Below are 57,038 nucleotides of genomic sequence, written 5' to 3' on the forward strand. Positions count from 1 at the left end.
GCTAGGGAAGCATGTCAAACAGATTCCTAAAACAGCCCATGCAGCAGGAATTGCACACCTCCAGCAGCTTAACCCTTACTTCGAAAAGAAACATTTCAAAAGTTTTTTATAAAAAAAAGCCAACAAGCTACTTTGAGCTATTTTGACAAACACTTGGCATGCATTACCCAAGTGAGCTTGTATGACTCTTGTTTATCACCAAGCTAGAATCCTAAACCAGAAGCTCAACCTCTGAATTCGATTTCTAGTTCACAAATTCTGGAAAATACAGAGGAACTCAAGCATTCAAGCATAAAAACAAGCATGCAACAAAGGCATCAACATCATGAACATGCTTCAGTAAAATGGAGGCAGAGAGCACTACAATGGGTGGATGATCTTTGATTTTGGATATGTTATAAACAACATAATTTCGAGTACATTTTGTGAAGTAAGTGTAATCATCCGAGTATCAAAAATTAAAAACACATGTCAAAAGCAGAAACTGCAGCAACTCACCAGCCATGGATGAACACAGAAGTTGCAGACTAACTTTGAGGCATCAGAAAAATTCTATAAATTTTACAGGCTATAGCACTCGAGTAGATGAACAATTTTCATCAAGGAAGTTTTCTGATCCGAGCTTCCGAAATATGACTTATGTACTGATGCACAGTACCCACGGGTTTGAATCTTGAAGAGTGAAGAAAGAGTTGAAGAAGGGTCATGCTATAGAAATAATGCAATCCACAACCATACCAATTCCAAAATCCTATATGAGATGCTCCTAGAAAATAACACAAGCTCTATATTCATGTTGTCGGAAGAGTGAACCCTCATGCCATGCCAAGCTATATCTTGATTCAACTCAACCGTTAGATTATCCACATCCTCATAGCAAGTCCAAGCTAATCATACCAAGTCGAGTCACGTTTTTTTCCAGCACCTATTCCATACCAAACAAAACAGTTTCCAGCACTTGTCCTGTTTCAAATATCCTTCCAACACCTGCCCTGTTTCAAATATCTTTCCAGCACCTGCTCTATTTCAAATATCCTTCTAGTACATGCAAATGCCAAACATCCGAGCATACAAGCCAAAATCAAGAGTACACGCCAATGCCAAGCATCCAAGCATAAAAGCCAAAATCAAGCATACAAGCCAAAATCAAGCATACACACCAATGCCAAGCATCAAGCCAAAATCAAGCATACACGCCAATGCCAAGCATCAAGCCAAATACCAAGAATACAAGCCAACATTAAGCATACACGCCAAAACTAAATATACAAGTCAAAGCCAAGCATGCAAGCCAAAATCAAGCATACAGACACACAAGTCAATACAGCTCTTGCGAACCTCAATCATGCAAAATCAAGCCTCTCTAGTCACTCAAGCAAATAAATCACGCAAGCTAAGTAGTTATCTTGAGCTAATCCACCAAGCATTTTCTTCTATATCATGCCACAAAATAGGTCAACTCTTGGTAACTCTAGTAAGTGACCTCCAAAATTACAGTGTCTAGGAAAGTTCTTCAAGGCAACACCCTCGGTGTTTAAGAAGGATTGGGTTTTAAGCGGGACCATTGCAACCCCTCCAACCTTCCCGAAAAAAATCTGGCTATAATTTTAGAGACACTTAACTAGTCATCCTTGAGTTGTTCCTAAAACCATGCCATGCCTCTGCCATTATTTTGGGCTGAAAATTGATTATTTTGACCATTTCAATACACATTCATGGCCCCAATAATCAAGGGGGCTAATGTGGAGGCCTAAAAAATCCACAGTTCGGCCCAAATATATTCCCGTCCCAATGCGATACCTTACTGAGGAGAAATTCGATTTGGGCACGCGAAAGTTCGTCATATGTGCTTGTACAGATGCGGCGCTAAGCAAATAAGCTGCACGCTACAAGTTTAAGTGGGCCCAAGCCATGCAAGACGCTTGGGGCTTGCTGAGTGGGTTGTGGTATGGATGGTTACGAGTTTTCATGAGGCCCATTGATAAGCCGAGAAATAGAAGTTTTGGGCTGCTTCGGAGTCCCGAAACTGAAGCCCATTTCTTGAGCCCAAATATGTGGGTAAGTATACATGAGAGAAAATAGTCCATTACCTTAGAAAAGATAGCCCATCACTTTGGGAAGTTGGCCCATCCCTTTAGTGAACTAGCCCATTACCTTAAAGAATGGCCCAAGTGACCAACAAAATATCTGAAAGTCTTCACCACATGGCTGGAGACAAAACCATGAAAAAAGCCAAAAGCCACTCACATCTGCAGGCAGCTGGAATCTCCAGCACATGGGGGAACAAGTTTCAAGCAAAAACATCCAAAAAAATAAGGGATACTTGAGCAAAACACCGTTCAAACCAGTGTACATACTCATTGCTTTCCCCCCATCAGATCTAGCCATAAAGGAGGGGAGAAAAGAAGGAAGAAAGATTGCTGAAAATGGAGGTTCTCCACTAAGGTAGCTGCGGGAAGAGCATTGAAATCCCAAAAATTCATGATTTTATGAGATTGGGCATAGGGAATTTTTACCATTATAAGATAAGTCATAGAAAGGGAGAAGAAAGAAAGGGAAAAGCTCGTCCAAATTGGATAGAAATCATCAGGGTTTCTTGGAAAAGAATACCGTCCAGTGGCTATAAATAAAGCCTCTTCTACCTAACAACCAAAAAAAAGAAAACACACATTCAGAGAGCAAGCTTCATCTCTCATATCTGAAACCTCTGCAATTTCGTGCCCTATTCCTCCATCTCCTCCCATTTTCTCTTCTGGCAAGCCATTCCAGAGTCTAACACAGCTTTTGTCAGGCTGCTGGAAAAGTACCCAAAAACACCCAATACTTCACCACTAGCCACAACCACATCCAAAGAGCAAGGGTCCTCTCTTACCTCCAAAACCCAGCAATTTTGTGCTCAGTTCATCCTTTTCCCCCATTTTTCTCTCATGGTAGACTGTTTCAGCACTTGACAGCACCTCTGTCAAGCTGCCGGAAAAACAATTAAGCCACCCATTGCCCTCATCTCTCTCCTCAACGAATCCTCTTAGAATCCCTTCCCCATGCCTTAAAAACTTTGTTTCTCATAGGAAATCGCAGTCATTTCTCTCTCTCATGCTAAACTCATGAATGCTCAGCTCCCATGCTACAAGCTTCTCATGCCAAGCCAAGATTTTATCTGTAAGCTATTGTTATTTTTGTTGGTGAAGGTAACCAAGGTGTTTCATGATGCTTCACTATCCTTTCGAAGCATTCTTGGGGCTTGATCTTTGAACTCAGGTACAAGGGATAACTTCATCAGTTCACTCCTTACGGTAGCCCAGCCCATTTGTAGTTGCCGGAAGAAAAAACCCCTACCAAATGTCCTAAAAAAGGGAAAAAAAATAATTGTGATTCTTCTAGGTTAAATGTCATGCTTCTAGATTTTACATGCTTGTTAGAGGTTTTCATTGATCTTAATGAGTTTCTATGTGTGTTCATATTTGACCTAAATACCATAGGTGAATTGCATGTAGAAATATTTGGGTTAGCCTAAATACCATAGGTAATTCATGAAAAAGAAAAATTAAGCGGCAACATCAATTGGTTAATTAATAGGTGGGTGAATAAAAGGCTAGATCGGATTATTATTGGTGAATTCATTGTCCTAGTAGTTTCATCAATTTAAATTTATCGTCTTTGTGTTTCATGACTTTCTACTTTGTTTTATCTTTTAATTTCGTTGTTCTAGTTAATTAAATCACTTATTCAAAAAGTTCCTTTTGTGTTTACGTGAGTATGCTATGTGTTTAATTTCTCGTTTATATAAAGTAAAGTAGTTAAAGTGTTTAGTGAAGTAAATTAGGTTAAATTAATTGAAATTTAAACTCAATCCTAGTGGGAATGACCTCGTACTTACTATACTAAATTACTATTGACCTTGTGCACTTGCGAGTATAATTTGTGTTTAGAATAGGTTATCTAAAATTCACAACACGTAACATGCATAAATAGGCTAATGCCTTAGCAAGCATAAATGGACTAATAATTTTGTAGACCTATATAATATTTTAACTAAAAAGTTTCTAATTAGTAGTTTTGTAGCATAAATGAACTTAGATCATTTGTAACTCATAGCATTCTAACTTATGAGTTGGTAGGTATGTAATACAAATGTGCTTGTACTATGTGATAGTGATGTACTTGTGTTCAGGTCATTTAACATGACATTAAGCATAAACTGGCCAGTACTTTTGTAGGTTCATTTAACATTTTACTTAGAAGTTGGTAGTTAGTTGGCTTTGTAATAGGAATGTGCTTGTGTTACGTGACCGTGTCACATTTAACATTTGGGCCATTTGACATAACACAAAGCATAAATGGACAAGTCTGATTTATAAGGTGAGCCTGTTGTGTGACCGCATAGGGCCCCACAAAAAAGGGGTCTCCTGTAAATTATTTAAGCATGCCTCCTATAAAAGCACAAAGGTATTTTTTGTGTGGTTGATTAATTTTGGACTTTTTTCCTTATTTTCCACAAAAGGTGGACATTTTTTTTCAAAAAGCTAAATCAACTATATAATTATATATTCTACTACATATTTTGTTAGTAAAAACAAAAAGGACCTCAATTTTTCTTTTCCGCATAGGGACGTCAAAATCCATGGACCGATTATGTAATATAAGTGTGATTGTGTTATGTACCTGTTTCGTGCTCAAGATGGAGTCATGATATGACATAAACAGCATACGCATGAAGTCTTATATAAACTTGTGTACACTTTTAACTAATTAGTATCGTCATAAATATGTATCGTCATGAATATATTTTCATTGAAAGAAGATACCGTTGTTATGATTCGAATTATTTAAATGAACTAGTGTCATCGCACCACAACTTACGTATACACATATCTTTTAAGTGACAAGCTACCACTCCAAGCAAGACATGACAATTTACTCTCTAAAAAGGTTGAAAATGTTAAAGAAAAATTGCATGGCAATTTTAGACATGAATAAGAGAGACAATATTAAAGGAAAATTGCATTTTGAGAAGGTTGAAAATGTAATAAACTTTCTAACTGGGGATGATTTGTTGAAGTAATTGCCTAATATAGACAACATAGCAATCAAAATGAACAACAAATGGATTGGATTTTCATTTAATCTAGTAGGTGCATGGTTGAAATATTATATTTATCATCAACATTAGTTTTTAGTTTTCATTTGTTTTAAAGTAAGCAATAATTGTATTCATAACTTAGCCACCAAGACCATTAGCAACAAGGGCATAAACTACCCAAAAAAGATTAATACAAATGTGGAAGCACATGAACTACGCATGGTTATTCCAAGTACAGAGAAATACACCACAAGGTATATCTCCACTAATAGTGGCATAAAGCTAAACAAATTTCGGCATGAAGCCGCAAGTCTGAACAAATCAGACATGGACCATAGCGCCCAAAACCACTAATACAACTATAACTTTTAAACTCTCACAAGTAAAAAATACCAATAGAGACTCAACTACAAACAGAACACCCAACTCACAAAAAGGTGTAATTATTACAATCGAGATGACAAAAAGTAGAGTTGCCGCCATCTCCACCACAAAAAACAGGAACACCACCATCAAAGCCCAGGTTTAGGGGAAAACTACAACCACACAAAAACCTACTACCAAAAAAAAAAAATACATAAGCAGGAAGAACCCAAACAACACCAAGACAAAGCTGCAAAACAAGGAGGTAACACAAGGTGAAAGGGATTTAAAGAGATTTGGGGCAACAAAAAACTAGAGCAAAGAGCTTAATCAAACCCTCAAAGGGTCAGAAATCACCACAAGCACAACCAAAAAATCCCAAAGGAAGGCAAGAGAAAAAGAGCGATGAAGAGGAGGAGAAAGGATAGGGAAGGAGAAAGAAGGAAGGACGAGGAAACCCAGTGACCTTTCCTCCCCCTTCCCTTAGGATAGGAGCGGCGGCTAGGGTTAGAGAGAGAGAGAAGTCACTTTATATTCTTTTGTACTAGAGTATAAAGAAAATGAGACTGAGAATCGGAGTGAGGATGAGATTGAGAGAAAGGATGAGAGGGGAGAATGAGAGGGATGAGTAACAAAAATGAAAACAAAAACTTGTAAGTGAAAAAAAAATTTCAAAAAAATTTCATTTTTTAGTTTTTGTTTTCAACTTTTGTTACTCCTCCCACCCATCCTCCCCTCTCACCCTTCCCTCTCAATCTCATCTCCACTCTTATTCTCACTTCCATTCTCCGTCATTTTTCTCTATAAGGTGTTGCTATCCTACAATTTCGTGGGAATTAGATAGGATAAGTTTTTCTTCATGAGTAATGCATCTTCTACCTTCAACTTAATGAAAAAAATTTCATTTCTTCCTTCAACATGCTTAAAATTTAAGGAGTTGTCCTATCTAATCCAATCCAAGGCACCAAACGTGGAGCATATACATGCGAAAATACTTAAGATAAAAAAGACTTTCAAATTGGAACAAACATAATACAAATTTGGATAGAATATAAACACATACATATATGTTCATAGAAACGAAGTTACCCGCTTCTCCCCTCCCCTCTAATAATATGAGAGGAAGTTTTGTATTGTTTAATTGCCTCTTTCAATAGACAAAAAGAAAAATCCCTCTTATAATACTCACGTGGGATCTAATCACCACATTATAATGAGATTTTCAAATATTAAGAAAACAGAAATTATTTTATCACCTATGTATTATAAATTTCTTGATCAAATTACAAGAATGCGGATCCCAAGCCTTTGCTTTTAGGTCCCGTGCATTTACCCGTATTTCGTTAAATCTAAGCCACTCAAACAATGTAATGACTTAACACACGATACGTCATCAAACATTTAAGTCAGATTATTTTATTTTATTATAATACTCACATGGTAATTATGGTAATTGGGCCTTCTTATGTATCTTCCAACATGTGAAAATACTTGTATGACTCGAGATACAGTCAAAATTTTGCAGTCAAAATATATATATGGAGATACTTGTTTCTTCTAAAATATTTCTTCCTGGTTAGTTTTAAAATGTTGGTCTCAAAATATGAGTTCATAAAGAGAGGAAGATCATGTTGAGTTAGTAATTGATGTGAGTAACGGTGCCACGACCCGACTCCCTAAGCAAGATATTATCCTCTTTGGGCCTCCCTCACGGTTTTATTCTTGGGCTCAAGCTAATGCTATCTTGCCCAAAAGGCCTCTTGCTAGGAAGAGAAGTGCCCACACATATAAGGCATTTCATCTTTCCCTCCTCAAGCGATGTGGGATTGCTCAACTTTCTTGTTTCCCCAAGACACGGGTCTTACAATCCACTCCTCTTGGGGCCTAGCGTCCTTGCTGGCACACTTTTGGTCGGGGTCTAGCTCTGATACCATTTGTCACGACCCAACTCCTCTAGCAAGATATTGTCCGTTTTGGGCCTCCTCCCTCAAGGTTTTGTTCTTGGGCTCAAGCTAATGTTATCTTGCCTAAAAGGCTTCTTGCTAGGAAGAGAAGTGCCCTCACATATAAGACACTTCACCTTTCCCTCCTCGAGCGATGTGGGATTGCTCACCGTTCTTGTTTCCCCAAGACACGGGTCTTACTAATGGCTTATTAAGGATCGATTTTAACTAATTACCATGAAGTGATTGAGGTCGAATTATCCATTAATAGGATTCGCTGGCTTTATTTCATCATCATCACAATCTAGTATTATAATAATTAGCAAGCTTATGAAACAAACTCTCCAACAAGGGGATCAGTTGTTGTCCATGCTCCGTTCAAACATGCTACAAGCCCAAAATTGTATGTTGATCAGCATCATACAGAGACAACATTCAATGTAGGCAATTGGTGTATCTGCGCATCCAACCTTACAGACAAACTTCTTTTGCCTTCACTGGTAACTACAAATTATCCTCCAAATTTTATGGTCCCTATCAAGTGGAAGCTTGCATTGGCCATCATCCAAAATTCATTCAATCTTTCATGTGTCTCTGCTCCTTATTAAGGGAAAGTCTGAAATATTGAATGCAAATTTTCCTCTTTCTCTCTCTGTTATTCTTTTAGTTATTTTCTCTCTTTTCAATCCATAGCCTTGATACCTATCATCCAAGCACGCCTGAACTGGCGTTGTAGTTATGATCAAGATGCTTCATATCTTTGCCATCATCTCCCAAAGCTCTAGGTCTCCATTAATTCCATCGACGTCTGCTGCCATTTGTAGGAAGAAATTGAGAGCACACTCCCAAATACTAGGAAGAAAATAAGTTAAAGAACATAAAGAAGAAGAAGAAAAAGTACGCTCGCAGAGAGAAAGAAGATACATGCTGCGTTAAAACTAACCATCCTCAACGCCGTTAAGGATAGGGTTTAATGAGTTTTGGAAAAATAAAATACAATAAAATATTCTGACTTGTGTGCTAAGTCGTTAGATTGTTTAAGTGGTTTAGATTTAACGAAATACAGGTAAATACACGTGACCTAAATGCAAAGATTCATGATCCATTTAGTAATAGCAAAACATGTGTTTTTATGTTTTAGGCTTTATTAGCTAATCTTCTATCATTTGATATTTAGGTATTGGGTTCTTTAAGATGAAATAATCTCTTCTTTAATATAAAGAATTAAGAAATAATTTTGAAAAAGGGATACAAAATAGGTGGAGCCTACCAATACACATTTGCATACTACGTCTTTAATAGATTTAGCTCACCAGTACAATGAGGTCCATCTTTATTAAAAGGGTGATATACAATGTGATATATAAATGTGACATGACTATTATTTTTAATGTAATAAAGGATAAATAGTTCCACGTTTAAACCCACTTGGCCATTTAACTCTTGTTGTGATCAGTCTCAGACATTTGAACGGTCTTTTCTTATGGACACTCCAACTCTAGTCCTTTTCATGAGCTTGAAATCTAAGTGAAGCTCTATTCTTTAATGCATATGAAAATATTTTACAATGTGGTAACTAAAAATTGAACTTCCATTTTATATCTCATTGACACAAACATTTCACAAAAAATTTACAGTCTCTTGCTAATAATTTTAGATGTTGACACCATCAATATGGTAAATAACAAAAGTCATTGAAAATGATTGCATGAAAGTTGTGTTTAACTAACTATTCATCACAATGTTTTTGATCAAATATTCAACACAATGTTGAAAACAAGAATTTATATAACTTCCTAAAAAAAAAGTTTATATATAAAAAAATTTGGGTTAGTAATTTATAAATTCAAACGAAATAATTTTGACTAGAGATGCTCAACAAGAGGGAGTTAAAGAGAACTATATATATAATTATATGATTCATATCCACAAAATAAAAAATACTTAATTCCCTCCCACCAAAGAAAATGAATATTTAATTCCCATCCAAACTGGCCTAGAACTTATCAATTTGCAGCACCCAATTTTCTTTGACTGAAATGGAACAGATTTTATAATTCAAAATTTGAATTTTGGGATAAAAGTTGGATGCTTTTTAAAAATACTTTTTATTCTTGAAATAGTTATTAAAAAAAGAGGGTGCGTGGGACAATGTTGGAAGTAGGGTTATGATGAGTGTTATGACTGTAATCACACATTTATATATAATTAATTATATATATTTAGCCACACACACACAATCAAGCGGGGTGCTGTTGACAATTAACCTTTCAAGTAGATCTGAAATCTACCACTCCCCAGTCTCCCTCAAAAGATAGATTCCAAAGAGAGAGAGGAGAGAGACAGAAGGAGAGAGAGACTTTCCAACTCTCTACTGAGCAAAACCCGCTTGTTTACACTTGAAACCCTACTGAGTGAGTAGTAGTGATGTACTGAGTCCAACAACTGAGTTGTTTTAGCCCCAAAAACCATTTTTCTCTCACTCTGTTGTTTTTCTCTCTCTGAAAGAGAGAGGCAGACCCAAGAAAACCCCTCATGGGTTCCTATGAAGTTACAAACATACTCTTCACTAAGATCAAGGCCTTAGACCCAGAAAATGCCATCAAAATCATGGGTTATCTTCTCATACAAGATCTTGCCGAGAAAGATTTGATTCGCTTGGCTTATGGTCCGGAGACCCTTTTGCACTCGCTGATTGTGAGGGCTAAAATCCAGTTGGGCCTTTGCTCGAGCACTTCGACTACATCTTCCACACCTTCCTCTCCTTCACCGCTAAATCCCATAGCCAGACCAACTAACGCCAACCCATTTTCACAGTCTTCCCCTAGAATCCCGAACGGTTTTGATTTTGGGAAAAACCCATCTTCTACCTCCTCAAATGCCTGGCCACTTTCTGGGTTCCCAAACAACTCCATTAGCCCAAAGTCAAGCCCTTTACTCTCTTACGACAATATCCGAGCCGGGTCAGTTTCACTTCCAGTACATTCACCCCGCTACAGCAAGGATGGTGGGGGTGATGTTTGGCCTGGCGGCGACCTCATTGACGAGCACCAACTGAATGAGTACCTCTCATTTCTCAATGAGTCTTCGTCCTCGTCGAGGCCCGAGGATTTCATCGATCCTCGGCTCGAATTGGGTCATGGGGTTCCTGATTGGGCTCATTCTGTCAACAATGGTGATGCCCATTTCCACCGAAGGAGCTTTTCGGCTAGCGATGCGTGTCTCGGGTCCGAAGATGCTGCTTTGGGAGGGGGGTTCAAGCCATGCCTTTACTTTGCCAGAGGGTTTTGCAAGAACGGAAGCAATTGCAAGTTTGTGCATGGCGGTTTTGCTGATTCCTTGGACGGTTCTGGTGCCATTGTGGGGTCTCCGAGTAATCTAGACAGTTTCGAGCAGCACGAGGAGATGATGAGGTTGAAGGCTGCCCAGCAACAGAGATTAGCTGCTGCTTCTCAGTTCATGGGTGGAGGGTCACCTACTCCTTACAGCAAGTACATGAATTTCCTTTTGCAACAGCAAAATGACCCTCAGAGGTATATTGGAGTGGTCCATTTTTCTGTCTGCTGTTGCTTTTATTTGGGTGTGGTTTTTGATTTTGAGTCTGTTGGAGACAACCCATTTTGCTCTTTATAGATTATTTTCTTTGTCATTAAGTGTGGTTTGTGTTGGTTATTGATTTTTTCTCTTTTCGGGTTCAAATTTTTTTTTCCTGGTGGCATTCTGTTGCATTGTAGAGTGGCAGCGATGATGATGGGGGAAGAATTTTACAAGTTTGGGCGATGTCGACCTGATAGAAACGACCTTTTGGCAATGTCTTCAGTTGAAAAGGCGAGCTCGGCTTCAAGACAGATCTACTTGACATTCCCAGCTGAGAGCACTTTTAAAGATGAAGATGTTTCAGAATACTTCTGGTAAAATTATACATCATATTATTTCCTTATTATTTGTTATTAGGACCAAGTCTTCAGTCAACCTTCAGTATGAGTTGAGTAGCTACTCGGATTATTGGTAGAATAGTTTTTTTATTTATATTTATGATAATCATGCCTTAGCACTTTGGTCAGCTTTCATGACAACCAATTACTCAGTAACAGCAATCCTTACCATGCCAAGGTTTTAGAGTGTTTCTAGCCTTAGTGGCATCAGTCCTTTATGTTTGAACGTTTTCCAGAATGATAAAGTTAAGAAGTTGTTCAAGGTTTTCATTGCCTTGAAGGCCTCCAAAGCATCATCAATCGTTTATGGTCAAGTCTTGGATAGAGGTTGTGGCGTTTCAAGACCTTGACGTTAGTTCGCTTGTTTTTTCATTTGTAACCCTGGCCTTGATATACACGGTTTGGTTTTCTAGGTGAGTGGTACCTTGCATTTCAAGTACAGGATATTCAGAAGCCAGGGTTGTGCTTTTGCTTAAAGTTACACCTGATAGTAGAAAATGTTTGCATCACCTTGTGATATCACTTATCTGTGTGTCCAACAAATAAATTTTAAATTTCAGAAGTTCATTAAACAGTGTACCATATCATGCAAAGGGCACATTAAACAGGCTTTGATGGCTAATGCTAAGTCTTTGTGTTGAACCCTTCACCTGCTCCAACGTGACACTGAAGATCTTGAGTGTCTTTGATAGCCATTTGCAGAATGTCTGTGATATATTTGCTCAAGGCCATTTTAAACTTGTAAAAGCTGTTTGGTTGTTTCTCTTATCTTTATTAAAGATATGATTGATTTCATTAATTATCCACAACAACGATCAACTTATTGGAACACAGTTATTGCTGACTTCCAGCATATATACTACTGTGTACTGTTACTAAAGGATTCAATTGGTCCTCTGCTGTGAATACAAGTGTATCGTCATCCATCATTTGACATCAAAAGATATATCTGATCTAGTACTCACCCGGAAGAGTTTCCATGACTCTCACCTTTTATTTTTTTTACACTAGCAAAACATCATTGTTTGAATCTGTCACATAACACACCTAAATATTTTTGCTTGGTATGCCATGATACGATTTAGTCATTGATGATTTTTTTTTCTTTTCTAGAAATTAGATACAGATTAAGCTTGAAAATTGAAATAACAGAACTGCACGACCTTGTAATTCACCAATGCATGATTATTGGAGACGTCCTACAGGATGTCACGGTGTGAATATGACAATAATAGGAAAACAATTTTTGAGTTCTTGTGATACAATATTTGAATCTTGAGTGAACTCATAAACACTTGATTTTAAGAATGGATGGCCAAATGTGGTTTGAATATTATGTAGGGTTTACTGTTACAAACCAAAGGAGTTCTTTGTATTATTACAAGGGAAGAGATCATAATGTCATTCTTGTTATATTGTTTAAAGGTTCAGAATTTGGAATTTCTATTAAATAGTTCCTTTTTGTACTTTTGAAGCAAGTACGGGCCAGTTCAAGATGTAAGGATTCCATACCAGCAGAAAAGAATGTTTGGTTTTGTTACATTTGTCTACCCAGAAACTGTGAGGCTCATATTGTCCAAAGGAAATCCTCATTTTATATGTGATTCCCGTGTGCTTGTCAAGCCCTACAAGGAGAAGGGAAAAGTCCTGGATAAGTATGTATATCATTGCTCTCTTACAATCTAATCGTATGCTTTCTTCACCTTGCACTGATGCTTTAACTGCTGATTGTCTACAGGAGGCAACAGCAACAACAGCATCTAGAGAGGGGAGAATTTTCACAATCTTTGAGCCCTAGTGGTCTTGATTCTAGAGATCCCTATGATCTCCAACTTGGTTAGTGAAACAAGAGTGGATACTTTTCTTCGTGACATATACTTTATTTGAAAGAGAATAAGGTTAAATGAATTTTAAGATGGCTTCTCATTTGGCTAACAATTAAAAAAGAAAAAAACTCTCACTCACTCTCTACACACATGCACAGGGACACACATGTATATGTATGAGCATTTATACATATTATTGTTCTTGTTTTTATTGAACGCAGCATCACATTTCTCATTGATTTTTTATTACTTGAATTTGTTTTCTACTAGGGGGAAGAATGTTCTATAGTACACAGGAGATGCTATTGAGAAGAAAATTGGAGGAGCAGGCTGAATTACAGCAAGCCATTGAACTCCAAGGGAGAAGAGTCATGAGTCTGCAGCTCCCAGACTGGAAGAATGACCGCTTACCCCATCACCAGCGCAGTCTGTCTGTTGGTGCTCATGTTCCCTTAAGTCCTCAGTCTCATGTGCAGATCAATCAAAATGTCATTCCGTTTGATAGCATTAAACAAGAAGTTTCAGAAGGTTGTCTGATTGACAACAACCGTTCTAATATATGTATTTAAACTTTAAGATGAAGCGTTGGGTCGCTGACTGCTGAATATGCATGTTGCAGGCCACGGTGATATTCCAGCTGCCTCAATTTCTGTGACTGCTGCTGTTGCTGAGCAGCACCTTCAGAAGGAAGATAATTTTGCTTTCATTCACAATAATGGCAATGGCAAAAACAAGGAGCAAGGCTCCTACTTGGAAACTCCTGATCTTCAGAAAAGGTATGGAGCTTAACTTTCATATCAAGAGAAAGTTGACACTAGCAAACAACATTATATGATTTTATCTATAGTGGTGCTTTTGTTTTTCTGGATTCTTCTAGTTTGAGCTTCCATTGTCATCAGGTCCTTTTGCATTTTCTAATAATAAAGATATTATTTTTCCTTCTTTTGTGGTTGTCATGATAGCAGTGTAGAGCAGGTCCTTCCTGATTGCCTTTTTGCTGCTCCCTCAAATTCAGCTGGGGATCATCTCTCTGACTTGTCAACCGCTGTGTCAGATCTTAATGATACCATCATAACTGCTGAAAACAAATCATCATCATCAGTCAATTCTGCCAGCTGCATGGCTTCTCATTAATGCTGATTGATTTTGCTAGGGTAATAGCTAATTCATTTTGTTCTCGGTAGATGACCTTGCTAGGGATTGTAGTCATGCAATCAAACAAACTTTTTATTATGTTGGGTTATGTTCCTGTGCAGGAGAGTAGAGAAGCATATACAAGGAAGAAAAATCCTCTAGATGTATAGCTGAATTATACCTACATCAAAGAGTAGATCCATAGAGAAGATCGCAACAAGGTCTCACCGTCATCAATACATACTGCTAACCGATACTACATATTTCATACGTAAGGAGAAACGAAATGAAATTACGAGAGTAGGATTTATCGCTTTTGCTACTTTGTACCCTCTCTGTAGGTGTGCTGACCGCCACACAGGCTAGACCAGAACAAGGATTGTAACTTCTATCTACACTGTCATATACACCACTTTTCTTTCTCTACTATCGTATTTTCCATCTGATGTGAATTTTTGCTAGTGTTTAAGTTTTGCATTAGAGTATTTGATGCTTTTTGTACATATACTTGGACAGCAGTTGAAAGTAGACTTTTCACAAGTATACAAATAATTATATCATTATAGCATGTATGATACGGATGGGGAAAAAAGCCATGGCTTCCCTTGGTGTCTTTTGTTTTGTTTGGTCATGATTGTTCCTGTCTGATGTTGCAGTATCACATGATCACCGAATATAGGGGTAGAAAGGGGATTTCATGTAACCTTTGATCAAAGTTTTCTTTTAGGTGGCTTTCGTAATGTACTGTAGTTTTCTTTTTCTGCTAAATCCACATGTGGGGCAACAACCAAGTCGTCACATGGGTGCTGACATTTCTATAAATGGTTTATAAGGCTCTATCACACTCCTTTCACTTTCACTTTCACTTTCACTTTATTGAAATGTTTGTTTCTGAAATCTTTATATTTTTGGAAGCTGGAGCCGTCATGCTCTCTCGGGCTCGGTTTAAATTATGTTATGCTATATGGATGCCCAATGGGTACCCATTTGAGTAACCATCTGCTCAAATGGGTAACCATGAGGTGGTGGTGATAGAGTCGGTGGCCGTGGTTGTGGGGTGGTTTTAGTAGTGATGATTGTGGTTGGTACCTTTTGTCTATCCCTGTGCCTAACTTTTGTTGCTAATGTTCACTTTTATTAGGGCAGCTGGCCAGTGAGCCAGCCTCCTTGCTTTTGAGTTCCTCGCTTCGTATGTTAGATTAATTTAGAGTATTTATAAAAAAAAAAAGCAGCAAAGTGGCTTTTCAACAACTGGAACTGGTGGATGAATTTATACTGTTAACTCTTGGAACGGAAAATTCTCCACATTAAATGAGATGGTAGATTAAAACAGAATGGGAACTAAATGTCTTTGTGCGTTTACACTTTTCGCTAATGCTTGTCAGTTTTCCAATCTAATAAAAGGCCGAAATTTCAATTATGGTTTGTTTGAATAATTTGAAATTAGACACAATTCATAAGTTTTGAAATGACAGATTTTGGGCAGAAGTTTGAAACTCAAGGCACCAAAAGAATATTTGTGTAAATCTCCCTCTATTAATTGCTTGTATTTAAAAATAAAAAAAATAAAAACCTCATTTTTTTTTTTTTTTAAATTCTATGTCCAAAAGAATTTGGGATTTGGTAGTCATAAATTCTTTATTTAAATTCCAATTAAATGGGCCTTATAAATAATTATTTCAGGACAATCAATTTTGAGGAAAAAAAATTACTACCATCAACACCATCACTACCTTTCCTAGGACCACTTTTCCCTTACCATGACCACCGCACTTTCAACATAATGACCACCACTATTATAAGTTATAACCACCATCACTGTTTTAGGGATCTACTAGTGTAGTGGTTTGAAGTATTTATTCTCTTAGGTAAGGTTCTGGATTTGAGTTATAGCATCCGTGTAGTGTGTGTGAGTTTAGTATGCTATCGCTCTTTTCAATAGGAAGAGTTCTTAAAAAATAAAATTAAAAAAGAAAAAAAAAAGGAGCACATTATTAGACCACTTTGTAAACCACCTCTCTAATAGAGGTAACGCAAGCCAATACAATGGGTCCGACCTCTATTAGATAAGTGGTTAAGGTGATCTATAAATATGGTCTCCCTAACATTTCCCTAAACTCAATTATCCCAATGCCATCATATTAGAAAAGTTGACTAATAAGATAACTATAAATGTAAATAATATAAGATGTATTTTTAATGCTTTTATTTATCAAGCGGAGCATACGAGGAGGGGGCAGGGCGAAAACCGTAATTCTCGTACAAGCCCCATCAGAAGAGGGCCTATGAGGAACTGACCTTACGACGACAAACGTTTTCGTCCCCAATTTTCAACAGTGTAATAAAATTAAACAATCTAAACTCAATCTTACAAACAAAATCTAAACCCAAATCCAGAACGACATGCTATCACTTAAGCCCTAAGTTCATTTTAGTTTTGCAATTTCTCCGCATGCCCTAAGCCCCCAAAATCAGGTACCATTACTTTTCAATACTCATGTTTCGTGTAATTTGTTTTTCATTTGCTATTTTCCTAATTGATTCATGAATCATGAATGGTGAAACAAGAAAGTTATTGAATATTGATGATTTGTTAGATTTAATAGTAGTGAAATGCTATTGAAAATTAGAAAAATGCTTATGGTTTACTATTTTGCTCATCAAATAAAACTCTTGATAATAAATCTACAATCTAATTTTTGCATGTAAATTTTTTAATGTGGAATGAAACACTACTTGTGTCATCCCCTTTCTTTTCTTCTCCTAACACGAGCCATTTAATTTTATTAATAAAATTAGAATGCAATTTTTATAGCACAAATGGAATGGGCTTTAGCATTTATATCAGTAATTTTTATGGTGAAACTGAATTAGTTATATTATATTTTAGACTATTAGGGCTCGTTTGGTACACCGTATTAAACTCTGGATATGAGTAAATAGTCTATGTCAGGCGTTTGGTGTCAACTTGTATTATTTAATTACCCGACTATTTTATACGGGTTGGGCTTTTAATACTCTCCTTACCTGACTAACTAATACAACCCACACACCCCGGTTTAGATAATACACGCTTAATTATACGGCTAGAGAAAAAGAACACGCGTTCTACGAAAAAAAAATCAGACGCTCTTTTCATCGTCTTCTCCCTAGGGTTGTTCTCTATTATCTTCTCCACAAGTTATTTTCTTCACTCTTCTCCAGGTATCCATCTCTCACTCTCTCTCTTTTTCATACTCTCTCCAATATGCTTTTATATATTTCAATTTTTTTTGTGGAAATTAGGTTATGAATTTTTTTTTTTTGGCATTTTTTTTAATTGAATGTTTTCTTTGTATGTGATATAGTGATTCGACGTTGTGGGAATATTTAGATTGTTGGTATTAAACAGAGTATTGCCAATTTTCGTCCAAAAACAAAAAACTGTGCTAGTGTTAGTAGTTTAGTTGAATACATACATACATGATGACTAGGAGAGCAAAATTACAAAATTAAAATTGTATGAACCTGAATTCTAGGAACCATTTTTTTTTCTTTGTCAATTGCTATTAGAAAAGCAAAGATGGACTTGTCTATTAATGACCAAATTAAGGCACTACGGCTAATTTTGGAGAAAGCAAGTGATGAAAAAAACATTCCTGACATTGGATGGTGCTATGAGAAAAGCATTTGTTCTTCTCTTACTTGGGGCGAGAGAGTTGTGATTCACTCTTTGATGTAGTTTGGTTTATGAACAACTTTCTCTTTTTCTCTTAGCACCTTAATATGAGATCACTTTGAATTATACATTGTTTGGTACTGTTTTTTTTAACGTATGCGAGTATGTTGTAATTTTTATGAGATACTACAATTATGATAATGGGTTATATGAAAAAAAATCTTGGCAAAAACAATTGAAAAACAAATCTTGTCATATGAATCTTACCAAAAAAAATTTTCTGTCATTTGAATCTCAATTTCCATTAAAATTATCAAAGATTTTATTTATTTATTTATTTATAAATAGTCTGATCTGATGTTATCCGAAACATCACCAAACACAGTATAACTTAGTCAGATTATTTATCCGGAACAGCACCAAACGCCTTATAATATTATGGATAAATAGTCAGTACTCTCCGGAACAGATTAATACTATCCGACGGAAATTAGTCAGTACAGTCCGACGTACCAAACAAGCCCTTAGTGTTAGTGGTATTGTTAGTAATATCTTCTTTAATTGTTTAACGTACAATTTTAATTTAGAAAAGGATCGAAGAGATAAACAAGTTTGACTGTAGAGAAAACTCACCCTAGGAGTGTGCTTTAAAACCTATCCAAGTCCTTCGCCAATTTTGATTTCCCTACTCCCTCCACCTTTGCTTGAGCTCTCCAAGTTATGACGATGGTTGTAACCTCCAAAATCTCCACACCAAGGTTATGCTTTGGTGAAGATGATGAACCCACAAGGAGGACTAGATGCTAGTAAATCATCTCTTTGGTAGCCGACCTTCCCTTGCTTTAGATTAGAGAGAGTTTGATTTTCTTTTATTCCCAACCTTGCAAAGAAAAACCCTAAAGAGGCAAGGATGAGCATCCTTATGCTTATTTGACATGTAAGTAAAATTTTCATAAAAGATTTCTTGATTGATTGCGTTCAGTAGAGTCACTCTGCAGCAAACACCCATACACTTATCTCAGTGCCATCTACACGAAAGGCTTGAGACCAGTCATCCTCACAATTGAGCATATATAGTGCATGCTGTTCTTTTAGGGTATGAGTTTAAGTGAAAAAGGTCTACTGGATCTAACTTCTTTAGATCACTTTCCTCATCTCATAAACCATGGACTTGTCATTTAGGTAAATAATTATTAATGAGACTTTTATTTGAATTGACGTAATTCCCTTATGTTTAAACTTGGATAGTTAATTAAACGAAATATCCATAAAACATTCATCTAATGATTGAGTTTTAGGGCATATTTATGAAGGCAAAACTATTTCTAGGCATTTCTGAAATACACAAATAGGATAATTAACATGCATTTCTACTAAATACAAAGAAGAGGAAGCAAAATAGAAACTTAGAAATTCATATTGAACCCAAAATTTTCTAAGCTTATAAAATGTTGCACCATAGACTCTTTAGAACTACTTTAAAGAGAGGGACTAGAGATGTAGTTACCCTTGGAGAGAATTATGAACCCTAAGAAGGTGTTCAAGTAGAGTGCTTGATCTCTCCTTTCTTGCTTATCCACTATGGCTCTCCAATAGGTAAAATAGTGTGCAACTCACCAAAGCTCTTCACCAAGGATGGATGGAGATGAGAGATAGAGAACTTGGGAGAGTACAAGGGTGCTAGCTCTTGCTCTCCGAAGGCCAAGGGCGACTTGAGAGAAAAAGGTTTGATGTATCTTCTCTTCCAATTTTCCAACTTGAAAACCCTAAATGAAATGGTGCTATGACATCTAATTTATAGATCCATATTGTGACACATCTCCGCACCCTCCCTTTGGTAGGCCTAATTTTGGGTTTTTTTTTGGTCCAACACATTTATCCCTCAATGTGTCACATATGTCTAAATTCCTGTGGTTCAATTCTTAATTCTTTAAGTCATGTAGGACCCAACTAAGTTCAATAACTTTAATTGTTTAAAATAAACTATTCAAATTAGTTTAATTACTTAATTACTTAAGTAATTATGTCATTAAATTGTCTTACAAGTATTGATCCCGGTCAATTCTTGTTGACCATGTCAAGTGTACGGTCAACTATTGACCTTTGACTTTGACCAAGGCGTAAAATCTATTTCTCTATTCTATTTCTTAATCCATTCCATTATGGTTTGCGATCTTATAGGTTCTAATTAGCAAGGCAGTGGATAAGTCCAATTTCTTCTAAATAGAGAATGAATTGAATCCCATCATTTAATTCTCCCTATTAGTGAAGGCTAATTATTATTAGACCTTACAAGGCTTCCACAAGCCATGAGTGGCACCTAGCAATATGTAATAACTACCCAAGCTGAATAGAATTCATTGGAGAACCTAGTCAGTTGTAATTGCAATGCAATCCGCTCATTCTATATGACAATACTTTATGTCACATTATCGGGATACCGTTAACTTGTATTAAATCACCAGTGTGAAATTTCTAGGTTATACGATTCACTTGAAGGAGATTGCAAACTTTGCTATTGCAATCCTATCCAATACTTTGGCCCAAGATTCAATGAATCATATCTTTAGAATACTCTCTCTTTTTACTCAGAGTGGAGATTTCATATTGTACATTCACATGTCTCTGTGAGCTTATCAGATATCCCGACGATTACCTTTAAGCCATATCTCTCAATATGGCCGTATAATGAACTCAAAGATAAACCACTTGTCCACAAGACAACTGTGATGTCTCAAGTTTGAGGACTAATTTGCATGATCACAACTTAGAATTACTTGTTTGACACTTGTGAGTAAAACTACCATACAAGAATTCTTAGTCGATCGCATTCAATGAACTTTATCTCTATTGAGCACCTACTCACTTATCTTAGTGTCTCTACACGGATGACTTGGGACGAATCATCCTCTCGATCGAGAAGACATATAGTACATACCAGTCTTTACTGGTCACCATTTTCCCAATTGGTGATCGTATGACTAGAAACATTTTAGGATGTGATATATCATAATGGAAAGGTCTCATGAATCTAACATCTTTAGATTGCTTTCCATATGTATCGTAATCTACAAACTTGTCACTTTATTGCCTATGTATAAGTTTCCTAAAGTCACTTTCATGCCCTATTAATTATGTAGTGTTATGTCCTTAGAAGTTTTTCATTTTTGTATTGGCTTATAAGGCATATTTCTAACAATTTCCAACACAAAGAATTGTCAGGCTCTGGTGAATTGGAAGTAACAAATTCAAATTAGTTTCACCAAGTATTCAAAACTAGGCTTGTATTGGATCAGACACACTTGAATGCATCAATGATACAATTTTTACTCTGGCTAGGTCTTGATGTTAGAAGCTTCAGACCAAATTCATACCATCATATCATACAATAGATCCAAAAAAACCAAAGACAATCCCAAGACAAGAACTAATGTGGTTCACCAACTAAGCTACATCAAGTGGCTATGACGGCTATGATTTATTAATGTCAAGAAGTTACAAATTGAAAAGACAATTGCCTCTTCCAATCACTCTTAGGCAATCCCTTACTCCTCTAATCTGATCTCCAATCTCAATAGAGAATCCTCAATACACCCAAAAGTATACAATAACACTAAGTTTTTTTTGCACCCTGGATTGTGAATGTGTTGAGTCCCATATTGGTAAACTATTGTGTCGATGTGAGGTTATTATATAAGTGATTACAAGGAGCATCATTAGTGAGTAGTCCTTTTAAATTCTAACGCCCCTATAGTGAGCGCTTCCATTGGTCATGAAAGTTGATCTAGAGTCCACTACATGGTTCTTGATAAAAAGTTGCTAATGAACTGCTTGTGGGCTCCAATGAGGACGTCATGCATTTAAATGAGAGAGATTATGACACTCCAAGTTGCTTTAATTTTTGTTGGGTCCTATATCCATAAAGTACTATGTAGATCTAATCTACATAAGCGATTGTAGGAAGCTGAATTAGTGACTAACTCTTTTGGTGTATTGCGGTGTAGGAAGCTGAATTAGTGGCTAACCCTTCAGATGTCATGAATGGAAAAGTGATAACCCCGACATCCAGTTTTTCTTTACTAAAATGTTGATCAATCTCAACATGCTTCATACTATCATGTTGCACCAGATTATGAGCAATTTAAATGGCAGTCTTATTATCACAATGGAAACTCATGCCTATTTCGAATTTGAACCCAAAATCTCCCAACAAAATTTCTCAACCAAAGCAACTCATACCCTATGTGACATACCATGAATTTTAGCTTCCGCACTCAACCTAGCCTCCACTTTTTGTTTCTTACTCCTCCAAGCAACAAGGTTACCGCTAACAAAAGCAAAGTACCTAGAAGTAGAATGGTGGTCCGTAATCGAGCCAGTCCAATAAGCATGTGTATACCACTTTACATCTACATGACCATGCTTGGAGAACACTAAGCCTTTACCAGGAGCCACTTTCAAGTACCTTAGAATACGTACAACAACATCCATATCATCGTCACTCGGAGAGTGCATAAACTAACTTACCACACTCATTGCATAAGCTATATAAGGATGTGTATGTACCAAATAAATTAACCTCACTACAATGCACTCATAACGCTCCTTATTAGTAGAAACCTGATCAGGATAAACCCCAACCTATGATTTTGTCCAATAGGAGTATCAATTGGTTTACAATCTAACATAGTTGTTTCTGCCAGCAAATCCAGAATATACTTCCTTTGAGATAGAAAAGTACCATGTTTAGGTCTAGCATCTTCGATCCCAATGAAGTATTTCAGCTCACCTAATTATTTCATCTCAAACTCAGAAGCTAGATACTTCTGAAGACACTCTATCTCTGTGAGTAACGAAACTTCCTCATTGATGAGGTAAACCTAACAAACCACAATCTCAAAGATTGCTTCAAATGGTACAAGGATGTTCTTAGTTTTCACACAACACCCTTTTAGGAAGCCACATGAGTACCCATAGGAAGATCCATGTACACCTCCTTCTTGAGATCGCCATGAAGGAATGCATTTTTAACATCAAACTGTAATAGAGGCCACTCTATATTAGCAACAAGAGACAAACGTACACGAACAATATTATTCTTTACTACAGGAGCAAAAGTCTTTTGATAGTCCACTCCATACGTCTGAGTATAACCCTTCGCTACAAATTTGGCCTTATAACGATCAATAGAGCCATTAACTTGGTGTTTTGTTTCGTTTTTTTTCCAAGGCTTCCATTTCAACATTCATGGCATCGACCCACTTAGGGTTCGATAGGACATCTTGCAACTTAGTTGGAATACATACACTAGATAAATATGATTCATATAACTTGGGATAAATGATGACTTGACACATAATTATTAATGGGACATTTCATTTTGGCATGTATATTAGGTGAATATTGCATTTTAGGTTTTCCACGAGTACTTTGTGGAGGAAACTGATAAGTAGATATAGGCATAACATTAGAATTTACCTCACTTGTATCACTGGCACGAATTGATTGAGACAATGGCAAGGCATAGTGGTTATAGTGTCGCCATCAGTTACATCATCACAACAATCCACAATTTCACCATCATCACTCGGTTCATCTGTAACTGACTAGTCTACCCCTTATTGGTGACAGGTCGCTCTAGACAAAGAGCTTCCATTGGCTCCAGACGTCACTGATCGAGTCGGTTCAGACAGAGACGGAGATGGAAAAGTTACAATTCATTCTACATTTCAAAACTCTCTTTTGCTTGATGACTTTTCATTTCACTCTTCCTTCCCCTGAAGTGGAGAGGTAGGGGAAGATTGAACAAAATACGAAACATCTTCATGGAACATCACATCCAAGGTAATATGCACTTTCTGAGTTGGAGAATGGTAGCACTTGTAGCCTTTTTTGAGTAGTAGAATAGCTAATAAACACGCACCATAGAGTACAAGGATCAAGCTTACTCTATTGATGAGGGTAAACATGGACATACGCCACACACCCAAACATCTAAGGAGGGAGCGTGGATACAGAAACTAGGGAGACACATTCTTGTAACACTTCAAGAGGAGTTTGAAAGTTTAGAATCCTTCTGGCAATACGATAATCAAATATTCCGCAGCTAAAACAACATGCCCCCAAAGGTAATTAGGAACTGACATATCCAACAGTAGGGAGTGGGAAACTTCAAGCAATTGATGATTCTACCATTCGGACACACCATTTTGTTGGGGTGTAAATGGAGTTGTCGTTTGATGAATAAAACCTTGATCATGGAAGAAACAAGCCAATGTATTATTCACATATTCTCTTCCATTATCAATTCTTAAAACTTTGACCCTAGTTTGAAATTGAGTAGACACCATGGCACAAAATTCTTGAAAACCCAAGTTGACCAAGTGCAATCATCAATAAATGTAACAAACCAACGAAATCTATTCGAATAATTCTTAGCAAGACCCTACACATCAAAATGCACTAAATCAAAGGGCAACACAACTTATTTTTACTTAAAGGGAAAACAATATAGTGGCTTTTGGACAATACACATGTTGCACTCTTGAAACTAGACTAATTTTCACAAGAACATAATGAAGATGGAAACAAATGCTTAAGAAAGCCAAACGACGGGTGTCCCAAGCGACGATGCCATTGCCAAATTTTTTGTTTTTCTTTAACACTGCCACTCTTAGCGACTCGATCACGAACTGCTTCTATCGGTAATTTCAAATAGTATAATCACCCTATCCTTTTACCATGCCCAATCATCTAGTGCGTCCTGAGATCTTAGAAAGAACAATGTTTATAATAGAAAGTAGAAAACTCATTAAGTATATCAAGTAATCAGCCAACAAATAACAAATTACACAAGATATTCGGAACTAGTAACGCACGTGACAAAGACAATCTAGAAGTGAGGGTTATTGTGACCTCGCCAGTAATTGGAGAAGGTAAGCCATTAGCAATAGTTATGTATGGGTCACAAGTTTTACTAGACAAATTATCAAATAATTTAGCATCACATAATTTAGCACCAGTGTCAATTATCCAAGTATTGTAAAAAGTACCTAGTACGGAGTCCGAAACACAAAAATTTGTAGACGGCATAGTGGGTTCAGTCTCTCCTGGAGTCGTAGTGCAAGCAGCCTAGGGGGCCACACATACGGGCTTTGTAGTAAACGAACCAGTATGGGTAACCATGTTCTTTAAAATAGTTTCTGGAAAGATGATCACTTGCAGGTTGGTGGTCTAAGAAGGCCCAGGAAGGCAAAAGCCGACAAAAGAGGACTAACGACTGGTTGTTAGGGTCTGGCTAACCGGTCTAGAGCAGGTAGAATATGCCTTCATGGTAGCGGCACTTGCAAGCGTCGTAGTCGTCGAGTGTCTTCCTCTATCACTATGACATAGGCTTCCAAGATAGACAGGATAGGAGTTAGAGCCAAGATTCGACTATGAACTCCATCAAATTGAGGGTTAAGTCCTCCAAGAAAATTATAGACTCGATCGATTTCAATTTCTTTCTAGCGTTGAGCTACATCACTTGGATTGGTAAGTTCATTGGGGTGCAGACAATCAATCTTTTGCGAAATAACATATAATTTTTCGTAAAATACATTCATAGGCTCATCATTCTGACATCTCACAGATTGTCGTCAGAATTGAAAGAAATTAGAAGTATTTTGAGTAGCAACATAGGTTTTCTAGGTAGCATCCCAAAGAGCAGTATCACACTGCTCAAACAAGGTGCACACCTTCTTGGTCATGGAATCGAGAAGTCATGACTGTATCAAACAATTGTCTTCTTCCCATTCAACATATTCATTAAAGTCTTCATTTGGAGCTTCTTCCCATTGATAAATCCAGCCATACGATGACCAGTAATCATAAGGAGTGCACTACGTGACCAAGAGGCATAATTGGATCCATCCAATTTTTTAGGGGTAATAGGGACAAAATAGTCATGATAGAGGGTCGATCCTCCTTGGTACTAGAAGCACCAGCAACATCACTACCTTTTGAATCATCACCCATGATTGCAGCGGAAAACACAAAAAAAATAAAAAATAAAAAATCCTAAAAGGAAAATTAGGGCACACAACACAAGCGGAGAGGGGGAACGACAAGGTGTGGAAAAACCCTAAAACAAAAATAAGGTTTGGCATAGGTTATTGAACAGGTGGGCATGACACACAAGGTCATCATAAAAGTGCTGCTCTGATACCATGTTAAACAATATGTGGGAATTTTTAGATGATTATTACTCTCCACTTTAGAGGCAATATATATAGTTTACAAGAGTGCTTTACTTGTATCTAAGTATATAAGGAATCCTAATTACATCGTGACTAAAACAAATAAAGATAATTCCTAAAATTAAGTCTTACAACTTGGAACAAAGTGGAACATATACTATAATCCAAGAGGCATGAGATAATTAAGTTTAAGTCTCAATGCATCTGAAATGGGCTCTTTAAACCATCTGTTTAGACAAATTTTAGAGAGAAATTGGAAAAATACCACTCTAACCATACTCCCTATCTACCTCCTAAAATAAGGAGACCTCCAGGAGCTCCTCAAAAATAAGGAGCATGATTGTAGATGTTGTTAGTGACTTTTAATGATGCGACTCGTCATTTCAAGATATGACGATGTACCAATGTTATGGTGCACTCATGCCACTCATATATGTATGTGAAATGTCACCATTATGATGGTCATAATTCTCTCAAGAACTATTCTCCATAAAACCTAACCATTGTAGATAATTGTCATAAATCACAAACCGTGGTAGGACAAATTTGACCGAAGAAACACCAAGACTTCTTGCCAAATTATTTTACCACTATTATGAATGGTAGTTATAATCAATATAGTCATCCAAAACTTATTTTCTTTTTCATGAAGGTGCTGTAAATAACTTGAATTGTAACGACCTATTTCTTGTAGCTATAACTAACGATTCAAATCGTTAAAAACGTTTAAAATTACAGCAACTAGGATACCTAGCTAGTAGCTTTGAATTAATAGATAAACTCTAGGGTTACTAACTATTAAAGAAGGAGACTTTTGGCCCTCCCATCTATGGTGCCCTAGGATCAACTGCATATCAGCATTTTGTCTTGGACTAAAAACAAAGAGAAGATCTCATAGGGGTTGCCTACAAGGAACTTTTCCTCTTTACGCAAACCATTTGAAATGGTGAGTCAATTTGAAAGCAGCAAATTCAATCCGATGCAAACCTACCAAATAGCTGAACATGAGGGCAAATTGGCATATGCACCATCTTCGGAAAAGGGCCTTTGACCTTTTTTTTTTTTCTTTTCAAAATGAAGTCTATATGCCAGTAGCCCCAAGCCCTGAATTAGTTTTATTGGATTTCAATTTTCCAGAGTTTTGGTTTTGGAGGACAAAACACGAGAAAAATGAGGTCATGTGAATAGGTTGAAAGTTGGAAACACATGCTTGTCTGTGGCAAACATGCAGAAATATTCTGATTCCTGGATGGTGGTACAATAATTATATATGTAACAGCAGGAATGTGAGGAGGAGAGCAGGTTTCATACCCATGGACCAACATATCCATGTACCCAAATGTACGGCCCTGATTTGGTTTCCAGCAGAGGAAGATGCTCCAAATCATGAGTTTTTGGTTTCCACCAGAGGAAGATCCCCGTGACTTTTTCCTGATGTATAAAATTTGGGGCCAGATTCATTTTTCATGGGTCAAAATATATTTTACTCTCTTCTTCGCAGTGAAGGGGCCACCACAGAGAAATACAGTGAGGGCGGTTGGATAGAGTGAGAGGCGCAGTGCTTGGGGAGCAAAGTAAAAAGGTAAGGATCAATTTGTAATTAGTGATCAATATCTTACAGTTAACAGAGTTGTAGACGTGTGAGTTGATGTGTGTTGTAGTTGTAGGCGTGTCCAGTTGCTGCCTCAAGGTTGACACGTGGGACATTCCCCATTTAGGTTTTTTTTTTTTTTTTTAAAAAAAAACCAGTGATATTAGAGTAGAAGGATTGAAACCACCACCCGAATATAAGGATAACTGCTTTTAACCACTTGAGTTACAACCCAATTACGTCATTATTAAATGGGCAAAAGCCATGTGTTTGAAGATAACAACTAATAGGAATTGTTTTGCAAAACAAAAAGAGCTGAGAAAATTTAATGTTTATTAAGCTTACAAATCTTATGTTTTTATTTTATTTGTGGTTACAATGCTCATTTTTGGGTAGGCATGGTGTTATGAATAATTAATAGGAAAAACCGAATGTGTTTGTGTAGCACAATAGGCTTTCAAGTTTGAACTCAACAGTTTATGTTTCTTTTCTAGTTGGAATTCTGTGAAGCAATGGAAGGTAGCAGCTCAAACAACGTCGAAAATATCTTCCTTCCCGCCCACGGTATCTCCTTTCCTATGGCGCTCTCTCTCTCTCTCTCTGTGTTTCATTTCAATATGTTCTATTTTGAAGTTGAAAGAACTTTATAATTATAAACTAAGTACTAGCAATATAATAAAAATATAAATGCAGAAAACCAAGTGCCAATATAATAACTTTATATACGAGACGGGTGTGCTAATTGGTTTTTTAATTTTTTTAAAAATTTATTTTAGAATATAAAAAAATAATGAGTAATTGTGTTTCATAAAAATAGAATTTATTATTTGATTTTTTTTAATTATAATTATTTTTAATATAAAAAATAACCATATTATTTTCATTTAATTAATAATTTCAATTCTTAATGCTTGCATTAACCAATAACATTTTTTGGTATTTTAAATGTTTCACCATTGATTTTTTGTTTTGTTGCATATGACTTATGTCATTGAAACCACAGGAAAACAATCCACAAATAGGTAGCCTTTCTCATGTAATTTTGTGTTACTTTCAATGTACTTGTGTATTATTTTATCAACGGTTGATATTACTATTTGAATTTTTAAATTTTCAATCTTTTAATTCGATGACTAAAAAGTGCAATGCATCGATGCATTGGATGTGTCGCAGAAAGACAAACCTTTGTCTTACACTAGGATACAATTGACTCATTACTTTTGGATCTGCTTTGGTAACTTATAACAGATCCAAATGAGTTACGAAACCGACAGAACGAACTTGAGAAGAAAGAAGCACGGATTCAAGAGCTGAAGAAACAAATTGAATTAACCAAGCTTCATTTGGAGGAGATGAAGAAGAAGTCAGGTGCAAAGGAGAAAATGGAAGCTTTCAATCAGCTGGTTGAGGCATATAACCGCATGAGAGAGGAGTACAATGCATGGTTGGCTGAGAGATCGAGGGACTCCAACAAGTGATCAACAAGGATTGATTCATTTTCAACCCTCTTTGTCAATGTTTTAATTGCAATTAGGTTAATCAGTAGTTAATTCACTTCTGTAATGTATGAATCAACTTCTATCAATATACTTTGTGCTATATAAAAAGTAAACTACCAGTTCCATATGAATTTGAGCTTCACTTGTGCCCTTGTGATTTATTAAAGAAGAGAAGAGAAGAGAAGAGAATTGACCAATACACTACATGACTGCTCTTAATAGGAGTACACCTATTGGCTAAAGCTTTGTTCTTCTCATTGAACCTAATTTGGTACTTGGGTTGTTTATCAGGAGAGAAGAGACCAAAATGCCGCTCAATTTCTGCAGGACCCTTTTGGTTTTCATCAAACATGGCAAACAAGTAGGTTTCTACAGGTTTTCCACGCCTCTTGGGAGTCCCTCCCTTCACACTGTCAATTAAATTCTTGTAGTAAGTGCTTGCATTTTCAACTGTGGCTCCTTCGCCGCCTTCCGATGGCCAACCGGTCTCCGATACAACGATCTCCACACTCGAACCGCCAGCTTTCTCAAGAGCAGAGTAGAGGGCATCCACAGCTGCAGCAAAGAGATTTGTGTACCCAAATGCACCATCTTGTACTGTCACCCCAGGTGCAGCAAATAGGGCATAGCCAAGGCTGATGTCTTTGGTGTCACTGATGTAGCTGAAATAAGGATACACATTGGCAAGAAATGGAGAGCCATTACTTGCAAGGAAGGCAATGATAGGGTTTATGTATGAACTCGCAGCAGCACTAAATGAGCCTGTTGACGGTGGATAAGAACTGCCCAACAGAGACATGTCTATGGCTGTTGAAACTTTGATTTGGTCCTGCAAATTGGCAGATGCAATTGCGGTTTTAATGTTTTTCATGGCTGCTAGAACATATTTTGCTTCTGCATCTTGGGGCTTGATCTCATTGCCCACTGCAATGTACCTAAACTTGACATCAGGGAAGTAGTTTAGGACATTGTTTTGAACCCAAGCAGTGGCAGCTGCAACGTCATTTCCAAGGGACTGGATGTCTTGGTTTCGAACGCCCACGATAAGTTCGATGTTGGATCCTTTCAGGGCTTGGAGAGTTGGAGGATTCGGATCGAAAATTCGCATTCTTGTTATGCCATTTGCTTGGTAGAGACTTATAACTTCTGGATCAGGCGGCAGGTTGTTGGCAACCCGACCATAACAAACTCCTATTGACTCTGCACCTATCTCAAATTCAATCAAAACCAAATATGAACTACATCATGTCAGCCTGTGAATGTTTCTCGCATAAGTAGAACATAAAAACGTTTTGAGCCTAAGAAAACACTTTTGTCTACTTCTGCCAAAGGATCGTTTGAGACTATTTCTGGAAGAATCAAAAGTGATTTCCAAGGATAAACGTTTCCGAAAAAACTTCTAACAACAACGCTTAGGAACATAACTGCTTCTTACAGAAGTAGTCCTAAACGGGCCCTAAATGTTATGCAAAATATTTTTCTTAACATTTAGAACCTTTTGCTTTTTTCTCTCGGAAGTCCTTAAATATAAACATACATTGAGACATGTAGGGATGTACCTGTTGTTGTGGAGCTTAATGTCAAAAGCCCAAGAAGTAGGAACGCAGAAACCACATATGGTTTGTTAGCTATAATCTCACAAAATGAAGCCATGATGAAAATGATTGGTAACTTTGTATTGCCTTCTTTCACTAACAAATTACTTATATATAGAGCCAAAGTGCTTTAGATTAAATTCTATATCATGCAAATGTGGGGTGATGAATGAACTAATCATGCCATGGATTACAAAAGACAGAATATCTTCTGATAAAAACTAATTTGTATTTCATTAACGTATATTATATATAAATAATAATAATGGTTTATATCATTCTAACAGGCTTTAGAATCAGTAGGGATATTTATGTATTTGGCATGTTAATGCTGAAATATAGAACATTGAAACCTTATTTTAACACGCCTATCTTTCTTAATGTCGGCCATCACTAAAAAAAACAAAAATTCTGATAATACCAATGTCCTCCAAAATTGTTGTAAACATAATTATATTATATAGTACTTTCTTTATTTTATAAATAAATAAATATTTGACTTTTTCAATGACAATTGGGTCAAGTAGCACCAATATGGTCAATGACAATTTCCACTTTGTTCATGAGTTCAAATTGCATGTATAATAATTGCTAAAATATAAAATTAATAAATGACTTGCCAAGTTTCGTCAATTTGCATCACTTGATGAGGTCCCTCATTTTTTTTTTTAGGAGAAAAACTTATGTGAAATGAGAATAGTACTATTTTACTATTGCTTGAGGTCCTTCACTTTCTTTAGACGCTCTACATGATTTGCTCGAGGGGAAATTCTCATTGAACTTTTTTGGCTCATTTTAGTTTTACTTAACTAAATAAAAATTGAGATATTTAGTGATATACCCATTTCTAGCACTAATATTATAAATAAACCCTACACAATTGAATTCCTATAAACAAACCCAAAAAAAACCCAAAAAATGATAGCTGGCCTTATTGAATTTAATATTGATTATTAAATTACTTTGATGCCCTATTGAGTGCTTTGGGTATTTTTATGAGATTTTGGGGTTGGGCTTGTTTTAAGAAATTGATGGCAGTTTTGTAATTTATAAGAAGTTAAAAGCTTTTTTGTTATGTTGTAAATGGGCTTTGGGTGTGTTTCTAAAGTCCATTTTATGTAGGGTATTTTTATAATTTGGGCCCCCATATTGGGTATAATAGTGAATCTCCCATAAAAATTTCCTTTGAATATAAAAGCTAAATATTAATTTCCTCTTTACAACCACGATTGCTATATAAGTAGTTAATTTCTCTAGCAAGTAATAATGTATAAAGAAAAATGCTAAACATACCACATTTTTATACCACATTCTATACCATTTCTCTAATAGAGGTGGACCTCATTGTATTGGTAGGCTCCATCTTTATTAAAGAGGTGGTACACAATGTGGTATAAAAATGTGGTACAAAAATGTGGTACAAAAATATGGTATGCCTAGCATTACCCATGTATTAATCAACTTCCATCAATATACTTTGTGCTATAAGTAAACTACAAGTTCGATATGTTTTTGAGTTTCACTTGTGCGCCCATGTAATTTAATAATTGTTATTCTCATTTATGCAAGAATAATAGTAGGACAACAATTAGGTCAAAAATTTAATCTAAACATATACAAACAATAAAGAGGAGAAGAGAACTGACCAAAACACTAAATTACTGCTCTTAATACTAGAAGACATTTTTTCTTAATACTAGAAGACATTTTGAAAAAAACTTTCCTCTTCTTTTTTCTTTTGACAGATAAAACTTTGCTCTTCCATTGAAACTCATTTGGTACTTGGGTTGTTTATCAGGAGAGAAGAGACCAAATTGTCGCTCAGTTTCTGCAGGGCCCTTTTGCTTTTCATCAAACATGGCAAACAAATAGGTTTCTACAGGTTTTTCGGGCTCCGTTCACACTGTCAATCAAATTCTTGTAGTAAGTGCTTGCATTTTCAACGTTGTAGGAACATAGTTGTAGAAGTTTATCTTTGACTGTTTCTCCCCTTGAGATTAGGACTTGTTATTCGTGGGATAATCCTTCAGCTTTTTGCGTTGGTTTCAGTTCATGTAAATGCTATATATATAGCCTAGTTCTTTTATCTTGAATAAACATTGTGAGAAACTTATTCTTCTCAATCATATTCTCAAGAAAAATTTAGTTTGATACCAACAATTAGTATCAGAGCCCCAACTGGGGTAGAGAGAGCATAAGGAAGCTTGCAGCAGCAAGAGTTAATGGTAGGAGAAGGAAGTAGCTTCATGCAACCAGCGATTCCACGCTTCGATGGCCATTATGACCACTGGAGCATGTTGATTGAAAACTTCTTGAGGTCCAAGGAATATTGGGGCCTTGTGGAGAATGGAATCACGCAGTATGCAGACGGTGCAGAGTTGACAGAAGCTCAATTGAAAGCAATAGAGGATCAGAAAGCTCAAAGATTTGAAAACCAAGAACTATCTCTTTCAGGCCATTAATAGAGCTATATTGGAGACCACCTTGAAGAAAGATACAGCGAAGGATATATGGGATTCGATGAAGAAGAAATATCAAGGCACGGCAAAAGTCAAGCGTGCCCAACTTTAAGCTCTTCGCAAAGAGTTTGAGATGTTCAATATGAAGGTTGGAGAGTCAGTTGATGAGTATTTTGGAAGGCCTCTAGATCTAACCATGGCTAACAAGAGGAGGATCAATGGGGAGAAGCTGGAAGATGTAGCTGTTATCGAAAAGATTTTGAGATCAATGACACCAAAGTTTGACTATGTGGTGTGTTCGATTGAAGAATCAAAAGATCTTGATAATCTCTCTATTGATGAACTACAAAGCAGTCTTCTGGTACATGAACAATGGATGAATGGCATGCAATGGAAGAACAAACATTGAAGGTGAGCCAAGAGAATCATTCTCCGGGGAGATGAAGAGGAAGAGAGGTCTAGGAGGCTTTCGAGGACGTGGAAGAGGACGCCAAGGATCATTTGATAAATCAAATGTGAAGTGTTACTACAGCCATGAAATGGGACACTTTCAATAAGAGTGTCCCAAAAAGGGGAACGAAACAAAAGCCAATGTAGTTGAAACTGAAGAAGAGTTGTTGCTGATGGCATATGTAGAAGTTAAGGGAAAACAAATGAACAACACATGGTATTTGGATTCAAGCTGTAGCAATCATATGAGTGGAACCAAGAAGATGTTCACCAAACTTGATGAGAAATTCAGGGAGAATGTAAAGCTTGGTAATGATTCAAGCTTAAAAGTACAGGGGTAAAAGAGATGTCAAAATTAAAGTCAATGGTGTTGTACAAATCATATCAGGTGTGTTCTATGTGCCTGAATTAAGAAGTAATCTAATTAGCCTTGATCAGCTTCAAGAGAAGGGGTTCGCTATTCTAATTCAAAAGAATTGCTGCCAAATTCATCAAAGGTTAAACTATGCATGTTGAAATGGCTTCTAATAGAATGTTTCCATTACAAACGCAAGCTGCATTAACCAAGCAAGTTTGTCTGAAATCAACTATCCAAGATGATACTTGGTTGTGGCATTTTAGATATGGACATTTGAATTTCAAGGGCCTAAAGACTTTACAACAAAAAAGCATGGTGGGAGGACTACCTCAGTTGCAACCTTCAACTAGGGTTTGTGAAGAATGCATGATGGGAAAACAACACAGAGAAGTTTTTTGAAACGAAAGCACTTGGAGAGCATCATTAGTGTTACAACTTGTTCATTCGGACATTTGTGGACCTATAAATCCTATTTCCAACAGCAACAAAAGGTATTACATTACCTTTATTGATGATTATAGCAGGAAGACTTGTATATATTTCTTAGTTGAAAAGTCAGAAGCCCTTATTGTTTTCAAGAAGTTCAAAGTTGCTGTGGAGAAGGAAACTGGTTTGTTAATCAAAACCTTATGAATTGATTGTGGAGGAGAATTCACATCTTCCCTTAAACTGAATGCGATTAAGCAATCAGTGTACATTTGAACTTGAACAGACTCCAAGTGAACTGCGTATCTTTCTAAATGTTCATCAAAACATTACAAACTGATCGTGGATGAGAATTCAATTCACAAGAGTTTGTTAATTTTTGTGAAATGAATGGAATTAAAAGATAGTTGATAGCAGCTTATTCACCACAGCAAAATGGAGTAGCCGAGAGGAAGAATTGCACCATCATGAACATGGTCCGTAGTATGCTCGCTTTGAAGAAAGTTCCTAAAAGGTTTTGGCCAGAAGCAGTGAACTGGAGCAACCATATCCTCAACAGATGTCCAACCCTAACAGTGAAGAATGTTGACCTTTTTTTAGGTGTTTTGGTGTACTGATCAAATTATATGAGGGCATTTAGAAACTCCATCATAAAAAATAAAATAAAAAAGGTGAAATGATCTTTGGTTCATGTGTTATGCCTCGATATCAATTTTGATAAATATAATTTTGTTTTTTATTTTTTGTTTTTTTTGTTGTTGTCAAAGTTAGGAAGGGGATGATGTTTTCTCACACACACTGTCAAGGTATCATGGGGCTTGAACTGAAACCACTAATCTACAAGTCCATGTTCTTTTCCACTACATGGTTGTCGACATCTTTTTGTTTTTTCCCAATTTGATCATTTTGATCACTCTTCTTTATTATTAAAGTTTTTATTTAGCTAAAATAGGACCCAAAATAAAAATCCCTTGAAAGCATGTAAGTAAATTTTATATATATATATATATATATTACAAATTTCTAGTTTAACTATAAAATTTCAATCATGTCGAAAATGCTACAACAAATAACTTGTGTCCAACTTAATGGAGTAGTTACTCCAACGAGAGGGGGCCTTTTGTTGAAGTAGTGTGATAAGAACCTGAGAATCACCTTCAGTGAATAGATTGGTTATGTCTAACTGTTTTGTCCATAAGTCCATTTTTAAGACCCGAAGCTTTTGCTTCCAATATAGAGTTTATTCATAGAGACAACAATCTTAGGGTTCATTTGGTAACATTTTAATTTTAATTTCTAGTTTATATTTTTTTATGATAGAATATAGAGGAAAATAAGAGTGATAACACTACTAAAAAACAGGGCTAAAAGCACGAATTTATTTGTGCTCTTTGTTTCAAATAGCACAGATAATCGTGCTTTATGAAGATGATCACGGTGCAACCACTTTATAGTGGTCAGTCTCCTATATAGGAGTTTCCATTGATTATAGAGCACAAATGTGTTGCTTTGTGACAGATATTTGGAGCATGAATCAAGCATTTGTGCTTCTATTTTGACTGAAGTGTTAGATATATTGATTTGACAGGTGTAAGCTAAGCACAATTTCAAAATCATGCCCCAAGGGGATGTATTTATATATAACTATAATTTTTTAAAACTAAGCACGCAGTTTCAAAAGAGTGCTCAATGGGTATGTATATATATATATATATATATATATATATATATATATATATATAGTTCCCTTCTATTGAGGGATTCCTCAAATAATTTTATTTGAGCGACACTCTTTAGGGTACCCTACGAATTGTTTTCAAACAATCCAAACCGTTTATTTTTAAAGTCTTCATTCATAGTTCACCCTTGCAAAGGAATCATAAAAATTGAAAATCATTAAGGTATCTAATTGCTAGCAACAAAATAAATGAACACGATACTTCAAGAAAAGACTGAAATGACAATAATCTAATTGAGTGGTCAAATAGTTTTGAATTCAAGTATTTTTTGCAAATATGATCTTTGAGGGATATCTAAAAATTAGACAGTTCGGATCATTAAAAAACAATGTGTGATGGGCCCTACAAGAAATATATTTATTTATTTATAATTTTTAAAAACTAAACACAATTTAAAACAGTGCTTAATACAATAATGAAATTACGAAAAGATAGATAACGAAGAGCTAAGCGAACTTGGCCGCAAATTTTTGAGCTAGAATTTGAATGTGAGAAAGTTGCAGGCTGAGACAGCTTGGAAGGTGCTCATGTTTTCTTTTGCGCACAGCAAGAGCTTCAGAAAAGACGAGTCTAAAATATGGGATTTATCCGATTTTAGCAGCAGAAAAGCTAATAAATGTACAGTGCCCAAAGACATTCCTTTATATAACGTATATCTCTTCATATTGTTAACAAATCCACTGTAGCAATACTCACAAATGGATAATTGTAATCCGGGTTCGAATCCCGGCAGTGGAATCCCGTTTTATTTTTTATTTTTTGAGTTGGGTTGTTTACTTCGGCCATAATATAAATGGGCTTCACAGCTTACAGTAAAAATTAAAAAGAATTCTGAATTTTCTATTATAAAAATAAAATAAATAGGTGAAATGATTTTTGGTTCATGTGTTTTGCCTTGATTTCAATTTTGATCACTCTCTTTTTGTTGTTTTTTTATTGTTTTGTCAAAGTTAGGAAGGGTGCACACACACACTATCAATGTATCATGGAGGTTTGAACTTGAAATCACTCATCTGCAAGCAGTGACAGATCTAGAATTGTCGCCTCATGGGGTTATATATAGTGTAAAAGTTTCAAATTTTTTTTCCACCATATTTAGAGGTTGCGCTGTGTATAAATTTGAGCTCTAAAAGTTTGCATACCAGATGGGTAATTTCCTTTAAAATCTCCTTAAGGAGAAGAGCTATAGTTTAAGTAGGCCTTATCAATGGCCCGGGCCAGACTAGCCCGCCCCAAATTTAATGGACTTGAGCTGGGTTGGGCCGGACTTTAAAGAGAAGAGAGAAAATAACGGGCTGGGCCAGGGCGGGTTGTTTTCTAAAAATTCAAAACCAAGCTTGAAAAAGCACATTTGGTTGGGTAGAGTTGAGCCCAATGGGCTGGACTGAAATGGGCCTACTTTATTTTGTATTTTTTTAATATTGATTTTTTTTGTCAATTCTTTAATTTATTTTTTTTCCTATGCTTTGGTGTGTTTTTACGTTTCCTTTTTTTTCCTTTTTTTTTTCTTCATAGTTCTCTATTTACATTTATCTATATGTTTATGTCTTCATTTTTTTTCTTTGTTCATTTTATAAATTCACAATACATAAATTAAAATTTAGAAAAATACAACAAAAATTCATATGAACTATTGTAATATTCTCTTCACCGTAAAGCTTTAAAAGAGGACATGGAAGGAAGAAGTGCCTTTTAAGTCTGATGTAGCTCCAAAATTATTGATATGGCTTAAATTCAGTTGTGGCAAGGTGTTTGATGAAGCATATATAAATATCAAATGGTGTAGCATATAATCATTAAGTTGTTTATGGCATGGTAGATAAGATGTGGAAATAGGATGAAAGTGGTAGGAGTTCAAAACCCCTTGTGTGTGTCTCCATTTCCTTTCATTTTTAAACTAAATTTATATTTCTATAAAATATATGGGCCCGCGGGCCAGGCCTTAATGGGCTTTGCTGGCGGGGCAGGCCCATAGCCGACAACGGTGGAGCCAGGCTTTTTCCCAATGGGCCGGGCGGGCCCCCATTGGCCCACATGCCTGTGGGCCAAATTATGACTCCTAAGTTTAAGTATGGAAAATGGTGTTGCTAAATAATAACAAAGCAGGATGACATTGAGATTTTAATTTAACAATTAATAACAAGAATAAGAGGTATACAATTTATTCAATGTATCCTAATCGGGTTTTTTAGTTGTTTTTAGTTAAAACTGATAGTCTTATGTTACCTTACATTTGGATATGGGTTAAAAGTGTTTTATTATTACACTTGAAACCAAAAATAGTCGGCCCATTTTGAAACTAAACCTTAATAAATAAATAAAAGTGTGTTATAGAAAAAAATAATAATAATTATGAGTATTCAACTAGGGGATATCATCTTCTTCGCTAGTGGTTGGTTTTCCACCTGGTGTTGCTGCTGAAAGCTCTTCGAGCAGAAGCAGCCAAGAACAAAGGGAGTAACTTACGGTGTGGAGGTGCTATATGTGCTGTGGCGTGGAGGTGTTGCGAGCCTGTGGGGATAGGATCGCCCTGAACTCCTGGGAATCCAGGACGAATTTGAAGCACCTACAAGGGAGTATTTCCTTATTTACATTGTAAACTTAGGTAAATGGAGTAATATAAAAATAAATAAAAGTAAAAGGAGCAAACAGGCAATTTGAAGCACCTATAAGGGTCCGCCCCTGGATGTAGGTGCCACGACTTGACTCCTCTAGCAAGATATTGTTCACTTTAGGCCTCCCCCTCACAATTTTGTTCTTGCGCTCAAGCTAATGCTATCTTGCCCAAAAGGCCTCTTGCTAGGAAGAGAAGTGCCCACACATATAAGGCACTTCACCTTTCCCTCCCCAAGTGATGTGGGACTGCTCACCGTTCTTGTTTCCCCAAGACACAGGTCCTATAGTCGGGGCCACTTACTAAAAAGGGACAAGACTTCTGCCGAACTTTCAGCAGAGTCTCCCCTGAAAATGGACATTTTTAAAAATTTTAAACTTGTCAAATACATTTACAAATCTCAACAAGCAGCATGCTCAAGATAATAACATGCAATTAACATCAATGGCCCCCAGCCTTACAATCAAATCCTAACATGGGCGACATCAGAGCAATCTAAAGAGTTTCAGTTTACAAACGGGAACATAAATTTCAACGGAAATAAAACAAGGAAAAGTCATCCTACAAGAGATTGAGCTCGGAAATTAGGATCTCGGCTCAGCTGCTTGGTACGAATCTGTCTACTACCTGGGGGGCGCAAAACAGAAAATGTGTGAGTGGACAAAATTAAAGTTTGGTTATATTTGAAAACAACATACTAACCCCACCATTTGGAAAACAACTCGATGTAAAATCAGCATTCTTGCATGGAGAATTAAATGAGCTAGTCTATGTGGATCAACCCATTGGCTGTGAACAGAAGGGGCAAGAGCAGAAGATTTATCATTTGAAGAAAGCTCTATATGGACTAAAACAAGCTCCTAGAGCTTGGTACAGTAGTATTGAAAGCTATTTTTTGAAAACAGGTTTTGTGAAGTGTCCAAATGAACATACCTTGTTCATAAAGCATCAAGAGGGAGGTAAAATCTTAATTCTTTTGTCTCTACGTTGATGATTTAATATTGAGTTCAAGACCTCCATGATGAATGAGTTCGAGATTACAAATCTAGGAAAGATGCATTATTTCTTGGGTATTGAAGTGAAGCAATCTACGGATGGAATCTTTGTTGGGTAGAAAAAATATGCAGAAGAAGTGCTCAAAAGGTTTTGTATGGCTGATTGCAATGTTGTACAAAGCCCAATTGTCCCAGGAACCAAGCTCATTAAAGACACTAAATGACAAAAAATTGATAGCAATCATTTCAAGTAGATTGTGGGGAGCCTAATGTATTTGACTAATACACGTCCAGATTTAATGTACGTAGTTAGTCTAATAAGCAGGTTCATGGAATCACCTACTGAAGTGCATCTTCAAACAGCAAAAAGGATACTACTTGTAGGGAACCACATATTATGGTTTGTTCTACAAGAAAGGATTGAAAGGAGATTTTCTGTTAGGATATAGTGACAGTGATTATGCTGGTGATTTAGATGATCGAAAGAGTACTTCTGGTATGTTTTCATGTACGGTTCAGTAGCTGTTGCTTGGTCCTCAAAGAAACAACTAGTAGTTAGACTTTCAACAACCGAGGCTGAATTCATTGCTATTGCCTCATGCGCATGTCGGTTGTTTGGTTAAGGAGATTACTTAATGAGTTGCATTGTTCACAGTATGAATCTACTCTGATATACTGTGACAATAGTTTAGCTATTAAGTTATCTAAAATTCAAGTTATGTACGGAAGAAGTAAGCATATAGATGTTTCACTTTCTGCAAGAGCTCACTAAAAAAGAAGTGGTGTACTTGGTTCATTGTTGAACTCAAGAATAGGTTGTAGATATTCTAACAAAGCCATTGAAGTTGGATGATTTCAGAAGGATGCACAGTTTACTTAGAGTCTGTTTAAGTTCAGATGTAAACTGATGGCTTAATCGCATTCAGTTTAAGGGAGGATGTGTGAAGATATTATTATTAGTTGTTTATTTTTGAGTTGTTTGAATAATCCTTAAGTTGTAGGAACGTAGTTGTAGAAGTTTATCTTTGACTATGTCTCTAGCCAGTATCCCATGAGATTAGGACTTGTTATTCGTGGGATAATGCTTCAACTTTTTACGTTGGTTCAATTCATGTAAAGGCTATATGGCCTAGTTCTTTTATCTTGAATAAACACTGTGAGAAAACTTATTCTTCTCAATCATTTAAGCAAAACTTAGTTTAATACCAACAAAAATAGGGCATAGAGCCAAGGCTGATGTCTTTGGTGTCACCAATTTAGCTGAAATAAGGGTACACATAGGCAAGAAGAAGAGAGCCATTACTTGCAAGGAAGGTAATAATAGGGTTTATGTATGAACTTGCAGCCTTACTAAATGAGCCTGCTGATGGTGGGTAAGAGCTGCCCAACAGAGACATGTCTATGGCTGTTGAAACTTTGATTTGGTCCTGCTACTGATTTGGTCCTGATAGAACATATTTGGCTTCTGCATCTTGAGGATTGATCTCATTTCCCACTGCAAGGTACCTAAACTTGACATCAGGAAAGTAGTTTAGGACATTGTTCTCAAGCAAAGCAGTAGCAGCTGCAACGTCATTTCCAAGGGAATGAATGTCTAGGTTTTGAACACCGATGATGAGTTCGATGTTCGATAGAGCTTGCAGAGTTGGAGGATTCGGATAAAAAATTCTCATTCTTGTTATGCCATTTGCTTGGTAGAGACTTATAACTTCTGGATCAGGTGGCAGGTTCTTGGCAACCCGACCATAACAAACTCCTATTGGCTCTGCAACTGTCTCAAATTCAATCAAAACCAAATATGAACTATATCACATAAAAACGTTTTGAGCCTAAGTAACTGCTTTGGTGTGCTACTATTTCTGGAATAGTCAAAAGTGATACCAACAAAAAAACGTTTCTAAAACCCTTCTAGGCACTTAGGAGCATAAATGCTTTCTACCGAAGTAGTCCTAAACGGGTCTTAAATGTTACTCAAAACGTTTTTCTTAACATTAAGAACTCTTTCTTCTTTAATAATTTTCTTTTTTCTTAAAACTCCTTCAATGAAAACATACCTTGAGACATTGGAGCTTAATGGCAAAAGCCCAAGAAGTAGAAACGCAGAAACCACATATGGTTTGTTGCTTTTAATCTCACAACATGAAGCCACGAATGAAACTGATTGGTATAACAGGCTAGAAAATAGATTGGTAACTTTGTATTCCCATCCTTCACTAACAAATTACTTAAATATATGCCAAAGTGCCTTAGATTAAATTAGACAGTCCCGATCTCTTGGACCACAAAAGTCCAAGAGATTGTAGTCACCCACCGTTGGATATTAATCCAATGGTTCAAAAAAAATTCTTAAAAGGAGTGCAAGAGTGAGTGAACCGTTGAATTGACATTCAACGGTACGTGACCATAAATCTCTTGGATCCCTGTAGTTCAAGAGATTAGGTCTATTAAACTAGATATCATGCAAATGTGGCGTGATCAATTATTATTATTTTTTGTTGGAGTGGCGTGATCAATTAACTGATCATGCCAGAATTGCAAGAGACAAATGACAGGACCCGCTCAGGAATTTCCCAAAAATTGGAGTGAATCTCGTCTTTTTACCGACATCACCCCGATGCCGGGGCCCACTTACTAAAAGCCGAGACTCTCTACCAAAATTTTGCAGAGTCTCCCTTGTAAAATGAACAAACCCAACAAAAGTTCAACTTGCATAACAAACATAAAATAATCCCAACTAGCAGTATGCTTTTAACATACAACAGTTCACAATATATGGCCTCCGACCTCAAGTAAAAACCTAGGAATAGAAGATATAGTTTCAAAAGTGGGCCCGACATCAGGGTGATGTTGGGAATTCCGTAGGATTCGTCTCGGTTCTAAGAAATTCAGGGCGGATCCTGTCAACAAAATAATGGGATAGTATAAAAAAAGAATTTGTATTTCATAAACGTATTATATATACGTATTAGATATAAATAATATTAATTGTTTATATCATGCTAACAGTCTTTAGAATAAATTAGGGATATTTATGTATTTGGAATGTTAAGGCTGAAACCTTATTTTAACACGGCTAACTTTTTTTTTTTTTTTTTTTTTTAATATTATTAATACCCATTTTTTTAATTTAAAAAAATCTGATAATACCAATGTCGGTCAATGTCCTCCAAAAATGTTGTAAATATAACTATATAGTACTTTTATTTTTTATTTTTTATTTAAATTTATTTGACTTTGTCAATGACAATTGGGTCTAGTAGCACCAATTTATTAGTCAATGGCTATTTCCACTTTGTTCATGAGTTCAAATTTGCATGTATAATCTCCTCATTGCTTAGTCTCAAAGGCAATAATCATATTATCAGAACTTTGAGACAAAAGCACTTTGTGGGACTATGCATGCAATGAGGGACAAAAGGAGAAATAAAAGCTTACACAAGGTCTATCTCTACTACTTCGGCTAGGATCATCCAAAGCCCTTTCGAAACTTAATCATTTGGTAAGCTCGTCTCTCTCTCTCTGCTACTTCTCGTTCAAGTCATTGTTCAAGAAATATGTGTCAATATATATACTATGAAAATAGTTTATTCCAAGATGGAGGAGCCCACTGTCTGGCTGCATTAGCTTTCAACCCTTTTTTGTCTGGGACATGTGTGCGCCTCTCCTCTTGCGACCGTTGCAATTCAACGGTTATGTTTGAACCACTGATTTTTTTTTTTTTTTTTTAGAATTTAGATTTTTTTAGATTAAAATGTTTAGAAAATTAAATTATGAATGTTGAAACAAAAATAAAATTAAGAAAAATTAATGATTAAAAAAGAAAAGATTAATTCTTTTTAAGCAATTTAATAAAGTTGTGGATTTAAATTATAAGTTTGTATGGTTGGATGAAAAAACAGTTTGGGTTCGAGTAGTACAAATAGCTGTATTTTAGAGGGGGAAAATTTGAGTTTATCCCAACATGGTTGGAGATGGCCTTAAAGACAAAACCCAACAAACCAAAATATTGCTATGAGGTCTTCTTGTAAATGAATTGTTGATGGAAAATGTGAGTCTCCAACATAATTTCACCACCACTACCTAGGTAATGGGGTTTTATTATTTAGTTAAGGTTCGACTCATTCGAGATGAAACATTTCTTAATTACAACCCTTATTACGAATTACAAAAGAAAACCCTTTTATTAAAATTACAAAGTAACATAATTTGGAGGAATGCGTGTTTATTTGGCTTTGCAGCTGCACCTAAGTTAAACTTGCTCTGTAGACACTTCCATGCCCTCCCTTCCCAATACATCTAGGAAGAATTAGAACAAGACAGACACAAATGAAGTGAAATATAGAAAAGCGGCAAATATCCTGATCAAGTAGTGAAACCATCCAGAGCAAGCAATTCACCACATGTTGTCATATGCAATGGCTTTGACAAATGCAGGGTCTGAGTTGATGAGAGGAGCTGGCAAACTTTTTTCATTGTTGGACGAGACTGCGGACTGGGATTCAAGGATGCAAATGCTATCTTCACCAAAGAGACCATTTCCCCCGCTTCTTGTTTTGTGGGTGGGGAGATGCGTTGATCCAAAACATCCGAAATTGGCATTTTAGGGGCAGGTGATGCAGATGCGGATGACGATGACGCCCCGGTTGATAAAGATGAGAAAAAATCTCCCGGATGGCTTCCCATAATTATTTCTAGTGTGACAACTCCAAAGCTATAAACATCGCACTTCTCATTCACTTCCATTGTATATGCAAGCTCTGCATAAATCACACACCATGTACAAAACATTGAGATTTCAGTGCTCAAAAGATTACCTCTTATAAAAAGGAGAGTGTCGGGTGATTAATTTCTAATTTCCAATCCAATAAAAATCATTGAAAAACATCACCTACAAATTCGAGAAATTTAGTTCTTTTTGAAACCTAATAAAACCAGCTTAACAAAAACGGAATTTAATAAAAGCTGGATGTGTTTATGTTAACCCCTCCTAATGACGAAAATGAAACATTGGTGTAAAAACAAACACATAAAAAGTTTTAAATACAAATAACAGAGATGAAAATATTACCTGGTGCCATGTAGCCATATGTGCCTGCAACATCAGTCCAATTAGTTGAGTCTGGGTTCAAAAACTTAGAAGTACCAAAGTCTGAAACACAGGCCTCATATTCAGAATCCAACAAAATGTTGTTGCTTGATATGTCACGATGTACAATCGGTGGCAAGCAATCGTGGTGCATGTAAGACAAGGCATGAGCTAAACCTTTGACAATATTCGCTCTTTTACTCCACCCCAACTCTTTAGCTTCTTCATCTTTACTCAACATTGCAGCCAAGCTACCTCTTTCAAGATACTCATACACCAAAAACGAGTGTCGTTTATGTGCACAAAAACCATAGAGCTTCACAATGTTCCGATGCCGTATCTCCGTGAGTGCCCTTACTTCATTTAAGAACCCGTTTTGAGGATTCTTCTCATCATTTTGCAACAGATGGAGTTTCTTCACAGCCACTACATTGGCAGATGGCAAACTTGCTATGTAAACGCTTCCATGTCCTCCGTTCCCAATGCAATATGTGGGATCAAAATCTTCTGTTGCCCTTATGATTTCCTCATACATTGACTTTCCATCAAAATTTAAAACTGAAAAGGAAATTTCTTCATGCATGTTTTTTTGTGCTTTATCCTGATGATGCTTCTTTCTTTTCACTAGAAAAACAGTTGTAAAGAAAGCAGATAGAAGTACAATTACTGCCAGAATAGAAAACATTAACTTGTGATCCTTTTTTGAGCCACTTACATTGCATGGTGACAAACCTCCAACTATGCCACACAATCCTTTGTTCCCTTTTAATGCTTCTAACGGAGCTTCTCGAAATGCGCTAATGTTGGGAAGGGGACCTTCCAAGTGATTGTAGGATATGTCAACATTCGACAAACCGCGCATCTCTTCGAAAGTTGATGGTATGGAACCCGAAAGATTGTTGTGGGAAAGATTGAGCATCACCAAACTCTGCATGTTGCTCATTTCTGATGGTATCCTACCTTCAAGTGAGTTGTGACTGAAATCGAGGTCGGTCAATTGAACTAAGTTCCCCAAGTGAAGTGGGATTGGTTGAGATAATTTGTTGTTGCTCAAATTCAAATGGTATAATTTGAGCAAGTCACCTAGAATGCTCGGAATTGACTCATTAAATTTGTTTGTTGATAGGTCAAGATGTCCAAGATCAGTCATGGATCCGAATTCCGAGGGTATACGACCTGAAAGTTGATTTCCGTTCAACATCAACTTCACCAAAGAAGCCAATCTCCCGAATTCCTTTGGAATCACCCCAACTAAATGATTCGAAGAGAGATCCAACACATGAATTTGGGTTGCGTTGCCTATCTCAAGTGGTATGCTACCGGTAATATTGTTTCCTGCCATTTGTAGAGTTGTCAACCGTGGGCATTGTCCCCAATTTCGTGAGATTTCACCGTACATGTTATTGTAGCTTACATCTATAAAATTAAGATTCGGATAAACACCAAAGTCCTCAGATATATTGCTTGTCAATTGATTCCGTTGAAGACGAAGTCGGGCTAAGCTCATGCAGGTTTTCAAGCTTTTTGGGATTGGACCAGTGAAAAGGTTGTTGCTTGCTGTAAAGTTTTCCAGTTTTCCACCTTGGCAAATATTTTGGGGCAAATAACCAGAAAATTGGTTTACATCCAAAACCAAGACACTCAACTTTTTGAGATTCTCTATCTCTTGGGGGATGGGGCCGGAAAGGCTGTTATTCCGTAGGTATAAGATTTCCAAGTTGCTCAGTTTACCAAATGAAACAGGAATTGAACAATTGAGTTGATTATCACCCAAAAATAGCTGCGCAAGAGATTTCAAATTTCCTATCTCCTTAGGAATAGAACCAGAAAGTTGATTGAGATGGAGAAAAAGATGGGTAAGGCTTGTTAGATCAGCTAGTGATCTAGGAATTGAACCATTGAGAGTATTATTGCCCAACCTTAAATGCACAAGAAATTTCAAATTCCCTATCTCCTTAGGAATAGAACCAGAAAGTTGATTCTGATCGAAAGAAACATAGGTAAGGCTTGTTAGATCAGCTAGTGATCTTGGAATTGAACCACTGAGTTGATTACTGCCTAACCTTAAATACACAAGATATTTCAAATTCCCTATCTCCTTAGGAATAGAACCAGAAAGTTGATTGTGACGTAAAGAAAGATGGGTAAGGCTTGTTAGCTTAGCTAGTGATCTTGGAATTGAACCATTGAGTTGATTATTGCCCAACCTTAACAGCACAAGATATTTCAAATTCCCTATCTCCTTAGGAATAGAACCTGAAAGTTGATTGTGACGTAAAGAAAGATAGGTAAGGCTTGTTAGCTCAGCTAGTGATCTTGGAATTGAACCATTGAGTTGATTATTGCCCAACCTTAGCTCCACAAGATATTTCAAATTCCCTATCTCCTTAGGAATAGAACCAGAAAGTTGATTGTGATGTAAAAAAAAATGGGTAAGGCTTTTTGGCTCAGCTAGTGATCTTGGAATTGAACCATTGAGTTGATTATTGCCCAACCTTAACTCCACAAGATATTTCAAATTCCCTATCTCCTTAGGAATAGAACCAGAAAGTTGATTGTGATGTAAAGAAAGATAGGTGAGGCTTGTTAGCTCAGCTAGTGATCTTGGAATTGAACCATTGAGTTGATTATTGCCCAACCTTAACTCCACAAGATATTTCAAATTCCCTATCTCCTTAGGAATAGAACCAGAAAGTTGATTGTGACGTAAAGAAAGATGGGTAAGGCTTGTTAGCTCAGCTAGTGATCTTGGAATTGAACCATTGAGTTGATTATTGCCCAACCTTAACTGCACAAGATATTTCAAATTCCCTATCTCCTTAGGAATAGAACCAGACACTTGATTTCCAAAGAGATAAAGATAGGTAAGGCTTGTTAGATCACCTAGTGATCTTGGAATTGAACCTTTTAGTTGATTCTTAGACAAATATAGCTCCACAAGAGATTTCAAGTTGCCTATCTTGTGGGGAATATCTCCAACAAATGTGTTCCTAGAGAGACTGAGAAAGGTAAGATTTCGCAGGAGACCGATTTCTGGTGGGATTCTCCCAGAAAACTGATTTTGAGAGAGATCAAGATAGTTTAGTTTGGAGAGGTAACTAATTTGAGGTGGAATGGCATCAAAGAGTTTGTTGAAGCTGAGGTCAAGATATTCAAGATCAGGGAAGGAAAAGAATGAAAATGCATTTAGCGTACCTTGTAAACCAGACTTGGTAAGGTTTATCTCGATGACACTTCCAGCAGCATTGCATGAAACACCAGCCCAAGTACATGGGATTTTAGGATTGTTGGTGGCATTATTGCTGGGAGGGTAAGCCCATGATGACAGATTGTTTTGGGTTTGATTTTGAAAGGTGGCTTTCCATTTGAGAAGAGCGTTTGCCTCATCAGTAGAACTAGCAGAGGCTAATTGAAGGTAATTTGATGATGAAAGCAGCTGAACATACAAGAGAAGGCAATAAGCTAGAGAGCATACTTCATAGAAATGAAAAGATATCATGGTTATATTATCAAATATTGTTTTGTGTAGTTTATTATAATACTTGCGAGTCTTATTATTTATAGTGCCATATATTCATTTTATAATACTTGTGAGTCTTCAGAGTTCAAGACTTTGACAGGTCCTTCCAGTATCTTATTTTCTTAATTAGAAGACCGTTTGGGAAGACATTTGGGGTTTTCATACTTGAGTCAAATTCTTTGTCTCTTAACTTTGGAGTTGAAGTTATTGTTAATGAGATGAAAATGATAGAAGTGAGAGCTTGATTGGATGTCCCACATTCAACTCTCTTGTTTGCTTCGGCCTCACGCACATGACTGAGAAGGTATTCAATATTCAACTCTTGATAGTCCAAAATCATGAAGAGTTGGGGACATGACTGAGAAGGTATTCAATATCCCACATTTTACTTTGGTCGATCTGTTCCAATCGGCATACCTCCTCCTTAGTCTCAAATTATTCGAAATCAACCTTTGCGTATTAATTCAAAACGGAGAATAAGCTTATGATTTTGGGGACAGTGGATCCACCCCCAAAAATCGTAAGCTTATTCTTATTATTTTTAATATTAGTTAAAAGTGTTACGCTTTGTTGTGTGGGAGGATAGATGTCGAAAATTTAGAACATATACAGGGAGAGGACACACAATTTGGGGACAACGGATCCAATTCCTAAAAAATTAAGTTGAGAGATAACTGAAGTTCAGAGTGTTTTGTGACTACGTCACCTTTTTTTTTTTTTTTTTTAAACTAACGTGCTTGAGATAACTTAAATTTAGCATATTTTTTATCCACGTCCTTATTTTTTCTTGAAATCCGACACGTTTCCCAATTCAAAGACTTGATTAGTCCCTTTGGTTAGTGGGATATCAACTTGTTCAGATTGTGTTTTATTGAAGATGACGTGCAATTAATTCTTTCTGTATGGAGATCAGTTTGGTCTTAACATGTGGTGGAGAAAATTAAGTTTTTTGTTGGGCATAGCTGCACATAATATTTTGCCATCGAAAGAGAATCTCATCTCTAGGACAATTGTTAAATATGCTTACTAAGGAAAGATATGCCCTTCATACGCTTTGGGAGCATATATGCTCGTGAATTTTGGAAGTTGGCTGGTTTTCGGGAGTCTTTTCACATGTACCATTTTTCGTAATGTTATAAATTTGTTTTCTTGGGCTTTCAAAGTGTTGTCTAATAAGTGTGAGTTGGGGAGATTTGGCTCTTGTTTATGGATTCTCGGCATACTAGAAATAAACTGGTTCATGAAAATATAGTTGAGTCTCTGGTTGTGTTGGTGGAGAAAGCTAAATATTGATGGAGAGAGGTGGTGTGGGTGTGGTCATTCGTAATGACAAAGGGGAAGTTATTTGTCAACTGGAAAAAGAGAGGAGGAACTTGCATCAGATGGCAATCTCATTGATGAAGTCAAGGGGTGTTTCACTTGGTTTCAGAAGATTTCTATCTCTTATAAACAAAAACATTAAGAGCTAATCAGGCTCCACAAATTCCCAACAATGGGTTCCTCTAATCCTAGCCTCAAGAGAAGAAGCAATCATGTCAGGCCTAGGGACGGACCTACGTCCATGCTAATATGGACTATAACCCAGGCGACTTGATGTGATCTCACCCACAAAAAATCTTTTTATTTTTTTATTTTATTTTTTATAATTAATTAATATTTATTACTCAACATTTTTCATAAAACACACATTCCTAGAGAACATCCTTTACTTTTTTCTGTAAAAAAAAAATACATTTACCTTCTAGTGTACATAAAACGTCAATTCATTTTTTTATATATAAATTTTGGCTACTTCTTCTCATTTTTATTTTCCAAGTTGGTTTGGATGGATTAAAATGATTCAGTTTTTTTTCTTTCTTCTTTTGTAATGGATAATAAATGCTTTCAATTTTTTCCCCTCCATGGAGAAGTTTATCATGTAATTGCTAATTGACCTAAAATTCATACTTTAATGAAATTCATTCGTACCGTCAAGTTTTCTAAGTTTGTATGTAAGATAAATTTAGCCCACCCTATTTTCAAATTCGGGATCTGTCCCTGGTCAGGCCCAGTCATTCCCTCACAAAGTTAGAGTGCAACTCTTCCTTTCCTTACCTTACATATAACCAATATACTCAACACATAAAGGTTGGTTTTTCCAGCCATCTAATATCTTTCGACAAATCAAAAATCTCCATTCTTATACGCATCAATTACAACTATCAAAAATTTTAATTAAAGAAAATTTGAAAACCTCCCGAAAAACAGACCAAAAATATTTCATTTTTGTATATATATTGTTGATGCTCAAAATGGCCCGGCCAATAGTGAGTCCAACTTAGTGATTAGGTATGCGGGGTCTTCAGCAGGGAAGAGAGCTGAGGCCCTTGATGAAATATAGGTTGATGGGAAACCTGCAGAAGACAAAGTGGGAGAAGCAATCGTTAAGCTTCGGACACCGGTGTGGTGCCGGCCAAAGGCTCTCCGATGCCTAAGTCAGTTACAAGTAGTAATTCTGGCAGAGTAACAGTAAAAGTGGGAGAATAGTTATTTTTTTTACCTGGGTACTGTTCCCTATTTATAGGGAGGTGAGAGTAGGAGGTTTGCACAAAGTTCCAATGTGGGACTTTGTGCAAGTCGTTGCGGTGGCGACACGTGTCCTGGAGATTAGGTTTGGCAGCTGGGAGCTTCGGCAGGTGTCTGGCACCTCGGAAGTGTGTCTTCCTTCGGCAGGGGAGAAGGCGTGGCTGCCTTGGTGCTAGTCGCTTTGATGCTGGGTCTGCTCGGTTCATTATGGTGTAAACATATATAATTTCAGCCATATCAAAATCTGAACAACTCATATGAAAACTGTTGACCGGCCAAAAAGAGAAACAACGGCAAGTTGAGGGGTCGAGGAGATTAGAGGTCTTCAATCCATTAGCATTTCCGTAGCTTCAAATACTATTTTGTGTTTTATTAATTTAGGTTACAACTTACAAGTAGTAATATAGTAAAAACACATCGAATTCTCTATAAATAGAAATAATAGATAATCCAAAATCTTGATAGTCCAATATTCATGAAGGTATTCAATATTCAACTCTTGATAGTCCAAAATCATGAGGAGTTGGGGACATGACTGAGAACGTATTCAATATCCCACATTTAACGCACATGACTGAGAAGGTATTCAATATCCCACATTTTACTTTGGTCGTTCTGTTCCAATCGGCATACCTCAATCTCAAATTATTCGAAATCAACCTTTGCATATTTCAAAACAGAGAATAAACTTATGATTTTGGGGACAGCGGATTCACTCCCCAAAATCGTAAGCTTATTCTTATTATTTTTAATGAGTTAAAAAGTGTTAGGCTCTGTTATGTGGAAGGACAGATGTCGAAAATTTAGAACATATACAATGAGGGAACACACAATTTGGGGACAGTGGATCCAATTCCTGAAAAATTAAGTTGAGAGATAATTTAAGTTCAGTGTGTTTTGTGACTACGCCACTTTTTTTTATTTTTTTTAAAACCGACATGCTTGAGATAACTTAAATTTAGCGTGTTTTTTATCCACGTCCCTTTTTCTTGAAATCCGACGTGCTTTGATACGCCACCACGTCACTTGTATAACCACCGACGTCTTTTAACTCTCTAGATCCCGATTCAAAGACTTGATTAGCACCTTTGGTTAGTGGGATATCAACTTGTTCAGATTGTGTTTTATTGAAGATGACGTGCAAGTAATTCTTTCTGTCTGGAGATCAGTTTGGTCTTTACATGTGGTGGAGAAAATTAAGTTTTTTGTTGGGCATAGCTGCACATAATATTTTGCCATCTAAAGAGAATCTCATCTCTAGGACAATTGTTAAATATGCTTACTGAAGAAAGATATGCCCTTCATACGCTTTGGGAGTGCATATATGCTCGTGAATTTTGGAAGTTGGCTGGTTTTCGGGAGTCTTTTCACATGTACCATTTTTCGTAATTGTATAAATTTGTTTTCTTGGGCTTTCAAAGTGTTGTGTAAGTGTGAGTTGGGGAGATTTGGCTATTGTTTATGGATGCTCGTGCATACTAGAAATAAACTGGTTCATGAAAATATTGTTGAGTCTCTGGTTATGTTGGTGGACAAAGCTAGGAATTTGTTTGATGAGTGCGGAAATTTTAAGCGAAATATTGATGGGGTTTTCATTTGGAGAGGTGGTGTGGGTATGGTCATTCGTAATGACAAAGGGGAAGTTATTTGTCAATTGGAAAAAGAGAGGAGGAACTTGCATAAGATGGCAATCTCATTGATGAAGTCAAGGGGTGTTTCACTTGTTTCAGAAGATTTCTCTCTCTTATAAACAAAAACATTAAAGAGCTAATCAGGCACCAAAAATCCCCAACAATGGGTTCCTCTAATCCTAGCCTCAAGAGAAGAAGCAATCGTGTTAGGCCCAGGGATGGATCTATGTCCATGCTAATATGGGTTATAGCCTAGGAGACTTGATGTGATCCCACCCACATAAAATGTCCTTTTTTTCTTTAGTTAATTAATATTTATTACTCAGCATTTTTCATAAAACACACATTCTTAGAGAACATCCTTTAGGACTCGTTTGATACATCGTATTAGACTTTGGATATGAATAAATAGTCTATGTCAGGTGTTTGGGGTCAACTTATATTATTTAATTACTCGACTATTTTATACGGGTTGGGCTTTTAATTCTCTCCTTACCTGACTAACTAATACAACTCACACACCCCGGTTTAGATAATACACTCTTAATTATACGGCTAGAGAAAAAGAACACGCGTTCTACGAAAAAAATCAGACGCTCTTGTCATCTTCTTCTCCCTAGGGTTCTTCTCTGCTATCTTCTCCACAAGTTATTTTCTTCACTCTTCTCAAGGTATCCATCTCTCACTCTCTCTCTTTTTCATACTCTCTCCAATATGCGTCTTCTTGCTTCTTCTCTATTCTTTATATATTTAAATTTTTTATTAAATTCTTGTGGAAATTAGGTTACGAATTTTTCTTTTTTGACATTTTTTTAAATTGAATGTTTTCTTTGTATGTGATATAGTGATTCGATGTTGTGGGAATATTTAGATTGTTGGTATTAAACAGAGTAATGCTAGTTTTCGTCCAAAAATAAACAACGTTCCTGTGCTAGTGTTGGTAGTTTAGTTGAATACATACATCCCTCATTCAAGTTCGTACAAATCCACTTCAATAAAACTTCGGGTTAAATTGTTGCCAGGCTTTTGTATGAGTTTCATCTCCAAAAAAGAAAAAGATTTTTCTGAAGTTAATTCTAACATCAATTTTGACAGAGTCTTACCCATATTTGACGAAACATATTTGAACCATCAAGTAATAACTAAGATTGTGAATTGTAAAAAGAAAAGGAAAAGAGAAAATTTATCAATCATGAAAATGGTCCTAGAACGTCAACTCATTTTTTATATATAAATTTTGGCTACTTATTCTCATTTTTATTTTTCAAGTTGGCTTGGATGGATTAAAATGACTCAGTTTTCTTTTTCTTTTTTTGTAGTGGATAATAAATGCTTTCAATTTTTTTCCTTTCATGGAGAAGTTTATCATGTAATTGACTTTAAAATTCATACTTTAATGAAATTCACTCGTACCATCAAGTTTTCTAGGTTTGTATGTAAGATAAATTTAGGCCACCCCATTTTCAGATCCTGGATCCGTCCCTGATCAGGCCCAGTCATTCCCTCACAAAGTTATAGTCTATGTTGCATGGACACGGATACGGGGACAAGGGAACGCGACGCAGGGACACGATGACACGGAAAATCTCAAAAAATTAAGACACGGGTCCGTAGGACACGGCAATTAAAATAATAATTTATTCTCAATACTTCAATGTCACATAATTTCATAAAACAAAACAAATCACTCATGTTCATCATCCATACATAATAATTAATAGACCACAAAATAAAACATAAATGATATAACTCTCAATCTTCTTCAAGCATCTATGTCTTCATTGTTGTTGTTATTATTTGTTGTGTTTCTCTTAAAAAAAAATAGAAGAAAGAATTGTCACCTCACCACCAAATCCAACTCTTCTAATGCTGTGGAGGGAGATAAGAATAGAAAATAGAGAACATAAATTGACAGGACCCGCCCCGGAATTTCCAGGAAACCGGAGTGGACCCCGTCTTTTTGCTGACATCACCTCGATGCCGGGCCCACTTACTAAAAACCGAGACTCTCAACCAAAATTTTGACAGAGTCTCCCCTGTAAATTGAACAAACCCAACAAAATTCAACCTGCATAAAATACAAAATAATCCCAACCAGCAGCATGCTTTAAAGCGAATAAACAATTTACAACAAAATGGCATCCGGCTTCACAAATCAAACCCTAACAGGGGCGATAATAGAGCATATCTAAGGAATTCAATTCCAACAAAACAGAGTCCAAAAGGAATAACATGAAGAAAGAGTCCTACGAAGGCTCAAGGCTCGGAAGTACACGATCCGGCTCTGTTGCGGAGCTCAGTCAACTACTGGCTGGGGGGGCGCAAAACAAAAAATTGTGAGTGGACAAAAAATAATTTCAGTTCAGTGTAAACCAACGTAATATAACCCCACCGTTTAGAAAACCATGCAAGAAATCCCATGCATCTCAAAACCATCATACTCAAGTATATATATAAAAATATATATCAAAACAAATCAATACCAGATGCCAAGTCCGAAATCCATAAAGAATACTTTACAAACTCACATCCAAACTTATAAGTCCCAAAAACTAAACTCTCAAAAGCGTACCCATTGGCACGACCAGCAAGGAAGTATCCTCATCGAGAAACAAGAATGAATGAATAGTTATATATATATATAAATATATAATATAAGAGATATATATAATATAATATAAATATGACCATCACCTAGATGTACCGGGAAAACAATCCAACCGGGGGATTGTTTGACTAGTCACCCTGGCAGAGTCCTCATGAAGAGTCCTCAATTCACCATGTGACTAGGGAACGAGCCGTCCAACTGGGGGACCAACTCTCAGCCAGCACGTACAGCCGATACCCTCAAAACTGGTACGTCTGTGACCAGTCCTACGCTCACAGACTACCCAACCAAGGGTCTACAGCAACATCCCCGTCAAGGATGCCCCGGGTTCCGACAATTCCAAGTATCTCAAGTTTCCGTATCCAAGTTCCAAATCCGGGGAGGTACATAAGGTAGTGCTTATAGCACTCCAAACTGACATTCTATACCCATCACTTTCCATAATCTCATCTCAACAACCCAAGTACCTCACACATAGCCAAATATATATATAGAAATTCTCAAAATCCATATATTCATACTCAAGATACTCAAATATGTCAAAACCCAAAATATATTTCCAATGCCTCATAAAAATATCACTTCCAACAATTGAATGAATAATATATCCAAAATATCATTTAAAACATCATGCATAATATTTCCCATCATAAAACCATGCATAAGATTTGAAAACAAAGTCCACTCACAATTTTCTGTTTTGTGCCCCCTCCCAGCCAGTAGTTGACTGAGCTCCGCAGCAGAGCCGGATCGTGTGCTTCCGAGCCTTGAGCCTTCGTAGGACTCTTTCTTCATGTTATTCCCTTTGGACTCTGTTTTGTTGGAATTGAATTCCTTAGATATGCTCTGTTATCGCCCTTGTTAGGGTTTGATTTGTGAGGCCGGAGGCCATTTTGTTGTAAACTGTTTATTCGCTTTAAAGCATGCTGCTGGTTGGGATTATTTTGTATTTTATGCAGGTTGAATTTTGTTGGGTTTGTTCAATTTACATGGGAGTCTCTGCCAAAATTTTGGTTGAGAGTCTCGGTTTTTAGTAAGTGGGCCCGACATCGGGGTGATGTCGTTCCGATTTTCTGGAAATTCCGGAGCGGGTCCTGTCATAAATAAATGCATTTGAAGGGGAGGAGAAGAGTTGTGATGGAGGAAATGAACTTTGGCAGCAGAAAAAGTGAGATTTAGGTTTAAAAAAGTCTTTTTCCACTTTTAGCTCCTATTTTTAAAACAATTTCAAATCAGTCCACCAAAGTTTCAAAAATCACGTTTAGACCCTAGATTTTATTTTAAAATTTTCAAACTGGTCCCTGTCGTGTCTTGACCGTGTCGGAGCTGTGTCTTGACTGTGTTGGAGCCGTGTCTTGACCATGTCCCAACCATTGACCATGTCCAATGCGTGTCGAGGGCATGTCAGAGCCGTGTCGGCGTGTCGGCGTGTCCGACACTCTAGCAGTTTGAAGTGTCCGTACAACATAGGTTAAAGTGCAACTCTTCCTTTCCTTACCTTACATATAACCATGTACTCAACACATAAAGGTTGGTTTTTTCCGGCTATCTAATATCTTTCGATAAATCGAAAATCTCCATTCTTATACGCATCAATTACAACTATCAAAAATTTTAATTAAAGAAAATTTGAAAACCTCACAAAAAACAGACCAAAAATATTTCATTTTTGTATATATATAATTTCAGCCATATCAAAATCTGAACAACTCATATGAAAACTGTT

The 57,038-nt window shown here is 36.6% G+C and overlaps 6 protein-coding genes across 7 annotated transcripts; 2 read left to right on the top strand and 4 right to left on the bottom strand.

The window, feature by feature from the left end:
* LOC18780347 (zinc finger CCCH domain-containing protein 55) lies at positions 9,639 to 14,849 on the top strand. Of its 2 annotated transcripts, none has more exons than XM_020562695.1 (8): positions 9,639 to 10,919; positions 11,121 to 11,297; positions 12,797 to 12,976; positions 13,060 to 13,157; positions 13,418 to 13,675; positions 13,767 to 13,923; positions 14,110 to 14,301; positions 14,404 to 14,849. In XM_020562695.1, the coding sequence occupies exons 1-7, from the start codon at positions 9,922 to 9,924 to the stop codon at positions 14,279 to 14,281; spliced, it is 2,040 nt and encodes a 679-aa protein (XP_020418284.1). In that variant the 5' UTR covers positions 9,639 to 9,921; the 3' UTR covers positions 14,282 to 14,301; positions 14,404 to 14,849. The 2 variants fall into 2 exon arrangements, with proteins under 2 accessions (XP_020418284.1, XP_007211365.1); XM_007211303.2 differs by having other exon boundaries at positions 14,113 to 14,301.
* On the bottom strand, positions 29,406 to 30,919 carry LOC18778169 (glucan endo-1,3-beta-glucosidase). The gene is made up of 2 exons (XM_020562365.1): positions 30,826 to 30,919; positions 29,406 to 30,472 (listed from the first exon to the last, which is right to left on the bottom strand). The coding sequence occupies exons 1-2, from the start codon at positions 30,917 to 30,919 to the stop codon at positions 29,406 to 29,408; spliced, it is 1,161 nt and encodes a 386-aa protein (XP_020417954.1).
* LOC109948674 lies at positions 33,463 to 34,111 on the top strand. The gene is made up of 2 exons (XM_020562366.1): positions 33,463 to 33,681; positions 33,893 to 34,111. Exons 1-2 carry the CDS (start codon positions 33,463 to 33,465, stop codon positions 34,109 to 34,111), a joined length of 438 nt encoding a protein of 145 aa, XP_020417955.1.
* On the bottom strand, positions 41,333 to 41,966 carry LOC18779402 (glucan endo-1,3-beta-glucosidase). Its single transcript, XM_020562367.1, has 2 exons — positions 41,957 to 41,966; positions 41,333 to 41,673 (listed from the first exon to the last, which is right to left on the bottom strand). Exons 1-2 carry the CDS (start codon positions 41,964 to 41,966, stop codon positions 41,333 to 41,335), a joined length of 351 nt encoding a protein of 116 aa, XP_020417956.1.
* LOC18781546 (MDIS1-interacting receptor like kinase 2) lies at positions 44,083 to 46,184 on the bottom strand. The gene is made up of 2 exons (XM_020562805.1): positions 44,971 to 46,184; positions 44,083 to 44,659 (listed from the first exon to the last, which is right to left on the bottom strand). Exons 1-2 carry the CDS (start codon positions 46,136 to 46,138, stop codon positions 44,265 to 44,267), a joined length of 1,563 nt encoding a protein of 520 aa, XP_020418394.1. The 5' UTR covers positions 46,139 to 46,184; the 3' UTR covers positions 44,083 to 44,264.
* On the bottom strand, positions 46,288 to 48,487 carry LOC109948675 (probable leucine-rich repeat receptor-like protein kinase At1g35710). Its single transcript, XM_020562368.1, has 2 exons — positions 46,403 to 48,487; positions 46,288 to 46,323 (listed from the first exon to the last, which is right to left on the bottom strand). Exons 1-2 carry the CDS (start codon positions 48,485 to 48,487, stop codon positions 46,288 to 46,290), a joined length of 2,121 nt encoding a protein of 706 aa, XP_020417957.1.

This window comes from Prunus persica, chromosome G4 (genome assembly GCF_000346465.2).
Source record: "Prunus persica cultivar Lovell chromosome G4, Prunus_persica_NCBIv2, whole genome shotgun sequence".
Lineage (NCBI taxonomy): Eukaryota > Viridiplantae > Streptophyta > Magnoliopsida > Rosales > Rosaceae > Prunus > Prunus persica.

Coding starts and splice junctions, on each gene's coding strand:
- LOC18780347 (XM_020562695.1), top strand. CDS start 9,922: ATGGGTTCCTATGAAGTTACAAACATACTCTTCACTAAGATCAAGGCC. Junction 10,920..11,120: donor CAGCAAAATGACCCTCAGAG/GTATATTGGAGT, acceptor GTTGCATTGTAG/AGTGGCAGCGATGATGATGG. Junction 12,977..13,059: donor AAGGGAAAAGTCCTGGATAA/GTATGTATATCA, acceptor GATTGTCTACAG/GAGGCAACAGCAACAACAGC.
- LOC18778169 (XM_020562365.1), bottom strand. CDS start 30,919: ATGGCTTCATTTTGTGAGATTATAGCTAACAAACCATATGTGGTTTCT. Junction 30,473..30,825: donor ATTAAGCTCCACAACAACAG/GTACATCCCTAC, acceptor AATTTGAGATAG/GTGCAGAGTCAATAGGAGTT.
- LOC109948674 (XM_020562366.1), top strand. CDS start 33,463: ATGAAGGTTGGAGAGTCAGTTGATGAGTATTTTGGAAGGCCTCTAGAT. Junction 33,682..33,892: donor AACTACAAAGCAGTCTTCTG/GTACATGAACAA, acceptor TGTCCCAAAAAG/GGGAACGAAACAAAAGCCAA.
- LOC18781546 (XM_020562805.1), bottom strand. CDS start 46,138: ATGACTGATCTTGGACATCTTGACCTATCAACAAACAAATTTAATGAG. Junction 44,660..44,970: donor ATATGGCTACATGGCACCAG/GTAATATTTTCA, acceptor TGATTTATGCAG/AGCTTGCATATACAATGGAA.
- LOC109948675 (XM_020562368.1), bottom strand. CDS start 48,487: ATGATATCTTTTCATTTCTATGAAGTATGCTCTCTAGCTTATTGCCTT. Junction 46,324..46,402: donor CGAATCTTAATTTTATAGAT/GTAAGCTACAAT, acceptor TACAAATGGCAG/GAAACAATATTACCGGTAGC.